The sequence below is a fragment of the Periplaneta americana genome, chromosome 13, assembly GCF_040183065.1.
Source record: "Periplaneta americana isolate PAMFEO1 chromosome 13, P.americana_PAMFEO1_priV1, whole genome shotgun sequence".
Classification (NCBI taxonomy): domain Eukaryota; kingdom Metazoa; phylum Arthropoda; class Insecta; order Blattodea; family Blattidae; genus Periplaneta; species Periplaneta americana.
In genome coordinates this window covers 114,381,652-114,453,740 of record NC_091129.1, presented here as the reverse complement: position 1 = coordinate 114,453,740, position 72,089 = coordinate 114,381,652, and the positions used below count along the sequence as shown (strand labels likewise).

The following is a 72,089-nucleotide window of genomic DNA, read 5'->3' as shown; positions in this document are numbered from 1 at the left end:
ATAGAGAAATTTATTCTATATCCTCCTGTTTTTCAAAGACGCTTGGTTTCGTCTCCATGGGTACGTAAATACCCAAAACAACAGATACTGCAGCTCCAAGAAACCCAACCTTCTTCATAAAGAGCCCCTTCTCCATGATGTGAAAAAAGTTTACTATGAATAGGGTTAGGAAGTTATGCACTAAAAACTAAGGCCGTGTCTCAAAGCTACATTTTCAGCTGAAGTGAACTAGATAGTTGACTAAATAGCCGGATGTGACATCAGACGTTATGATCCAAAGCTACATAGTGCATAGCAATCAAGTCCGTAGTAGCTAGTAAACGAAAATGCTTGCTTGATTGTTGACTTGTTCACTAAACAAACATGGATACCTCATCAGCAATTGGGGTTATTAAATCTAAAAATGCTTTGGAAGTGAAATAATGTAAATATAATGTAGAATAACACGTTAACTTTGAACACTGGCATTGTTAGTACCTTCTGTACAATATTTTAAACATTATTGTAATATATTAAGCCCTTATCTTTTCGACATAATTCGTAATGAAACTGCATTAGGACACTGCCTTCTTAATTTAGTGCTGCACCATGATGTCATGGTTTTTAGAAAAATAGTCTATAAAGAAGGCCATGTTTCAAGCATACATGTCCAAAGCTCCCTAGTGTGTAGTTTACAAGTCACCTAGTTGCTAGTCACTAGTGCGTAGTATGGACTTGAGCTTTGAGACACAGCCTAAGAATGATATTAAGCCTACTATAGTGAATGTGATGTCAGTAGGGGAGGGGGGAGGGTTTCAGGCCTGGTTCACGAAACTCCAACATCAATTAATAGATAACTGAGTCACATGCATCTTGTAAACCACACATTGACGTGTCAAGTGACGGATAAGGTCGGTAACAGTATAAAAACAAAATATTAACAATATATATCCTTTTAATGGTCCTAACATGTCAGCATGCAGTTTACAAGATGAATTCTGCAGACTATGTGATTCAGTTATCTATTGTTAGATTTCACAGTCCTTTGAATCAGGCCTGGAAACCCCACCACCCCATAACAGACATCATATTCGCTATAGAAGACTTGGTATCTCGCTTAGCTTTCAATTTATGAACTTCCTAACCCTAGCTACGATTGACGAGAGGATAATGTGTTCTGCTTATTAACAAACTGTTAAAGTCCAAAGCTATGTAAAAATACTTTTCTGAGAGTTAACAGAGAGGCAGCATGCTTCTGCCTCTTTCCAACAGGATTCTGTAACAGCACATACAGCCCACTACTTCATAATCATAATAATAATAATAATAATCCATGGCGCTACAGCCAGTGAAGGGCCTAGACCGACCAGCCGGCTGCTGGCCTCACGCCCACATGCCGAAGCAGAGGTGGACAATCATCCAATCAGAATGGAGGTATAGTGTGGTTAGCACGATGATCCCCCCCCCCCCCAGCCATTATAGCTGGTATTCGCAACCAGATTTCGCTACCTATCGTAGCTCCCCAAGTGCATCACGGTGCTGGGTGGGCACCGGCCCCATACATTGGCCGAAATTTCATGAGAAAATTTCTTCCCTCATGAGGACTCGAACAAGTGCGCATTCCGTAACGCAAGTCCTAGGTGGGATGCCTTAGACCACGACGCCATGGCGCGGGACCCCACTACTCCATGGACGGACTTAAACAGTGTTTGAGACCACTATTGTGTGGCCCACTCAATCCCTCGACCTAAATCGCTGTAACTTTTACATACAGGGAACTTTAAAAGAAAATGCGTGTAAAAATAACACACTATGGAAGATCTAAAAAACAGAATTCGGGAAAAAAATCTCCATTTCTCAAAAGGAACTGCAGTGAGTGATGGGTTATTTCTTAATGAGGTGCCAAAAATATTTGAAACAAGAAGGCAGAGAGTTTCAGAAACTCTTAATTTGAGTAAGTAAATGACGTTCTGACTGCTTCCATTTAATCAAACATTAATAGTTTGTGCTTCGACAAATAACCGATATTATGCTGTCGCCATAACCAGCAAGTGGGAGCATACCTGCTGAGAGCATTCTGGGTAGAAGATAAATTGTTCGCTCAGTGTTTCCATACCTTACAATATCCCCAATGAAGAGATCATTATTACTTCAATATAAGATTGTAGTTTTGACACATCTGGATACAGAGAGATATTTTGAAATTTTGGTGTAATCAAGGTTACAACCATGGGAATAACTACACTGCACACTTTCCTTTTACTCTAGCCATGACCACGACAATGCGATAACAAAACAATATCCGACTTCCACAAGGTGTTCAAGAACAAACTTCATAAAAGATTTACCAATAAGTGTTTTAAAAACAAATTTCACTGTAAAATGAAAATTAAAAAAAAAAAAAAAAAAAATGAAAAAAGAGAAAATTCCGTCTCCCTCCCCTTGGAAATTGCCGCCCTAGGCAGCTGCCTAGGTTGCCTAGGCCTAATGTTAACTTTGACGTTTTAGTTGGCATGGTAACACTTTTACGACACTAGTTTAATAATGCATATTATGCATGATTTTGACTAACGGTAAAGACTGTTTATAATGCTGATGTACAAAAACATATTTATGTAGTATTACCAATATACAGTAAATACCTATTAACTGCATCATAATAATCTTCACCAATGGGATAAACAATTATTTATAATTATAATTAGGGCCTATGGCTGCTTTTTTGGTTAAGTTATGGGGAAATAACTCGTTTTTACAAAATACTAGCGCAGTAGCCATAATTACAGTATTTACCGCTTTGGCGAAATTTGTCTTTACTATATATATATATTAAGTCCGCAGTGTCAAATTAACATTATAAATATTCAAAGTCTATGAGATGTACTCTACTATAGCATTCACTTGGAAAAGATGACTGTTGTTAGTTGCAATCCAAAAAAAGATTGATATCAAATACATTATTTAATTTCCTTTGGAGCAATCACCAGTATTTAGATCAAAATTAAAGTAACGTAGCGTAAGCTCTATGTTACGTTACGTTATATTTAACAAATAACAAAAATATTCATTTTGTGGAATTATATCCTACTTAAATCAATGCACACTTCCCGTAAAATATTGACATACTAAACTAATTAACACATGCCTTCGTTTCTGTACTTAATACTATGCAAATTGTTCTTAACTTCCTTACCTGAACCACAAACAACGAATATAAAAAGAGCTAGCAAGCCTGGTCCGACTGGGTATTTTTCGTCCTGAGGTTTCTGAAAAAAACATAAAAAAACAACATATAAACACACAAATCAGTGTTACGAAAACAATTATTTATCTTATCAGAAATCTTATCAGTAACAAAATGAACACGTGCATTGAGTATTTTATATTGCAGCGCACTTGGACATTGTTATTAACGCATTTTATTTATGGAAATTTTCTAATAAACTGTACTATTTTATAAGCTCCTTAAAATACTGAAACTTTATTCATATTTAAAATACGAAGCAATGAGTAACATGTCCATCTTTGAGGTTAAGGTCCACACTTTATGTCGCTACTTACTGTTCCAATCATATGAATTAATAGTAATGTTCACGCAATACCATTATATTAAGTGAGAAGTATTTAGTTATATTTTTATTATTGAGTTCGTGTACCCATTAAAAGCAGAATTCATGCCACTGTACAAACTGACAGCTGTTTGGTATTCCATAAGGTCAGCATACTTACTGATGACTTTGGAACGTTTCCTCTCATAGTAACGTTTTTACTAGCTTTTTCGTTGGCAATGCGCATTCTTTGTTTTGGTGCCATTGTTCCAAAAAATGGTTTTATCAGTCACGCCACACCAAATCTCACAAATATCACAAAAATTTGCAAACAACTTTGTATGTCTGCCACCTGCTCGTACAGATGTTGACGTAGAAAGGAAACTGTGTACGATGGCGATGAACTGCGCATGACGGAAGTGGCATCCATAATTCCGCTTCGAAAAAATAGTTTCATATGTTTAATATAATGTATTTATGTTTCTTTAACAGATAAAATATTTTCAAGATAGAATACTTAGAATAGCATATTTTTAATTCATACTAAAATACTTGCATAAATCTAATGTTCCCAAGAGAAAGCATATCCCCTCCCAAACACGTGGTGTTCGACGTGTACCAGATACGTCACAAATAGTTAAACAGGTTGTTTGGCGTTCAAAACTTCTATGGAATTTATACATGTAGACGTGTCATTGATGTGTCACACGCATACTGTTTACGTGAAAGCATTTATAATACAGACAAAACAGTTATATGCGAATTTAACCGTTAATAAACCACTGTCATCCTCACGTCATGAGCATTGTTTTCGCTTCGAAAAAGAAATACATTACGAACTGTCAAATTAATTTTGTTTTCCCCCCTTCACCCTTCAGATCATACTAACCGATTCATCGACCTATAAGTAACCCAATGACAAACTTATTTTCATTCATTAAATTCTCTGGAGTTACCTGTCTTCGGACAGTTGGCTAAACAACAACAACTCCCTTGTTTCAGTTTTACTTCATACATTTTTCAGCAACTTCTAACTTCAATTTTCTTACAAATAAAAAGAAAAGTAAATAGTAAAAGTGCCGTATTTTCATGAGACATTTATGGCAGGCTTATTTATGTAACATAAATAGCCATGTCTGTGGCTCAAGTGCTAGAGGTCGGGCTGGGTAGCGTAGTCGGTATAGCGCTGGCCTTCTGTGCTCGAGATTGCGGGTTCGATCCCGGCCCAGATCGATGGCATTTGAAGTGTGCTTAAATGCGGCAGACTCATGTCAGTAGATTTACTGGCATGTAAAAGAACTCCTGCGGGACAAAATTCCGGCACAACGGCAACGCTGATATAACCTTGGCAGTTGCGAGCGTCGTTAAATAAACCATAATTTAAATTTTTAATTCAAGTGCTGGCGCGCTGAACTTCCATCCAGGCGGCTGGGGTTCGATTCCCGGCGAGGTTGTGACGGAATTTGTGGGTGTTTTACGGGTTTCCTATCCTGATATAAGAAGATCTTTGTGCTCCGAGCCCTGGGGTTTATCAGGCTACTCGTAGCTCTATGGGGGGGCTGAGGCAGGCCTACCTGTCAGCGTCGGTTGATCGGAAAGGACTTAGGGCTCCGTGCCCCTGGGGCGTCTTGGGCTATTCACCTGCGAAATGGGACCTGGCTCTATTACAGGCTGCGACAGGATTGCCCACTTGTCAGCGTCGGATTTAATGCCAGCCAGGCCACTTGTCGGACTTGAACAGTTAACGCATATAGGACGTGCAATGGGCAATGCGTGCCTAAGTGTAGGACCCTTCCCGGGTCCAGCCTCGAAAAGTCAAGCCAAGTGACATAAATAAGTATAATTCATCTATCAATGCCTCTGATTAAGGTTCTGGCTGATATGTATAGATCGATTATTTAGTCCTGACAGCTCAGCGACACGAACGAGGAGAAGTAATTGGAGGAGTGGGGAGAGTTCCGGAGTAGAGATAAGGGCGAGCGGTCGGTAAAGGAATGCAGTACAGCTTAATTTTGAATCTGTTATTGTTGAAAGGAACTAAGTCCACTTTTTAAAGTTTTGAGATAATCGAAAAATACTGTTTTGTGGATAATCTATCGAAGATTAAACCAACATATATTGTACACATAAAAAATATGTTGTACACATATTGTACAGATAAAAAATATGTGTGCAATATATGTTGGTTTAATCTTCGATAGATTATCCACAAAACAGTTTTTTTCGATTATCTCAAAACTTTAGAAAGTGGACTTTGTTCCTTTCTACAATAACCGATTCAATTGTACTAGAAACATACCGCTCTACCGCACGCATGACACCCGATCGCTCCGAAGCCAAGCGAGTGAATAATCCAAACACCCCTTGGCGTAACTAAATGGACTCGCCTGACCCAGGCGCATATCGCCGGCGACTGTCAGGACTAAATAATCGTACTGTATATCTATTATCAGGCACTACAACTCACTTGACGATATGTGTCAGAGAAAGAACAATTGTTTGTATGCATCTGAAATCTGATTAGTGTAATATGTAACTAATCGACGATGTACGCAATGGAAGAGGAAAGGAATTGACCATCCTACCCCACTATCCCCCGAATGTGAAATATTTTAACGTGGGGTAACTCTGCATATTTTATTTCGTTCAAGTCTTTGATTGCTTTATTTAAATATGTGCCAAAATAACGATGTAATTTTGATAAATAAAGCCAATTTAAAATTCATCACTGATTAACTTTATAACTTCTTTACTGAGCCTTCGGACAATGAAGAATATCACTTCGGAATATGTATTATATGTCTTTCTCGTGTTAAATATCTCTGTACCTGGTTAACATGTTTCGGTCTGTTATTGACCTTCTTCAGTAAAATTTAACACGAGAAAGACATATAATACATATTCCGAAGTGATATAATGTTAAAAGTTGTGTAATCAAGATGTATATATAGAAGAATATCACTTCGAAACTACGTAGTCAGCCAGGCAGTAGCAGACGGTGGGTTTGAAAGTTGGGGAGGCTAAGACGTGAATGATGAGAATATAAAAATATAAGGCCTGTGACGTACCTCATTACCAAGCGCAGAATTTATAGGTTTTAAGAAATTAAAATTAGGTTTTCCAATTTATGTTTTAGGATTTTAATTCTTATGTTTAGGAATTTACATAATTTTACGGGAAAAAAAAATAAACAACATACTGTTAATATATTACAACTTCTTGGTAAAGATTGTCTCTCTTTAGGACACTCCAAGTCCTAACCTACGAATTAGGTCTTTTTAGGTCATATTGAATTTAAGAATATTACGCTTTGCTACATAAAACTAATAAGAAAAGCAATATTTCGAGAGTAAGGACATAGCAACAAAATTGATTCGAACCTAAGAATCCGGGGCTTGCTCATTACCATTACATAGTCTAATTTTACAGCAAATTAACTGGACGTTCCTCTTTCTTCGCAAACCGATCAAATAGGTCACAACATACTGAATAACTGCTACTAGAAGAAGCTAGAGTCAAATCTGCATTTGTTTCTAAACTCTTAATATATTTAAAATACTGCATAAGTAAATACATCTCGTAACACAAAAGAATAAAATAACAAGAACACCCGCAAACAAGAGATAATCTAACAACATAAATGAAAACTTTTACGCAGGGAGAGAAAACTAACAACACATGACTCAATTTTCTGAAACCAAGAAGAGAGAAAGAGAGAGAGCTTCCCAATACAGCCGAAACCAGCCGTGACTATAAGCAGTATTTACAATTGTCAGCAGTGGGTAGGACGTCTCCAAATCGGCTCCCTTCGCGCATTCTATCAAGTTTAAACACTCTTCTAACCAGCTATCTTATTGGTTGAACTGCTGTTGTCATGGTTACCGGGGAGTAGCGTCATGTAGCCGACTCCTCACTCCCGCTCTCGCATAGACACTGCAGGCTGCTAGATGTCGACAATACAGGTTACAGCGCTATCTGTTATTTTTCAGTACGAATTATTTGTACTATCTACAGTATAGTGAGCATAGACAAATAAATAGATAGCGAGCGGGCATCACTGGATGTGGTCGACTTTACGTAACTTACTGTACATCTGAATAGTGAAATTAATATAAACAGAAAAATGTTCGTCATTTGCTGTAACTTGTCTATGATCTTAGTTCAGCTGAAATGATTACTGCCATATTGTATTCTGGTAAAATATTAGGGGAGGCACGGCCTCCCTTGCCTCCGCTGAAAATCCGCCGCTGCAGCCAGGTTATTTCCTAATTTGTTAACACAGTAAAGAAGTTGTAAAGTTAACAAGTAATTATATTCAGTAAATGTTAAAGTGTACAGAGAACAATGAAGATTAAAATTTGTATAATGCGGGGGTACCCTAGCAGAAATTTGCATTTTCGTTGCAAAATTTTTGAGCGATGTAGTTACGAAGGTGTGTATATATAAAGTTTATCGAGCGATCGTTACGGAAGAAAACCGCATTCAGAACGACCATGAAAATATAATAAAGGTTTTTACACAACGTCGCAGTTGCTGATACGCTATCGGAATGCACGTGCGATTACTGAATTGCTTCTCTCCTCTCTCCCAAAGCATTTACGCAGTAGCAAACCTTCTCTGTCTTCTACCAATCAGATATTCGTCAGCACGTTGTTTTATTAATATTGTCTGTATTATTTTGCATTGGTTTGTCTCAAAAGTTTCTTTCTATATTATTGTTCACTTTAGTCGACAATAAATACAAGAACAACATATTATTCACAAGGAAGTCCATCATTTTTAACGACTTTTCACCCAACTCCATGTCAGGAACAGAATTTATCGGCGATATCAGTCCTTCAGTTTAGAACCGAAAATCTCTCGACAGGCATTACCGACTTCATCAAATTGTACTAACCACTGTCCTTGCATAAACATTACCCGTACCATGAATTCGGACAAAATCTGGATTGTATGCTAGATGAGACATCACCTTGATTACATACCTATATTTAATTGCTGGATTTTTGCTTTAACTCTCGCATAGTGTGCTGGATAAATTCCTTGTTGAAGGAATGCACATTTCCTATTAATCTAAGCTAATTAGTGACGCTTCAAAACTCCGTATAGATACTCTATCCAGTTGTTGAGAATACAAGCTCGATATCGTCATCACCATTTTGGACTAATTTTAAGTGGACCAAATCCCACATAACTAACAGAATCACCTTACGTGAAAATCGATTTTGTCTAACAACACAGGTTCTTCGCCAAGGGATATCTATTGTCAGAATTCAGAAATATACATTTTCAACCAAGTATTGTAATTCGCTTCGAGAACAACGTCGCCTGTGGGGTTTTCAAGAAGTTGTTTACAGAATTCGCTTAGTTACTGGAATTTATTCGGATCTACTTATCGTCGTTTCTATACAATCGCAAGTTGGCGAAGGGGACAGCTGAATGACTTTGGAAAGGCCAACGCCTGCCACAGTGCACAGTGGCACTGTGGCAGGCGTTGTCAGAATTTTGTCAAGGGGAGGACATTATTAAAATTGTTTACAATTTACGTTATCGGTATTTAAAATTTTGTGTATTATTTATTATTATTAGTAGTAGTAGTAGTAGTAGTAGTAGTAGTAGTAGTAGTAGTAGTAGTAGTAGTAGTAGTAGTAGCTGAGTTTTCACAGGGGGACATGGAACTATAGGTTAACAACTGGGAAAACTCCGTTGTAGGCGGTTACTAAACCTTACCGCTGCGCTGGAGACGGAATCGGAGTAGCTATTGATTGACAAGTCATCTGATGCATCACTGCTATCAGCTAAACATTCTTCTAACGAAATTATTCTGTCAGTTTCACTGTATATTACATTAGCACTAGAAAAAATATTCTTCTTTGTTATTTTTAACGTCCTCAAAAAATTTATTTCACTTGCCTTTTCCATATTCTGCGAAAAGGCGGCGACACAATCGTTCCTTTACGTTAAATGGGGACCCAATTTCTGTTACAAAAATCCAATTGAAAAGACTGGAGACATTGACTAAACATTTTAGTCCGTCCCTTTAAGCAAATGAAACCAATTAAAACAATAAATGCTTATTTTTAAAGCATGGTTAGGTTTTGAAGATTAATATTTTTTATGCACGCGCTACTTGACGGACCGCGAGCAGTCAGACATAAACTTAACAAGTGATGATATCTTGTTAACTCATTATATTAACATGGGGTTTTTTCAACATAAAGTAGAATCTATTTAGACGATTTCATACACTGCAACTACCCACTTATCTCTTCAAAAAAAAAGTTTATCGCTGATCACTTTTCTACTTCAAAAATATATTTTCTTACATTACAGTAGTATAAAACAAACCTCAATTAAGAAGTCTTACATTTGTTATATTGCGGTGACTCAAAAATCTTAAAAATCTGCTAACAATACTCTTCAACATGCTTTTTTCCTTATTAGAATATGACTACTACTTTTTGAGTTATTATTAGATATAAAAAATGCGAAAATATTCTGTATTTGATCCATTAACAAGTATAAAAAAATGTATCATTAAATTGAATTAGTATTATATTAGGACTATTTCATTGAAAGCCTACGTAAGTAACGCCTTCTCCCGTTACTGGCTGACAATTAGGAAGGAGAAGGTGAATAGTATATTGTGTCACTCTTTAAGATTGACGCATGCGCTGACCAACGGAGTTTTCTCAGTTGTTCCCCTATAGTTCCAGGAAGAACTTTCGCGAAATCGTCACGCTGCGGCTGCGAAGAAATATTTGCAAATGTGAAACTTTCACTAACTTCGCGAGAATCACTACATGACGTTTTGCTACAAAATTGTAAAATTGAGCTTTGCAGTCGCTTAGACAAAATGAAGAACCCGAAACTATAATGTGAAGTTTATATTTAAACATTTGTACTGCCAAATGCACAAAACGCTAAACGAACGTTTCACAAAGTCAGAACTCAAAATAACGGACGGTTAAAACCGCTCTTAAAATGAGTTTAAAATCGACAGTGCACAATATTTAACATCTGCATTGCAGAATGTCAAAACAACGTTTTCAATATGTTTCACAAGTTAAATTTCATATTACATTCATTTTATTTTATTACAAGATCGGTACTAGGCGGTAGATCTCTTTAAAATAAAATATAGCATTGTTATAATTCGAACGTGCCGCAGCAACAAGCAAGGGATTATATTGAAAATGGGATAGGAGTGTATGTCGATTATTACTCTGACAGTGAAATAGTACCAAAATAAAATAAGATATTTCTATAATTTTTTAGCCCTTTATAAATTTTGTCCAAATAACATTTGGCATTTAGCAGACTTACAGCTTAAAAATACATTCAAATTCAGTCTGATCGTTAACTTTAAAATGATACAGTACTTGTAATTAATAGAATCAAACTATTTTAGAGGTCAAATTTGCATACAGTAGGCTACATCATATTTTGGGAATGTGCATAATACTCCTAGGGACAATGCTTATTTAAGTTCGGCAACCAAACGTAATGACTGAAGAACTAAGAATATAAAATGAAGAAATTTATTCGTTTATATGTATACATAATTTTATAATTTCTTACATTCCACAGAATTCCAAATTTGCGGAAAGTCAAATTCATAATCAAAATTACGTAATATTATTCTTTCGCAAAATTATTGACCTGCCAACAGATTACAGCGACATCTATAGGTGGCAAACTACAGAGTATGTGCTGCTATCTATGTTCCGCTGTCTACTGTCTACTTTATCTTTCATTTCGTTTGTCACTTGTTTTACATTTTGTACATAATGGCTGATGACGGTAAAAGAATAACATAAACATAACCTAAAATCAATTTAGCTTACCTGTTTCCTAAGTCACTTGAGATTAAATATATATATTTTAATATTGTTAGAACAATTCGTATTGTATAACACTGTATAAACGCAGCCTACGTCTGTATTGTTATTAAAATATATACTGTACTCAATGAACGTGTTTCAGGTTAGAATTTGGATGCGTGAATAAAATAGTAGTTCAAGTGAAGACAATATAGAAGTATCTGAAGATGGCTTCTGTGAGAGACGTGAACATTGCCACAAATGTAAATTCACCACACCAACCGGGAGTTGTTTTGCTCACAAGTCTACCAACGGAGTATGTAAACAAGGAAATGTCAACATTAATTTTGAGTGCTTCAGCTTCACAAAATACATTAGGTTTGACGAATGTCCAGCAACAGCAAATACAATTACAACAAAATTTAGGTTTATATTCAATTGTGGTTGGCAATGAAAAATATCAACTCCTAGGACCAAATTTTCAAGAAGAAACTGTAGAAACAAATGACATTAACAAAAGTTCTGACGATAGAATGGGGGACACTCACATCGAGATAATTCGTGAAGAACCCGGCCGTGCAGTAAAACCTTCACGGCGTGTAACTGGTGCAAATCGAGTGGTGCCACTAATCACAAGCATGTGGCAGCAACGTGAGCTCAAATCACTTGAACCATCGCTTTCAGGAGCCTACAAGGCAATACTGGATGACCCAGATAACATAGACGAACATGTGTGTGGGACATGCAATCAGCAGTTCTTGACTGCCACTCAAGTAGAACACCACATCAAAGACGTTCACCCTTTACAGCACATCGCCCCAGAACAGGTTAATGTTTTATTCTAAGATAAGACCTAGATGTATATGAACGAATAGTTTAAAGACCGAGTTTCTATTGAACTTTGCACTCCTTTCCTTTTAGTCGGCAGACAGGACCGCCCATAGGGAATTGTGGGTCCTCCCACAAACATTTGTCAGGGACCTCCCTTCTCGTCAGTATTTAAATGAAAGTTGAAATTATATAATTTAAATACAGTAATAGTCCACCGCTGTGGAGTAATGGTCAGCATGTCTGGCTATGAAACTAGCGGACCAGGTTCAAATCATGGTTGGGGTTTCTTCCGGTGTTTTCCCTCAACCAGTTGAAGCAGAATTACTAGGTAATTTTCGGTGTTGGACCTCGGTCTCATTTTGTCATCATTAATTCACATATCATCATCCATACAATAGCCCGAGTTAAGCTTAACGCGCGGCGTGCTGTACTTGTACAAGAGCGCGGCCGTTTCGCTACCCAATCATTCACAATAATAGGAATGGTAAGCACAATAAGCCTCAGGCTGCCTTCGGGTCCCTCCTCCATACAAGAGAAAAAAAATAATACAGTTCTAAGATAACAAGCTAAGGAAATTGTATTACATGTTCCCATAAAGAAGGAAGTAACTCTTCAGTAGTAGCCTACCTCTTAAAATTTGTTAAAAACATTAATTACTATTTCAATAATATTTAACACAATTCTTCTTTGATATAAAAAAGTTTTTTTGAATATTTTGTGTCTTCCTCTTCCTAAAAAAACATCTAACATTCGAACTGGGTCCCCTCCTCCTATGGGCGACCCTGCAACAGGTCTTAAATCATCCTTGCAGGGAACCATTTATGCAAAATTGGCATTGTGTAGAATGAATGATTGAGAAATGTAGTGTTCCTTAGTTGATAGATTGTTAAGCATTAGTTCAATCTAATATAGCCTTAGAAAATCACTGCACTTACTGCAAAAGGCCATTATTTTCTATTCTTTCCTTCTGTCTTCTTTTGTGCTTCTTGTAAAATAATATATTCTGTTGTGGCTGCTTAACAACCGTCAATATTCTTCTTCTTCTTCTTCTTCTTCTTCCTCTTCTTCTTTTTTTCGTGCAGTATTAATGTATTGTAATTTGTTGTTGCAGTGTTTTTTCGTGCAGTATTAATGTATTGTAATTTGTTGTTGCAGTGTTTTGTATGCAGAAAGAAGTACGTGTTTCCATCACAGTTAAAGAGCCACCTATCTGCCGTGCATGGAATCCAGTACCCAGAGCTCATTTGCAAAATCTGCTTCATGGAGTTCACCACTACCATGGAACAGAAGGCTCATGAGCGCAAACATGACAAGATCTACTCGTGCCGCTTCTGCAGCACCAAGTTTGCATCAGAATACTTCTGCCAGCGACACCACGATGAGCACCTGGTGCACATGAAACCATTCCAATGCCACAGCTGTGGCAAACGCTTCCAGAATGGCATCTCCCTGCGTGTGCACCATAGACGCCATTTACTTGCTGTGTGCTCCATTTGCAGCATGCAGTTTCAAGATGAGCTAGCAATGCTGGTGCACGTGCATGGGCACGATCCCCAGAGCAAGCGCCGGTTTCTTTCAGCGATTGAAGAGCAGGACCACGAAGAGACACAGCTAGAGCAGATGCTGGGCGCGTACCTCAAGCGGGGAGCAGAGACAGTGAAGGAGTGTGTGGAGGGCTTGCTGTCGGCTGTCTCGCAGACACTGGATGCCGATGCTCCCCCTGGAGAGAAGCGTGGGGTGGAGTGCAAGTTGTGCGGTTTGGAAGTTCAATCACTCAAGGATTTGGTAGAACATCGCCGAAGCAATCACGTGCGCAGCTGTACATGTCTGGTGTGTGGCAAACGTAGTCGATCGGTGAGCCAGACCTGGAGACATATGGCCACACACATACACAAGGCAGCTGGTGTGGCAGAGGACGGCAGTGAGCACCAGTGCCACATCTGTCGCAAGACATTCCCCACCAAAGGGAAGAGGAATTTCCACTTGGAGCATGTGCATAAGGTTAGCTTAAGACCCAATTAAAACTGCACAATGTTAACAGAATAGTTAGTGCACCAGCTTCTGAATCTATAAATCAATAGAAATCTCTGTCCCTCCTAATTAGAGTGGCCAGAGACAAAAATGGGGCACAGTCGCAGTTTCTCGAGCTAAAATCACGATAGTGTTACAGGTATATTTGTTCCCCCCCCCCTTCTGAAAGAAAGCTTATAATACTTAAAATGCCATAATTCTGCAGTATTTAAATGATATGTATAAAGTTACCCATCAAACACCAACTGGAGACTGCATTCAGCCTAACTGACAACTTATTTCATGTTTCTAACAGACAATTAGTATATTATCTTACACAGTTCTAAAAGAATAAGCAATATTCTCCTATCATCAGTAAACTTATATGTACACATAAAGCAATGGCGTAATGTGTACATTTTCACTTAGTAATTGATATCATCTTAGTAGAAACACGGTAAATAGGATTACATTTTACATGAATCGTTAATTTTGATTTTGATTTTCTTAAAAATCCAATACAATATGCAGTAAAACTCGATTTTGTGTAACCTCGAATTAATATAAATCCGCATTTAACATAAAAATTTCAGGTTCTGAAAATGATTTCATAGGAGTGATGTATTTGCATATTCAATTTAATGTACTGTTGTCACGCCAGGAGAAGGCGGCTGAAGTACTTAGACGGGGCGGAGGGGTAACAGTCGCGCATGCGCACCGCGCTGTTCACTGCAATATTCCTGTTTCACAAACATCTACTGCACGTGTCTATAAGTCTTTGCGACTTATGAAAATAATAGTGGGGTTTTTACTGTAGTGTTTTATTAGTTTCAACAAGACAATTGTTTTCAGTATATCGCAAATCTTTGTATTGCTTTAGTTATCCTTTGCTTTTCGTGTTAATAGTGTTGATAATAATATAGTCCTCGGTCCTAGGTTTATAGATATCTATGACGTAGTGCAGAGGGCGGCCACTAGAGGGAACCCAAGAGTTGGAACTTAAAACTGAGACGATTCTGTCCGACGCCGGGGTGGAATCCGGTGTGGCTTAGTGGATAAAGCTTTAGCACATAGAGCTGAAAACCCGGGTTCAAATCCCGGCGCCGGAGAGAAATTTTTCTCGGTTCTATTACTCTTTCATCGTACCATAAATGTGTCCAGAACACTCATTGTTGTCCATCAGGGTGGGGGCGGTGGGGCTAATGGCTGTTTTGAGAGATTCAAATTAATATACACGGCTGGAACATAGACGATTATCATGGGCAGATCATATTTCAGAAATTTTGAAAAATGTGATAATGACAGTCATAGCGACAACACCGAAGATGCGGGATCTTTTATGTCTGACTCCGTTCCCTTGTAGCCAAGTAAGTGGACGAAGTTTTCAGGTCAGAGTGTAGCGTAAAGTTCCCCCGTCCCGCCTATCTACTCCCCGCGCCAACTCGTAGCGTGAAGACAGTAATTTACGTCAAATAAAACCCGCATTCAACTTAAAAAATATTACCTAGGAATTTCATTGTCCTGTGCCGTGGCGTCTAAGGCATCCTGCCTGGGACTTGCGTTACGGAATGCGCGCTGGTTCGAGTCCTCATGAGAGAAGAAATTTTGTCATGAAATTTCGGCCATTGTATGGGACCGGTGCCCACCCAGCATCGTGATGCACTTGGGGAGCCACGATAGGTAGCGAAATCCGGTTACCCAAACCAGCTATAACAGCTGGGGGGCTCATCGTGCTAACCACACGATACCTCCATTCTGGTTGGATGATCGTCCACCTCTGCTTTGGCATGTGGCCGTGAGGCCAGCTGCTGGCTGGTCGGTCTGGGCCCTTCGTGGGCTGTAGCGCCACGGATTAGGAATTTCATTCCTCATTTTAATGTTTTCGAAACGTAAGAAAAGTCTCACTGAGAATAGGACTTTGACATTCTATTGTTAATGTTTTCTAAAGGATCATTGTATCTGTCTAGTTTTCGTTGTGCTTGGTACAGCCAGTAATGTCTTGGCTCTTGCCAGTAAATCAAATTGAAAGCAGTAAGACACTACCTTCAGGCTGTGTTGCAGATTGAGACCATTGAACGTCCGCACAGCTGCACGGTGTGCTCCCGGCGGTTCCAGCAAAAGACTTCAAGGGACAGACACATGCTGCTGCACGGGCAGGACAAGAGTGGGTTGGAGTGCGGGGTGTGCGACCAGGTGTTCCTGCGTCCTAAGTTCTTACTACGACATGTGGCAGAACACGAATCAAGCAATGAGTGCCACGTGTGTCACAAGAGATTCATACGGCGACGCCAGCTCAAACATCACCTGAGTACACACAGCCAGGCCGCTGCCAGAAAGAAGTGAGTGCTAGCTGCGATGTAGTGTAGAACTCTGCCCCACTCACTCATTGCCAACTGTTCTCCTCTGCAGGTTCAAGTGTTCTCTGTGTGATGTGAGCTGCCAAGGGGTGGCCGGGCTCCGAGAACATCTGCGAATACACACCGGCGAGCGTCCGTACAGCTGCAGCCAGTGCGATATGAAGTTCAAACGTCTGCAGGTTTGCATCCAGCACTAAACTCTCCAGTCACCATTCCACACTTTCCACGAATATATTTAGCCATTGGAGCCAAGATTTGCAGATTCACATCCAGCTGAGGGCAATGAAATTTTGGGGTCAAAAATATGAAGTACGACTTCTTTTAAGAGAGAAATTTGTGCTATATTAGAGAGTTTTGATTCTTCCTGTATTTTATGCGATATGGAAGCAGATGTATAATAATTGAGGGGTCCTCTGCAATAACAAGGTATGCATACATACCTTGATATAGTCTCGAAGTTCGAACATTCTGTCAGATGTTCTCACTACATCATATCGCACTCCTTGTACGAATCGCATGCAATGGATATTTTAAGTGCAGTGCGTTCACTGTAATGGCTTCACCTCATCGCCTCATCAAATTCCCCTATCAGGTGTTTAAAACATGACGTCATACGATATTGACATTACTGAAAACAGAGGAGTTGAGGTTAGGTCTATTAATTACGTCTTTTAGCGAATAAGAATTTGTAATTGCTTCATACGTCTTAATTGAAGAGGAAGAAACAAAAGAAATATTGGTTACATAATATATTTGCAAGAAATGACTTGATTACTGTAATGGGAACGCCTCAAATTATATAATTCTTCGCAATTTTCTACAAGCGAAATAAGTTTTCCGTCTGCCATTTTGGCGCGACACTGAACATGGCACAACATAATAGTAACAGTTGAGCAATTAAAATTGATTTATTAAAGAAGGCCATGATCGCACGCATCGGAAAAGTTGCCCATCGGAGAAATGTGGACGGATTTGCCGAGAGGCGATGCGTCCGATACGATGTAGTGAACGCAGTTACATAACAATTACAGCAAAGATAGTCTTTTTCCGATCCGTGCGATTCGTCCGATGTGTGCGATACGATGTAGTGAACGCTTACCTTCACTGGTCGAATATAAACCGGTTGTAAGCTCTATTCTGCAGCTCTCAGTGAACAGCAAGCTTCCATGGAGATGCTGGCCCACACCATTACCAAGCCACTGCAGAATGACGTCCTTTTGGAAAATTTACTCTCTGCATGGATTTGCATTTCCCGTCCATGTAATGTATTATACCTAACTCGGTCTGTTAAGTGAAAGAGTATCAGCTAACCGAACTAGACAGAACGTGCATTCCCTCTTGCAGGCCCTGAAGAAGCACATGAACACAGTGCACCAGGGGCCAGGTGCTGCTAGTCACAGCTGTACCAGTTGCTCTATGGTGTTCAACAACAGAGGCAACCTGCTACGCCACTTTCTGCGCATTCACCGTGGGTTGCGGCGCTTCATATGCGGACTGTGTGGTGCTCGCTACGGGCAGAACCAGGACCTGCGGCGCCATCTCAGAGCTAAGCACCAGGTTGACATGCCTGTCATCTCCTGTATGGACAAGAAGTCTGTCAACGAGGTAACACAAGGGGGCAGAAACAATAATGGTTTATTAACGAAACATTTAGTTTGGACTATTTGTTTTGCTGGGGTAATATGGTTATTTCAAATGGAAGCCCTGATCACATATTATAGATTGATCAGCCTAGTGCGTTTTCAAGACAACTACTACAGTATTATCAATATCACTATGCTGTCATCTAGTGACTGCAAATGAAGTCATGTTATAACCCTTATTGGAATTGCATGGAGTAATAGCTTGCAGCAGTACTTCCATCTAGTGGTTGTTACAAAAAAAATCCATTTTCGACAGTGGAGGCTCTGGTGGTTGTTTCCTTTTTATGTTGCCATTTCATAACATGGAAATGAAAGTCAGCTGAGACTTACTATGTGCAACAGGACTTACCTCAGAAGCCAGAAGGAAATAAGTCCAAAATCTTCATTTTGAGAGATAGTGAGATGAAAGCATGCAGCTTTATGACTTACTTCCTTTGAATATCGAAATATATACCCAACTATCCATCTCTGTAATTCGGAAGCACTGACACCAAAACAAGCATAAAATACTATACAGAGTGATATGTAAGTGGTGTCATTAATTTCAGAGGATTATTCTTTGAAATATTTAAAACAAAAAAGTTTAATACAGTTTTACTCGTTTTTGCATCCTTTGCGAGATCAAAATTGTTTTATATGAAATATTTTGTAGCATGCTTTGAGAAAGCCATTGATTTAATTCCCAATATGCTCAGTCAGTTTAAGAGAGCAGTGTATTATGTTAATAAATGATTTAAAGAATTTTAGTTTTGTCCTTTAAATGTGCAGAAATTTGATCTGAACAAATGTAACTTTTCGTTCTGAAAAGGAATTTTAAAATATGACATTTGTTTGGATCAAATTTCTGCATATTAAAAGGACAAAACTAAAATTCTATCAATCATTTATTATCATAATAACTGCTCTCTGAAATTGACTGAGCATATTGGAAATTAAATTAATGGCTTTCCCAAAACATGCTATGAAATATTTCGTATAAATAAATTTTTATCTCGAAAAGCAAGCAACAACGAACAAAATTATTCAACTGTTTTGTCTGAAATATCTCAAAGAATAACCCCCTGAAATGACATTACTTACTGTTCATTGTGTATATGAATCAATCATAACCTTAAAAATCCATGTTTTGGCACTTACTTCCTTTTGCCTTCTGACACAAGAGGAGTATCGATCAGAGTTCATGTTAGAGGTATTGGCAACAATGGTTATAGACTTTCTATTGGTGGTTGGTACACCTAACACTGTTGCTCCAAATAAATAAAAAAAAAGAAAATGGTACAATACGGAAATGTCCAAAAGTGAACAGTGTGCTGTAAGTCGTTTCTTTATTGCAGAAGGGCGTACTTCTGCTGAATGGAAAGTTATGCCTGGGGAGATCATCTATAAAAGATTGGTGTGCGCAATTTCATTTCGATCAACATTGCTATAAAACAATAATTCTTCTCTACTCTCTTTCTTCTCTCATTTCTCTTTTAGCTTTAGCTTTAGTTATTTAATTATTTATAGTTGTTTTAACTTCTAGGTCTAGGTCATATCGCGACTGTCTGTAGTTTACTGTTCGAAAAGCTTGTTGTTGTTCTATGTCTATTATTTCGTGGTAATTTGGGTCCAATCTGGCATTCGCCTTTATTTAACCGAAAATTAATTATATTCCTCGAGAGAAACTACGGAAAAAATCTCGACCAGATTGATCGGCACTGGAATCGAACCCAAGACCTCCGGAATTCGAGTCCATCATGCTCGGTATCTCCTTTTTTCATTCTCTTCTCTCCCTTTTCTTTGCTTTTACTCTTTTTCTTTTCATAATTTTCTCTCATCTCTTCCTTCTTTTGTTCTTAATGTCATCCTCTACTTCTCTCTTTAATCTCTGTAGTCCACACCTGTGGAGTAACGGTCAGCGCGTCTGGCCGCGAAACGAGGTGGCCCGGGTTCGAATCCCGGTCAGGCCAAGTTACCTGGGGTTTTCCCTCAACCCAATACGAGCAAATGCTGGGTAACTTTCGGTGCTGGACCCCGGACTCATTTCACTGGCATTATCACCTTCATTTCATTCAGATGCTAAATAACCAGAGATGTTGATACAGCATCGTAAAATAAAATAAAATAAATTAATCTCTGTATATAAGAATTATGGTCTGTGTAGTAACTGAGTAAGACAGAACTGTACCTATATTGTTGCAGATATATGTGCTGCCACCAATTGATAAAATCCCCGAATCCCATCCACATGCAGAGAAAATCAACAAACTGATTAATGAGGAGAAGAACAAGCTCAAAGACTTGGATGAGGTGTTCCGCAAGAATGAACAACCAACGAAGCAACTCTCACAACCACCACAGTCTCCTGACAAGGTGACCGCAGACAAACCACCTGAATCCAGTTCAGCAGCTGACACATTAAGCCCTCAGAGCGACAGTACGCCACAGGTTATTATGCAGGAAGCCAAACCAGAAGGGAACTCGGCCAACCTACACACATGTAAACAGTGCCATCGGTTGCTTGGCAACGACCGGGGTTCTCAGGCCGAGTGTGAGAAGTGTGTGTCTGTGTCTGAGAAAGTAGTGACATTGTACAGGTGCGGTGTCTGTCTTGCAGACTTCCTGGACAAGGACACTCTAGCAGGACATATAGATGAGCGACACAAACTGCCTGCAGAGCCCGTCACAGTCTGTCCTCCGGGGAACCTCCTGATGCGCAATGTGATGTTGCAGCAACACCCCACCATGCAGCCACTACCGTTCGGATTCGCCAGTCAGAACCTCTTAGTCAATTCTGCTCCTGTCTTCACATTTCAGTCTCCAGATGTTCCGGCAATGCTGACGTCTACTCCTCAGACTTCTGCAGTTGCAACACTTGACACAAATTTGCCTATACCATCGACAGCCTCAGATGTGTTCGCCAGTCAAGCTGTGACAACACCTCTTGTTCCTAAAGTTCCTATCCCGAGGCTTAATTCAATTGATACAGTTGCAGTAAGCAAGACACCTTCAGAAGAGAAGACAGAAGTCGGGTAAGAGAGACAATTAGCTGAGAAATTAATATAAGAGTTTACTGTTTCGAGGCTAGTCATTACATCCTTTTGGTTCTCAACTTCATTGGTATGGCTCCACTGGGACTGCCAAATTTCTGACTCTTGGAAGACGGATACATAATCATGTCTGTAAACTAAATCTTTACAAAAACAAAAAAAGAGTACGCCGATATACAGAACTACAGCTTTCATCCAGTGTAATAAAAATACTTTTGTAAAATAATAATAATAATAATAGTATTATTATTAATTGCTGCACTAATACTGGTGAACAAGTGTTATAGAGATCAGTAAAATTCACGAGGCGTGATAACGCAAATTGTTCTCATTTTTGCACCATTTTTTTATACTGATACTTCTTCCCATAACCCCAAAAAACGTACTTTTGAATTGCAAAATAACGTGCTTTCAAGAACACGAAAAATACAATTCAAGTTTTGAAATGAATTCCAGTAATACTGGTTTCATTCGCGAAATCTTAACTTTAACGTATTTTTAAGTAATATTTTCTTCGTCTTTTCTTTTACTGATGACATACTTCATTCCTTCATTTTGTCAACAAATAAATGCAGAAAGATCTGATCAATAGTTTAGGAGAAATTATTGTACATTGACGGACAGACAAGTGCCATGCTGAAACTACTTTTTCGACATCCTGGATGCTAAAAATGAGTATTTCCGCTGCAAAACCGATTTTTTGTAGTATCCACTGCTTTCTCTAATGAGAATGTAAAATGTTCCTACTGCCACTGCTATCTGTTCATCAACTGTGATTTGTACAATAGTTCCAAATAACATCATAGATGAGCATTCACTGCATTGCCCAAGTTGAATCATGCAGGTCAACAATCAACATTTTGCCATTTGTAAATAAATAAATATTTCTTAGGGTATTTAGAACCCATAACCAGAGTGACCAGATTTTGCAAGTGAAAAACCAGGACACTTCTTAGATGCCAGACATCAAACACAAATTTTACAAACTAAGATTCAAACAATTACAAATGCAAATTAATGCTATCATTGTGAAAGAATAAATATTAAAATTTATCATAATTTGGATTTCTAATATTTCCTCTTTAGCTTGTATACAACGTACAAGTAAACACAAAATAGATTGAAATGAGTTTTAACAATAATGTTGTTTTATCTAAATTTAAGGAAGCATGGTTCTTTTGATCAGTTCAATAAATGCTTATAAGGCTGAAAACATGCTCCAGACTTAGTCCAGTAAATGTTCACAAGGCTGAAAACACACTCCAAACTTAGTACAATAAATGTTCACAAGGCTGAAAACACGCTTCAAACTTAGTACAATAAATGTTCACAAGGCTGAAAACACGCTCCAAACTTAGTACAATATATGTTCACAAGGCTGAAAACACGCTCCAAACTTAGTACAATAAATGTTCACAAGGCTGAAAACACGCTCCAAACTTAGTACAATAAATGTTCACAAGGCTGAAAACACACTCCAAACTTAGTACAATAAATGTTCACAAGGCTGAAAACACGCTCCAAACTTAGTACAATAAATGTTCACACGGCTGAAAACACGCTCCAAACTTAGTACAATAGTACAATAAATGTTGACAAGGCTGAAAACACGCTCCAGACTTAGTCCAATAAATGTTCACAAGGCTGAAAACATGCTTCAGACTTAATCCAATAAATGCTTATAAAGCTGAAAACACGCTCCAGATTTAGTCCGATAAATGTTCACAAGGCTGAAAACATGCTCCAGACTTAGTCCAATAAATGTTCACAAAGCTGAAAACATTTTTCAGACTTAGTTCAATAAATGTTCACAAAGCTGAAAACATGCTTCAGACTTAGTCCAATAAATGTTCACAAGGCTGAAAACATGCTTCAGACTTAATCCAATAAATGCTTACAAGGCTGAAAACACGCTCCAGACTTAGTCCAATAAATGTTCACAAGGCTGAAAACATGCTCCAGAACTTAGTCCAGTCCACACCTGTGGAGTAACGGTCAGCGCGTCTGGCTGCGAAAGCAGGTGGCCCGGGTTTGAATCCCAGTTGGGGCAAGTTATCTGGTTGAGGTTTTTTCCGGGGTTTTCCCTCAACCCAACATGAGCAAATGCTGGGTAACTTTCGGTGCTGGACCCCGGACTCATTTCACCGGCATTATCACCTTCATTTCATTCAGACGCTAAATAACCTAAGATGTTGATACAGCGTCGTAAAATAACCCAATAAAATAAAAAAAAAACTTAGTCCAATAAATGTTCACAAGGCTGAAAACATGCTCCAGACTTAGTCCAATAAATGTTCACAAGGCTGAAAACATGCTCCAGACTTAGTCCAATAAATGTTCACAAGGCTGAAAACACGCTCCAGACTTAGTCCAATAATGTTCATAAGGTTGAAAACATGCTCCAGACTTAGTCCAATAAATGTTCTTAAGGCTGAAAACACGCTCCAAACTTAGTCCAATAAATGTTCTTAAGGCTTAAAACATGCTCCAGACTTAGTCCAATAAATGTTCACAAGGCTGAAAACACGCTCCAAACTTAGTCCAATAAATGTTCTTAAGGCTGAAAACATGCTCCAAACTTAGTCCAATAAAAGTTCATAAGGCTGAAAACATGCGCTCCAGACTTGCATTGCTCCCCAGAAGACACAAAAAGCTAAACAAATATAATAAAATGTTGTCTAAAGTAACAAAGTTTTCTTTACACTTTTGTACAACACAATTCCACCTAAACATAGTTTCCAACATACTTTCAGCAAACCTCATTACGTTTCATGAGAAAAAAAAAAACCAGCTCTCAAAATATTTCCAACTGAGCAAGGAAACCAGGACATATTTCAACTTATGCATGGATCCTGGGACATTTTGGCATCCCGAGAAAACTTTTCAGGACAATGGGACGAAGTACCAAAAATTGGGACTGGCCTGATCACCCTACCCATAACAATACTCCCATACTGATAAGAGAATCTGTTCCTAGAATTACTTTCTCCATTTAAAACTTAATAAGTAGTTTATTCTAAGAACTGATGGATTGTTGTTTAATATAACAGGACTTTCACTATTTTAGACCTGTGGAGAAGAAGCCAGAAAATGACCATGTGTGTAAACAGTGCGGTGTGAAATTCACCAACAATGCTAGACTGGAACGACACTTTAAGATACACGTGGGTATGTGACACATATTCATTATCTTAATACATTATCATATAGATGTAAGAATGCAGTGTATAGATTTCTGTACTAACCCCAGAAGTATCACAAGTCAAAAGACTCGCTTTCTCATAAAGCTAATTAGTGAGAAATACTGATTTTATCGAGTTTCAATTTATACTTGTCCCACAAGTATAAATTTCACTAACCAATCCCATGGTTTTGGTCTCTGTATTAAGACAGTATAGCAACTAATCATTGTTTTCTGTATAATTTTTTTCAAACAGTGTGTCAAGGAAAATAATGTAACAAACATATGAATAAAATATTTGAAGCCAAATTAGTAGAAAGCTGTGTAGTGTGAAGTTTGTGTAACTGTAATATTTTCCTCTGAAACTTTTAAAAATTAACATGTTTATAAATAATGAAAACAATACATTGTTGTTATAATAATGAAATGTGGTAACATTAATTCTGTTCTTTAGAGTTCTACGCAACTATCAGTCTGTAATAATTTTAGATTAGGATATATTTTACTTAAAATGTTATATAGTAATAACACTAGTAATAACTTAATGTACACAAGTAAGCATGTAAAAGAGAACTAGTCTTTTGAGATGCACAGGCAGAATTATCCCTCTCGAACAAAAATGATTTTATTATGGGAGTCTGGTGGTAACGAGATAATGAATGCAGTGATGATTATAACAACCATGACGATGAGATATTGTTGAAAATATTGATCAATAACCATTGATGGTAATGTGATGATAATGACTGTTACAACCACTGACAGTGACATTTGTGACAACCATAAGGGTGACGAGAAGATGAAATGGTGGTGATGAGATATTAATTAAAATGACGATTGATAACCATTGCTGTTGAGATGATAATACAGTGATGGGAATGAGATACTGGTGATGATGATGGTGACGAGATATTAAAGAAAAGGATTGACGACCTTTGATATTGAGATGATAATACAATGATAACAGGATGATGACAAAGAAGATACTGACGAGATGTTAATAAAAATGATTGACGACCTTTGATATTGAGATGGTAATACAATGGTAGCAGGATGATGACAAAGAAGATACTGACGAGATGTTAATAAAAATGATTGACGACCTTTCATATTGAGATAATACAATGGTAACAGGATGATGACAAAGAAGATACTGACGAAGGATGATGACAAAGAAGATACTGACGAGATGTTAATAAAAATGATTGACGATCTTTGATATTGAGATGATAATACAATGGTAACAGGATGATGACAAAGAAGATACTGACGAGATGTTAATAAAAATGATTGACGATCTTTGATATTGAGATGATAATACAATGGTAACAGGATGATGACAAAGAAGATACTGACGAGATGTTAATAAAAATGATTGACGACCTTTCATATTGAGATAATACAATGGTAACGGGATGATGACGAAGATACTGACGAAGGATGATGACAAAGAAGATACTGACGAGATGTTAATAAAAATGATTGACGATCTTTGATATTGAGATGATAATACAATGGTAACAGGATGATGACAAAGAAGATACTGACGAGATGTTAATAAAAATTATTGACGATCTTTGATATTGAGATGATAATACAATGGTAACAGAATGATGACAAAGAGATACTGACGAGATGTTAATAAAAATGATTGACGACCTTTCATATTGAGATAATACAATGGTAACAGGATGATGACAAAGAAGATACTGACGAAGGATGATGACAAAGAAGATACTGACGAGATGTTAATAAAAATGATTGACGATCTTTGATATTGAGATGATAATACAATGGTAACAGGATGATGACAAAGAAGATACTGACGAGATGTTAATAAAAATGATTGATGATCTTTGATATTGAGATGATAATACAATGGTAACAGGATGATGACAAAGAAGATACTGACGAGATGTTAATAAAAATGATTGACGACCTTTCATATTGAGATAATACAATGGTAACAGGATGATGACAAAGAAGATACTGACGAAGGATGATGACAAAGAAGATACTGACGAGATGTTAATAAAAATGATTGACGATCTTTGATATTGAGATGATAATACAATGGTAACAGGATGATGACAAAGAAGATACTGATGAGATGTTAATAAAAATTATTGACGACCTTTGATATTGAGATGATAATACAATGGTAACAGGATGATGACAAAGAGATACTGACGAGATATTAATAAAAATGATTGACGACCTTTGATATTGAGATGATAATACAATGATAACAGGATGATGACAAAGAAGACACTGACGAGATATTAATAAAAATGATTGACGACCTTTGATATTGAGATGATAATACAATGGTAACAGGATGATGACAAAGAAGACACTGACGAGATATTAATAAAAATGATTGACGACCTTTGATATTGAGATGATAATACAATGGTAACAGGATGATGACAAAGAAGACACTGACGAGATATTAATAAAAAGACTGACGACCTTTCATATTGAGATGATAATATAATGATAACAGGATGATGACAAAGAAGACACTGATGAGATATTAATAAAAATTATTGACGACCTTTGATATTGAGATGGTAATATGACTGTAACAAGATATTAATGAAAATAATGATTAATAACGATTGATGGTGATTGATGATGGTTTTTATTATAATTGTAATTGGAGATCAAGATATATGTGAATATTTTCAGGAGTACGTCCCTTTGGCTGTGCGCAATGTGGCAAACACTTTGCAGAGAAACACAACCTCAAAGTGCACATGCGAACTCACACAGGAGAGCGCCCATACACATGCACAGAATGCGGCAAACAAATGAGGTAACACAGAATGGTGCTGTTTGAAGATTAGCTGCTTCGGAACATTTTTGTCACTAGATTTCCATTAACAAAGTCTGCAGAATATTGACTTAGAAACTTATACACACCGACGTACATATATATATATTTGTTGTGTTGTAGATATCAGAAGGACTTTGCAGATCACAAGAAGCAGCATCTTGGAGTAAAACCATTTGAGTGTCTGGAGTGTGGACAGAGATTTCTCCGGCAGAGAGAACTTGTGCGTCACAAAACAAAACACTCAGGAGTGAAAAAGTGAGTTTTCTGTTAATGGACTTTTTGGAGGTGAGGAAGGGAAAGAATGTGTAGGACAACTGCAGAAGTTAGTTTCATCATAAACGAAATAAGTTGCTTTAATGAGAAAATTTACATTTATATTGGTGCATGTTATACATTGCAATGGTTTCATATTTTTTAATCGCTAAGTGGTAATTATCCAGTTGTGTTATGAGTTCCTCTTACACGCCTAATGCTTTGTAAGCCGACTAAGATCAAACCCTGAGATAAGAATAAAATAACACAATAGAACTCTCACAGTTCCTATGGAAGGGAGTTAGGTTCGAGTCCTGCATGGGCTGATTACCTGGTTGAATATTTTTCGAGTTTTTCCGCAACTTGAGCATTGAAGGTTCTAGTATAGTGTTCCCTTCTTCCATGAAATATAAAAGCCATGTTAAGAATAACGGTGAGAGAGTATCACTTGCAGTAAGGCACTGCATTAAGTGAAGGAAATACATCTCTTCCTTTATTATTTTAAAGATATTAGAAATACTTCCACAAATAAATTACTTCGGAATATATATTATATGTCTTTCTCGTGTTAAATTCTATCGTACCTGGTTAATATGTTTCGACTTGTTATGGGCCTTCTTCAAAACTGATTGTTGCTGGTCTTGGCGCCTTTTGTTTTGTTTCCTGTGAGGGTGTGTTTGTGTAGTGTAATGTGGAGTCAAAGAGAATGTGTGTTCTGAAATTGAGTTGTGTGTTGAGAATTTCATTTGGATTTCAGAACACACACACTCTTTGACTCCACATTTACTACACAAACACACCTCCCACGGGAAACAAACCAAAAGGCGCCAAGACCAGCAGCAACCAGTTCTGAAGAAGGCTCATAACAGGCCGAAACATGTTAACCAGGTACGATAGAATTTAACACGAAAAAGACATATAATACATATTCCGAAGTGATATAGTTTAAAAGTTGTGTAATCAAGATGTATAATAAATTACTATTGTATTCCCAAATGCAGAAGAATATGACGAAAAAGAAAGATTTCTATAGTGAGCGTATTTGGATTTGTACGAACCTTCAGGTACAAGTGCCCCATCTGTGACAAGGCATTTGCTCGTCTGGATCAACTCAAGCTGGTGCACATGCGCAGACACATATCCGACCCGTCACCAGCCCCACATGCCTGTCCAACCTGCCAGAAGAGGTTCAAAATCAAGGCCAAACTGGAACAGCACCAGATCTTGCACTCTGGTGAGTACTTTGCCCTTTGTAAGCCACCATAAAATGTTGGATTGCAGAATTTAAGAGAGAAAGAACAGAGATAAAAAAATGAACACCATGTTGGAAGACATGTTTCTGTGACCACTTCAGAAAATATCGATGTCATGCATGATATGATTTTGGATGATCGACGAATTGGGCTCGATTGTATATCAGAGACTGACAATTTCCTAAGAACGTATCTTTCACATCGTATATATGTTTGAGTCCATTTCGTCTATCCTCTATAATCAGAAATGAAATCAATCTTCTATGTAGAGTTGTACTTTTATGTTCCACAAAATAATATAAAAAGTCCAAGAGTGCTCCACTACCTTCATATTATCTGACTTGAATATCCTCTGGGACATAAAGATCTTGTTCATGTCAGTTCCACTGAATGGACATAGGAGATTGATTTAATTTCTCATTTGATTAATGGGCACACACCATCCTCGAAAGATAAACTGTTTTTAATCAAAGTTCCATAGCATTCTCTTTTTACAAGGATCTTCAGAAACTACTTCTGTTATCAAATGAAACAGAAGATTCACAAGGTAGGATTTTCGCTCATTGAAAGCTATGTGCCCACTCTCCTGCTTCCCCCCATCCCCCCCCCCAGAAAATTTTACAGAAGAAAAGAAGAATCCAGATAAATGAGGCTAACTAGATGCTGAGCTTAACTAACCTAACCTACCGGTATTCTAATTTTGACGTGTTGTGCTATTTATACAGATTGTCTTCTCTGGGACTCTAGTGTTAAAATAGTAAATTACTGCACCACTAATAATGCTAAAGATGGACTTCCTCACATCAATTTGTGTTAAATAGTAAATAACTATTAGTAGGAAAGAAAAAAGTAAAGGGGCGAAAAAGTGTAGTAACCAACATTGGATAATTTTTCGTATCATAAATAAAGGGTAGGGAATACCGTCAAAAGAGATTGTGAATAAGGTGAAGAATTAAATTTCACTTCTAATATACTCATATTCTAGTTCAATTCCTCTTCAGTTTCTTTCTAATATTCTACTACTTTTACTACTAAAACCATGGTGTACTTACCATATTTTTCTTGCAGGCCAGAAGAACCATCACTGTCCAAGATGTGACAAAACTTTTGCTCTAGATGTTTACTTGAGGTCACACCTGAAAACGCACAAGAAGCAGGATGCCTATGTCCAATGTCCCAAGTGTCCTCGTAGATTTGCTTCCAAAGAGACTTTGCAGGTATTTGGTTCATCAGACTTTCTGGTGTTACCTGCTTGATGGGTTCCGTGTCTTGTATTTTGCCATCACACTGCCATGTACATGCAACTGATACCAACTTAGTAACTTATTGGCACATAATAAATGTATGAAGAATGTTTTATATTGGTATAGTAATTGTTTAAATTCTTATTTCCCCATGGATTTCCAGAAAACACGGGAACATAGTGCCCAACACTTTTACTTCAGCAAGTTAGCACTGTGGTCATTAGGAATGGTTCTAGGAAATGTAATAAAATAAAATAAAATAACCTAACCTAATGCAGAGTATTACCGGTACTTCATATATCAGCATGTAATATACTGTATGACCTACGAATTGTAAGTTTAATGGAAGAATGACGTCATAAATGACTACCAATTAATACTAATGACTAGTCACTACTATAAATGCAATATAATCAGTCCAAAAAATACCGACAACATATAGACTTAAGATTCAGGTGCAGCATGTAATGGTATACGGAAGATATTTTTAAATGCTTGAGAGTTTTCTTTGTGTAGGTTGCCAGTACTGATTTTTAAGATTTCATAACCATCCACAAATGGCTAATAGTTCCAAAAATATCCACCATCCAAAATATATATATATTTTTTTTACAACTTTCTAAAGCCATCTTTTGTCTTTTCTATAGCTAATGGAACTGCCAGTAGTATGGTATAATAAAAAGCAGTAAAATTGCACTTTAGTTAATCTCTCTCTTCATTAATGCAGAATTGGATTACAATTATTATTTTATTCTTCTTCTACTACAAGGAGACTTGCCATAAAGACAAAAGATGTAAAAAAAATAATAAAATTAATCAAATGAATACATTAACCTGACTTAAATGCTGAGCAAAAATTAACAAAATCATAAAACAATATGTACCGATATTTATGGAAAACGCCATTTTTTCTGCTTGTTGATTGTGCCTTAATTTTTTTTTCATCATGATAAGCACGACTTAATACTGTCGTAATATTCATACTACCAACAACATAGATCAAAAACAGTATTGATATGTTTTTAAGATTTTCACTATGTTCACTTCTAATCACACAATTTCATTATACACTTTAGTTATTTCTTTCCATTGCTACGAAAGATAGTTATCTAGCTTACATAGCTCAATATAGCCAGTTATGTCAAGAATTATCTAGATTGTGTAGAGTTTTTTAATAATGTTATGATAATTAGAGTAGGTTTATTTCTGTGTATGGTTAAAGAGCTTTTGCCTTCAAGATTTATTCTGTAAATAGATCGGCCATATTGAAGTACACAATCTAGATATAATTAACCTAAAAAAAAAATTAAGTAACAGAAAATTAGAACCGACCAAGTAAATAACTGCCCAGATTCAATGTTCTTGTAGTGGACACAGATGAAAATATGACACAATGCTCCAAATGTTGCAGGTTCATGATGAGAAGTTTCATGCCCGGATTAAAAAGAAGCAAAAAGCAGGGACAAAGAAGAAGAGAAGCAAGTCAAACGAGCTTCCTGATACTACTCTGTTGGAACCAGAGATAGACATCGCAGACATCAGCCTGCTGGAAGAAGGTGATGATCCCTTGGGTGATGACAAGTGTAATACTGTCATCTACTTGCAAATGGTATCTGATCTCGACCTTGATTCTTCGCAGTGATGTCAACAATTCTGTAAATCTTCGACGAATTGCATCTGTAGATAGTGTATATGATCTCATTTTCAATTATTTGTAGTAATGCTACCAACTTTGTAAACCTTTGAATAAATACAGTCTACATCTTACATTTGTTTTATCATTTTTCTAATTCTTTTAAACAGCTTAAAAGTAAATAGGAAGTTGTCACAAAGGATAGGCCTATAGGTCAGAAAAGGCGTCCATCAAAGAAATTTCCTAAGTCCATTATCACTTAATTTAATAATGAACGAAATCATTAAAGATGTTAAAAATGAAGCTGGATATAGACTGGGAAATAAGGAACTAAACAGAGCATGCTATTCCTCCTGTACTCCAGTACAGCATTGATAAACACTTTAGTTCTTGATGACAAGCTCCCCATATTGTAACTCTCTTAGCATTAATCAGGTGTACCACGAAGAGGTGGAGTTACGCCATTATAGCAAAACCTGCCTTTAATGTAGAAATCCCAATAAAGTGTAAATTAACAAGGAAGCACTACAGAAAACTGAAAATGAACAACAATGCTAATGAACTGAAAGGCAAACTATATCAGATAAAGTCAATGGAGAAAGACACATTTTAACAAATCCTTGAAGACAAGCAGCAGCATATTTTCAATTATTTACAGGACATGATTGTCTCATTGAGTATCTCAACAAACTGAACTTAACAATAATGAACTGCCCAATATACAGGGTGATTCACGAAGATTGTGCAATACTCTAGGATGTGATTTCTGACATCATTCTAATGAAAAAAGTTTATATACACGTGTCCGATTTTGAATAGTTTTGGATAAAATCACGTTTCTTTCTTCGGTAACATGCATTCTTGTGAACTTTTTCTCTCTTTGGACGTATGGAGCTGTATGTGTTACAGTACAGCTGATAGCAGCGACACAAAATCTCGTGACATCAGGGTCATGGTTAGAGATAACTCAACACCGGTACAACGTATCTACCTAGCATCCAAACAACGGAAGGTAGGGAATGCAGTGCTTGCAGTTCACACTCGGGCGGCTACGTGTATTGCTGCAGAAGGTGAGGTCTTTGAAAACTGACTTTAATACAGAATTTTTAGGTAATAACGTGAATGTTCTTTAATGAATTTATAATACACCCAGTACCATTGTTGTAAATCATTTAAATGCTTAAACCTTCATAATATCTACGTTTATGTTTAACATTCAGGGCGTAACTCACTCAATTAAAAAAAATATGACATCTTTATGTGAACTTTTTTCATCACATTCATACAGTCCTCTCTATATATTGAAAACTCAAAAAGTTTCATATCCATTGTTCACGAATTAAAACAGAAAATCAATATCCCGAATTTAAAAGAAAACCTACAAATTAAACCAAACCCTTTAACTCTATTAAATATAGAATATAATCTAAATTTAACAGAAGAAATACTGAAATCAGAAGTAAACACTGAAATACTGAAACAATTGTCTTTAGAGACAATTAATATTAGGTATCCTCCACAAAACTGGCTTCATTTATACACCGACGGATCCTTGATCTCCAGAGAACAAGGTGCCGGTGCAGGTGTTACGTGCTGTCTCTTCTCACTTTATAGATCTCTTGGGTATGGAACAACAAGTTTTGATGGAGAAATCATTGCAATAAGTGAATGTCTCAGGAATCTTCTATGCCACATCAATAAATTTAAGAATGCAGTTATATTGTCAGACTCCAAAGCAGCTATTCTATCGATAGTCTCTAAACACACACCTTCATCTCAAACAGCAGAAATAACTAAAATGCTCTCTCAATTAATATCACTCAATAAAAGAATTGTATTCCAATGGATACCATCCCATTGTGGAATCCTGGGAAACGAGAATGCGGATGCTTTAGCAAAGAAGGGCAGCACTGCTACTTACAGACCTGTTACTAAATCTACGTATTACTCTGTAAAAAGATTTATTAAATCTACATACTTAGACTACAACAAACAAAATTTGATAACACAATCCCAAGGGAAAAAAATGGAACTCTCTGCATCAAAATCCACAGTTAATTCCCCATTTACCACGCAAATCGTCTGTAGCTGCATTTAGATTGGCAACAGGCATGATTGTTTGGCCAAACACCTGCATAGAATTGGAATATATCAGTCCCCTAACTGCCCATTGTGCAACTCAAACCAAGAAATGGATTCGGAACACCTCAAAATCTGTGCTTCAGTGGCTGGTCGTGATAATATCTTTGAAAAATATTGGAGTGCAAGAGGTCAAATGACTTTATTGTCAAATGCCTGGCATTAGAAAACAACAACAACTTTTTTCATCAGAATGACGCCAGAAATCACATCCTAGAGTATTACACAATCTTCGTGAATCATCCTGTATAACAAAAATTAAATTTTTAACAAACAGCATCTTCACCTGTGTGATAAACTAAACTCCAAATAATAGGAAGAACAACAACGGCACTTTATTGGTAAGCTACAGAAAGAATGATGAAATCAACTAATTGGCATTCGACAACACAGTATGCCATAAAGACAACACCTTCCTCATAACAGGTACAGAGAATAATTTGCAATGGTTATTATGTAAATTCCTTAGATGCCAGAAATATGGTATGAAAATATCAACCTCAAAAACTAAATCTATGACCAAGTACATTCTATTTGAGTTACGAGGAAAAATTATTGATCAGGTTATGATTAAAGATGAGGGATTTGTGCGGTTTGTCGTCAGGTTGCGTGTGTATAGACGTTATACAGCTGTATGCCCAGTGCCTGTGTTAACTTCCGACGTAAACAAACCACGCGAAGAGTACAGCCTAAAAATGACAAATGCAACACTCCGTTAAGGTCTAGCAGATGACAATATACAAATATGAGGAATATGTTGAAACATTAGTATAGTTAGAAGAAGAAACTTGCCTTTATGATTCATCCATAGCTTCAGAGCCATCACAAGCCGAATTGCACTGCACTACTAACATTCTTAAATTATCGAATGTCAAACGTCGTCATCGATCACTCAGACAATTTTTGAACTTCGAAAAATTCTTTCTATGTAAAGGACGTTAACAGTGCTTATATCAAGTATACTATCCTATCGTCTGATGATTTTGCATTATTCAGCAAGTTACAAATTGTTAAATAGCTCTTATTTTTCTGTTATTTTTTCTTTATTCTCTGTGTGCAAGGTTCTGGAGGTCCTTTCTTGATTTTTTTCTGACACCTCTTCTATTATTGCTATGCCCTTGGATATTTCCAAACCAGACGTTTCTAACTGTGTTATGCTTTCCGGTATCGTTTTGTGATTTTGGTGTATGAACTTTATATCTTCAAACAGTTTAGAAGAAATAAGAGATTTGGCAGTGTTAATGGAAGATGCATTTTCAGTACTTAAAGCATCATTTACTTTTATAACTGAAGTGTAATTTATTGCATAATATGAGACAGCCTCTACCCAGGTACCCCATCTTGTAATTACTGGTTTTGGTGGAAGGGCAATACCTGGTGCAATGTCTCGAAATTGTTGTATTCTTGCAGCGCCTTAAGAAATATTTTCTTCATGGCAGATATGAAGGTGTCAACACCACTAAACATAGCACGGATCTCCTCAGCCAATCTATGAAGACCATGAGCAAGGCACGTTATGTGAATAATGTTCTTATACCGTTCTTTTATTCCATTTGCTGCCGTCACTACTTCCGTTCACCACTGCAGTGCACTGGACTTTGAAGGCCTCTGTTCGTTCCGTGTTGTTATGATAAGACGGCAAGTAGGCAAATGGATAGCGTGTAGTTGCATTTCTTTTGGTTGCACTGGTCGTAGTTGTTCACCTGCCTGTTCACTTATGCTCCCTGTTGAGTCAACGTGTTTTTCGTGCCGCGCACAAACCCCTCATCTTTAGTTATGATATTAAACTACCTAGATGTTGAGATAACTAGCTGGCGATCACTGCACAATGAAGTTACATATCAAACAAGGCAGCAAGAATATCAAGCTGTATAAATGATTGTTGTTTAGACAACTATCCTAAGACAAGTTGGAAGCTCATAAGTGACACCAATAAGGCATCACTCATGAAGCAACCAAGCCAGGAGACAGTAGGGTAAGATGGCCAGTTCATTTCCCCCTAATATGAATATAATATGGAAAATAATACAAATCTATAGTGATAAGAGTGTGTAATCAAGATGTACACAAATATTTAATGAAGGATGCTAAAGTGAAAATATATACAGCAGAGATTCGTGCATTATTCATTTATGCAACTGAGACGAGCTGATACAATAAAGACTTAACAGGTACTAGAAATAAACGAATTTAACATATAAAAAAAAGTAATAACGGGTAAATCTAGAAGAGATGGGGTAAGAAATGAGGCCATAAGATAACCAAATATACAGAGTATTGACGACGATTTGAATGGAACCAACATCTATCTCGCATGGCACTGGATGGAGTTGTACGTATAAGTCCTGGTAGAAGGTAAAAGGAACTCTGGTAGGCCGAGAAAGAGATAGATGGATATAAATAATTCTAATCTCTGTACAGAACAGGCTCTAAGCCTAATATGAAGAGAAAAAGATATAAATAATTCTAATTGCTTGCCATTCATTATTCTTGCTATATTTAAGTTTAACAAAGAATAAATAAAATGACTATCACACATATCGGTACTTTGTCATACAGTTTACATGTCTGCAACAATTCGATTCCTTTATGATAATGTGAATATTACTGATCTTTACAGTTTAAGAGAAACTATTATTAATATAAAAATAAGATGGCTTTCATGTTCTGTATTGGACACAAAAAGCTATCTTCAAGATTGAAAAAATCAGACATTTGGCTTCATTTAAAATCTGTAGATTTGTGTAGTTAATTTTGCATACATTTACATAAAATAAGTATGTAATAATCAGTTATAATATTTTTCTGCCCATGAAAATCGGTATTTAAAAGTGACATAGATATTTAAAATATTAAGAGCTTACCAACTTTAAGCATACTTCTCCCTTTTCATTGAAAACCTTGTTTGAGTAGTGCACTCAGGTGTGGGTTCGAGACCAGTTTGGGCCAATTACCTGGTTGGGTTTTCCGAGGTTTCTCCCAACTGTGAGGTGAATGTCAGGTAATCCCATGGCACATCTTCAGACTTTTGTTATTACCAATTCCACTGGCAAGCATAATAAATCTCCAGGCTAGTGCTTTCGAAACAAAAAAAAAAAAGTATAAACATGTGGTCATGACAACTAAAGAAAAACACTAGTCTGTGGTAGATTTACTACTAATGAAGCAACTACAGAAAGGGAGGGTAGGAGGTTGGTAACAATTTTTTTTTTTACATGAAAAAATAATTCTGTTAAATTATGTATTATTGAAACGAAACAGTAATTATGTTTTCAACAAATCTTAAGAAATAGGTTACTATTGGAGGGTTAAAGACTAATGGACTAACATAGCTTAATGTGATGTTTGAGTTATGATACTATTGTACAACAATTAATTAGGCTACACTACATTGGCTTAGTTATATCTGCATATTTCTTAAATAGATGTTTAATATCTTCACTAAATTAAGCCTGCATTTAAATTTAAAATGATACCTCATTCTTTTTCACTGATTGTAAGACTGACCATTAAACATTTTTATAAATTGTTTTAAATTTCAGTAACAAAAAAGGTTGCCAGACATTGTAATGATATTTCCTTAGCTTGTTGTCTTAGTACTGAATTTAAATTATAGAATTTCAACATCAATTAAAATCAATGCAGGCAAGAAATAGGCCATAAAAGTTGCTTGAAACCCTCTCTATCCGGGACGGGGTTCTTTACATGCCAGAAATCTACAACATGAAACCTATAGCCTTATTTCCTTCCTGGAAGAAGCCGTGCTAAGGATTTTTATCACCATTTGGAATTCTCTCTCTTCAATCGGGTTTGAACCCACGAACCTCGAACTGAAAGGCTAGTATGGTAATCACACATTAGACCTGCAAGAACAACATTTCTAGGTTAGGTATTACAGCCTATACAAAACTAGAAAGGTATCGACAGTTCAGTGGCTTCAAAGCATCACCATGGCAACCGCTCAAACTAGCCAATCAGAGTCCATGGCAACAGGTCGACGTTGCTGATTGTTTCGCAGCGAGCACGAGGTAGCCAGTTGCATTGTTCGGAAGAGTTGAATCTTCGTTACTGTGTTACACCAAGTATTGGTGTTCTGTAGTGGCTATTGTTTCCGTACATATTTTGTTGTTTTTTATATGTTATTTTACGACTCTGAATCAACATCTTAGGTTATTTAGCATCTGAATGAGATGAAGGTGATAATGCCGGTGAAGTGAGTCCAGGGTCCAGCACCGAAAGTTAACCAGCATTTGCTCATATTGGATTGAGGGGAAAACCCCGGAAAAAACCTCAATCAGGTAACTTGCCCCAACCGGGATTCGAACCCGGGCCACCTGGTTTCGCGGCCAGATGCGCTAACCATTACTCCACAGGTGTGGACTATTTTATTGTTGAAGATAGATAGAATTAGGTTTGAGTTTAGTTGCGAGTGTATTTATAACGCGATTTATAGTGTCCGTGTCGCAAGGCATCATTCTTGCAATTTGCGGCACAAAACGAACCACAGGCTCAGAGGGAAGCAAGTAACGTAACAGATGCTCCTCTTACAAGTCAGGAAAGAGAAATGGTTTGTAATGTTCAGGACTATTTCGAGAAAGAAAGAGACAATGGCAGGCCTCTTATTCCTGTACAACAGGGGGTAAATAGAACTGCAGATGCTCTCAAAATAGGAAAGAACACCATCGTTAAAATAGGAAAGGAGAAATTGAAGTTGAATGAGCAAGAGGATGGACCTTCCCGATTTGAAACTCTGGGAAAGAAAAAGAAAGGTGGAAAAGCAGGTGACAATTTAGATGCCTTTCAGGATACAATCCGGCAGCATGTATATTTATATTATCTACGGAAGGAGCATGATACGTTAAAAAAGCTGCAAACTTCGCTTCGAGATGTGGATCTTTTCCATGGCAGTGTTTCTTCTCTGCACACTGTCTTAAAGAATTTAGGTTTCAAGAATAAAAAAATCAATAGTCGTAAGGTGTTAATGAAGAAAACTTATCGCTTACACACTATGTACCATATTCGCATTCACTCATACATTTTTTATTTTTATTATTATTATTATTATTATTATTATTATTATTATTATTATTATTATTATTATTATTATTATTATATTAGTCTGGTCAAAGACTACTATATGATACAAATTTATGAGTTTACGAGTTTGTGTCAGCTGCTTAGTTCCAACACAGCAGATAGACTGCACAAAGAGCTGCACTGCACTATTGCACAACTTCACAACGTCGCTCCCATTCCGCATGTGCGAGAGAGAACTGTCAATACCTTTCTAGTTTTGTATAGACTGTAGCTATGAAAATTATGAAAAAATAATACAAAATATAAAAATTAAATCTTTAGCTCAGAAGCTCAAAGCAAAAGATTTAAAACATTAGCCATGACAAAAAAATAAATAATAATAATAATAATAATAAAATTATGCTTTGACAAAGTATCATTATTAATGCATCATTTTAAAGATATTTCATTTAGTTAGAATAATAATAATAATAATAATAATAATAATAATAATAATAATAATAATAATAATAATAATAATAATAATATTACCTGTGCAAGGCACACCACACCACTCAGTGAGTCATCCTTTCTCTTCACAGACTTCTCAGTGTTGTCAAATGTCACAATTGAGCCAGGGATGCAAAATCCTAAAGGGTATACAGTAGAGCTTCGATTTCTGTCGTTAATTCATTCCAGAAAACTGCCATGAGTAACATATTGGCAATAATGGAACAGTGTAAGCCCATCTTGTAGTAACAATTCATTCCAAAAAATAAAACTAAGGGAATGCCTCTTAGGTTACAATTTTGAACAATATTATAGGTTACAAGAAAGTCATCCCATAACATTTTCACACCAATTTCATTTCATAAAAATGATTAAATCCACTACATTTTTACAGACTTTAACAGAAAAACATGCTGTTCATACTCAATCACTGAATCCTGTGTTTCAATGGAAAGTCATGATTGTTTACAAACTTCGACACAAATGAATAGGTATCGCACTCCTCTAGGTCTATGTATATAACAAGGACAGTGTCGGCTAAGGTGCTTGCCTGCCGATCTGGGGTTGCGCTCAGGCACAGGTTCGATTCCTGTTTGGGCTGATTATCTGGTCAGGTTTTTTCCTAACTTAAGACGAATGTCAGGTAATCTATGGCGAATCCTCTGCCTCATCTCAGTATCAATTTCATCGATGCTAAATGATCTAGTACAGCAGTCATCAGCACAGTGCACCCTTGGGCTAGCATCTCTTACTCGCGGATGAGAAAGCCACTAGCATGCATCCATGGCTGCTGGCAGGTATGCTTTCTATCTCTCCCTTCTGCACGATGGAGCATATTGCAATACACTCCTCACCTCTTACCCATTTCAGCGAGTTCTGACGACCATTGATCTAGTAGTTAAGCGTCATTAAATATAAAAAATGACAGTAGGCCTACAGAAACCAGTGTTCATGTATAGAAATAAAAGCGCATAACTAAACAAAAGTTAACATTATGGTGACTGCAAATAATAAAACTAATATGCAATAAATAGGATCGAAAACAGTCATATCAACAAGTGTAGCTATTCCACTTAAAATAGTTGGAAGAACAATGCATGTCTAAAATTCATACTCTTCATTTGTAAACTAAGACAAAAATAAAACATTCAAGCCAACGTACCTGTAGTTTCATTCTACGTGCCAGTGTATCCCAGATAGTGCAGACTTTTTCAGACCTGACACTCCATCGTGTGACAGTCCTAGGTCAGTTTATTAGGGGAATGAGTTATCTCATGGAGTGTTCAGGTTAGTCTTGCATTAGCATTGTAATGCTGATAAGACATCACAAGTGCAGAGCAACATAAGAGTCCTGGTGCAATATATTTAAAAAGTTTTCAGTGATTAATTTTGTTAATTTTCTTCCTCCACATCAAAGTGCTCTATTCCGTTTTGTGTTGGTGTAAAAAACTTAAAAACAATGACAGGACTGCCAACAGCAGAAACTAGAGTAGAAAAGTAAGATTTCCTGAATAGGTACCACTGTACTCCCACCCTCCAATGTAACCCAGCATGTTTCACTTCGCACTGCTCTCCCCATGTCTATTAACAGTTCTATTCTGCATCGATGGAGTGTCAGGTCTGAAAAATACATCTGTAAACAACGTGTTTTTTTATTATCCTGTTTCTTGAAATAACTGTCAACACTTCCTTCTTAGACTAAGCAGGTGACCATATGCTTGAGATTGTGTGAATGTTAATTATCCAAGAGAAATGTACTGGTATATGATCCAGCAAAAATGACAATTAGTAGAATTCCAATTATAATCGAAGCTCCACTGTATTCATCCTAAATTGATGTGAAAATTATCAAAATGTTTATGCAATTTTATTTACTCCAGTTTTCTTTATCATCCTCAGTTTTGAAATTAAATGCTTGGGATATGATGTATAAAAGCAAACAATAAATATTAATAAAAAATCATATTTATGCACTACAGCTTAATCTGACCTAAGAAAAAGCATCAGTGTAATGGTAAAACCTACAACAGTATTATTTGAAATTTAAGAGCAATTTAGGGATGATAACCATTTAACAGAGAAAAACAACAGTCATCAAGCATGTCCTTACAACACAGCAGCAGCTGAATAATACTTTTTTGCGTAATAAGTGTGTTTTCTCATCTTTACAGCAAATGGCCGCCACAAATGAAAGTTGATTTTACTGAATTCAGAACTACCAACCTAAATAAGTATGTTGAAATATTAAAAATAACTGCTCTAGTGTTGTAATGAAAACCAGTGGGGATATTCAAAAAGTTTAACAACCAGGTCTCTCTTGTGTACCTATGTTGAACATATAAGGTATGGTAATTGCAAATACTACCTAGAAATAATTTAACAACCGGTTCGTCCGAAACGTCCGAATATCACAGCTGGTGTTAATATACATTATACAAAACAAATCACTGCATTTGAAATGTACTGAACTTATTTAAACAATTCTAACTTCACTTAACAAAAGAAATAAAAATTATTCCAATTGAACATGAAATATTACAAGTACCCTACCTCAATCACTTTTACTCCTTCACATTGAAGTTGATAGTGAAGTTTGTGCAGTTATTGAATGTTATTGGAATCATACTTTTTCCCAAACTTATAGATTCTTCCAAGCTAATTGAATTTTGAACCTCTCAGGAAGTTGATGGTACAGCAGTCTCGGACGAAATTGATGGAATGACAGTTTTGGTGGAAACTGAAGCACTCTTGTGGATGCTGGTACCAGAACTGTTGCTCTCATACAAGATCTTCTTTGCAAACTGCATTTTGTTTTGTATGCGTGTTATTATTCGGTTGAGAAGCTTTTGTCATCTAGTCTTCTGTCAAAAAATCTGCAAGTTAGAATTTATAAAACAGTTATATTACCGGTTGAACGCAAAATACCCAGAAGAATTTTTGGACCGGTGCAAGAAAATATGCAGTGGAGAATACGTTATAATAACGAGCTATATAAATTATATAAAAGTTTTGATGTTGTTACTTTCATCAAATTAAGGAGGCTTGAATGGGCTGGACATGTCTATCGGATGGAAGGGAACAGAATACCAAAGAAGATCTTAGAAGGGAAAATACATGGTAAAAGACCAATTGGAAGACCCAAAAATAGATGGATAGATGCGGTAACGATCGATTCTCAGGACTATCTCGGAACAACTGCCTGGAGGAGATTAGCACAGGACAGGGACAGTTGGAGGAAGAAAATTGAGGAGGCTAAGGCTCGACTTTGAGCTGTGATGCCATCGTAGTAGTAGTAGTATATTACCGGTTGTTCTGTATGGTTGTGAAACTTGGACTCTCACTTTGAGAGAGGAACAGAGATTAAGGGTGTTTGAGAATAAGATTCTTAGGAAAATATTTGGGGCTAAGAGGGATGAAGTTGCAGGAGAATGGAGAAAGTTACACAACGCAGAGCTGCACGCATTGTATTCTTCACCTGACATAATTAGGAACATAAAATCCAGACGTTTGAGATGGGCAGGACATGTAGCATGTATGGGCGAATCCAGAAATGCATATAGTGTTAGTTGGGAGGCCGGAGGGAAAAAGACCTTTGGGGAGGCCGAGACGTAGGTGGGATGATAATATTAAAATGGATCTGAGGGAGGTGGGATATGATGGTAGAGACTGGATTAATCTTGCTCAGGGTAGGGACCAATGGCGGGCTTATGTGAGGGTGGCAATGAACCTCCGGGTTCCTTAAAAACCAGGAAGTAAGTAAGTAAGTATGAAATCTTCCACATACCCCTCTGCTATGGTAGAAGATTTCCAACCAGCATGACGTTTAAGAGCAAGAATATTGGCTCCTGTATCTGTTAATAGTGTAGCCAATGTCCTTCTAAAGGCATGTCCAGTATATAAATGTGCATCTTCCATATTTAAAAACTTAGCAATATTTTTGAAGGTATCTGTCCCATAGTGGTCATACCCTCAACTTGATTTACACCTCTTCCACTACAGTAACAAAGAAAAAATTCTGTGACGTACAATTTTTTAGTCTCAGTTTTGCATACTTTCTGAATATTTCCATCAAGTGAACTCTCCATCAGACTCATAAATAATTCTGTAAATCATTGATGGGTGTACATCTTTGTACTGGGTATATTAATGATGACAGAACCCCTATTTTCAGTCATCAACTGTCAAATTTACAATCTTGTCTCTCCAACAGGCCCTGGCAATTTCTATTATCAAGCTTGCTTACTTACAAATGACTTTTAAGGAACCTTGAGGTTCATTACTACCCTCACATAAACCTGCCATCGGTCCCTGTCCTGAGCAAGATCAATCCAGTCTCTACCATCATATCCCACCTCCCTCAAATCTATTTTAATATTATCCTCCCATCTATGTCTCGGTCTCCCCAAACGTCATAGTTACTTTCATCATTAGGAAATTTTCAAGAGCTTCAATTAAAAATCTATTCATCTCTTCTCTATTGAAAACTTCGGACTTTTTAGGTATATGTCCGATATTCTTCTTCTTCAGGAAGCTACTAGTGTAACAAAATCTGCAATATTTATACCTTCTTTCAAATTTATCATTGAATATAATGCCCACAATCTCATTGGAGACTTCAATCTTTCACTCCTGAGCACGAAATAAGCAACCATAGTTTTTTCAACAATATATGAAGGTACTCATTAATGTAATATTTGTAGTCACTAACTTATCGCCTTATGAGACACATTACTTTAAATAAATTCTCATTAATTACTACAAAAATGAATTTCAAGACAATTGTTCTCATAAATTGTCACTCACCTGGTGACTATTTTTATTTTTAAGGTGTGGTTTGTAATTCCCCAGCTTCATTACATCTGTGGACTCCCCATTTTATTTTCTAATGCACATTCACAGCTCAGTGGCTTCCAGTCAGCCATAGCAGGTGCGAAGTTGTATTGTATATGGTCTATGATGTCTGAGAAAATTGTTCCATGTAATTACCGATAATTTTACGATAAAATTTAAAATGGTTATCCATTTTGAAATGCGTGTGTACAGTTTTCATGTCATTGAGTAATGTGTGTTCTGTAAATGGTGACTATTTGAACAGCATCAGTAAAATTACAACACCTAGTAAAGTAGGCATAAAAACTTATAATCTTGTATATAAAAAAAAAAGGTAAGTGAAGATTATGCTTTTTCTTACATCCAAGTATGCTATAGTTTAGTAACAGTGAGGATGTACACTTAAAAATTAAAGGAAACGTTTCTAAATTCAGACATATCTAAAGCATTTTGTCAAAATCTTCATCATATTTTTTTTTTCTCCAATTACAATACTTCGTTATGTGACGTGATAAATCAGTACATATGATACATTTACATATCATTCCACAAAGAACATTCAACGAAAGTGCCATTTTAAAAGTGAATGCTGGTATATTGTTGTCTCGCAGTTGGCAGGAATGTAAATCTACCAAATACAATGATTTCTCACATAGCGTCCCTGAAATCTGAACAACAAGGCAAGTCCATTTGGTCTGGACAAAGACACGACAAGCTCCAAGACAAATGACAAAGCTTTATTAATAAATTTACTTGTGAGACACGTGCACCAACTCAAGTCTTTAAATGTTATTATAACACAAGAGTTTTAGCATAGAAAAATAAAAAAAGAAACAAAAAGTCACTAACGTTTGTTAAGGTAAGGAACGAGTTAACGTAAAGCTCTAATGTGAGTGGCTACAGCTCCCCTGATTCGTATGCGTCTCTGTATGACTTGTCGTCCTTGCGTTCCGGATCCAGCCGGATCATGTCATCAATACGCAGGATCGTGATGGCTGCCTCTGTTGCGAATTTCAGAGACTTGATCTTGGAGATTGCTGGCTCTAGAACTCCTGCTTTCCTGTTGTCGCGGACTGTTCCTTCATACAGATCCAGGCCCACCCTGCAAGCATACCAGTCACAATAATCATCCTTACAGTTCAAAAAGGAAACTAGGCGCTTTTCTTGAACTTACCAAGTTCTTACTCTGTTGCACCTGGAAATGTCAAGTTATTCCCCCGTACAGTCATATTTCAAATCCCTATATATTTTTTTCCCAGTTCAATTATGCCACCTAAAAGTACTCACATTCAGCCATCAGATGTCATCATAATCCTAAAATTAACAAAAATTGACTTATGTTTTCCCTCTGTGGTCTTCAAAATGGGAAACATCAATAAGAAAGATATGTAAGAAGTGTTATAAATGGAAAATATCTAGAAGAGAAAAATATACTGCAGACACTGAATGTAATGCTTTAGTATAAAATGAAGACTATTGTTCTGGACACAATTACGCAATTCTTACTCACCATTTGAAGTGTGCATGGTCCACCTTCGTCTGGCTGGAATTGTGATAAGCTCTAAGCTTTGCAACCAGATCAGTGGCATCCTGAGCGGCATTCACAGCCAAAGTCTTTGGAATTACAAGTAGAGATCGTGCGAACTCTGCAATTGCTAACTGTTCTCGAGAACTCTGCACAAAATCAAACAGTTGTGTTAATATACTCATTTGAGCAAAGTCACTCATACATATTAAAAGTTTGTACCTTTATCTATATATTATATTATATATATATATATATACACAGCGCTTTTTTTCAGCCGGAACGGTCCGGAACGCGTTCCGGTAAACTTTTTGCCATTACAAATTCCGAGATATATTTTATAAACGAAATTGAAAATTAAAATTGCCGCCACTGCCGAGTCCAAGAGTTTACATTTTCTCATTATTATTGTTGGTGCAAAAGTAACTCATGCAATCTAGTGCTGCCATCTTCCGTTATTGATCCTGAAACTATAGCTCGAAATCGCAAAATTTCCGTTATGCTTAAAATCAATGAGCTCCATTTGGAACTTATTGTAATATAAGGTATGTAGTCCTAATATTTTTAAACCTATGTTTTTGTTGTATAATGTGATCGAGTGATAGAGTTCCGGTAAACTTTTTTCCAGAAAAAAAAAAAAGCACTGTATATGTGTGTGTGTGTCTATATATATATACAGGCATAAGGCATAAGATACACCAGGTATATATATATATATATATATATATATATATATATATATATATATATATATATATATATATATATCAGTGGCGGCTCCTGCGTATTTCTTAAGAGGAGGAAAGAAGGTAACAGGACGAAATGACACCTTTTTGAATGAAACATGCTACAAATTAGCCAACATGCGTACATGTAAGACCAGGTTAGTGTTGGGGTTGGCCTTCCCTTCTGTATAGCAATAATCTGTTCTTGTAAACTGAGTTTCCTAAATTTTCCAAAATATATAATGTTTTCATTTCCATTCATTGTTGAATAATTGCACAAATTAACAATTACAAGGAAATTCACGTCGCAGCATTTTTCGAGCACACTACAGCATCACATGTGTTGGAAGAGGCTATAGCTACTAACACGTAATCGGAACCGCAGAAATGGGAATGGGAAATAATCTGAGGAAAGCGAGAACACTACACCCACCCACGTGATCTGTGTTGCCACATGTACATTTTAAAAGTTCAGTATCATATGCTTTTGAAGAATATCAGTTCTTGTAAAGTCATACTACCATTATTGTTCAAAGTTGCCGGTGGCCAATTTTTTATGTTAGAAATAATGTAGTTTGGGGTACCTACTTTCAATTTCAAATATATTTGTACAAAAATGACAACTTGGTTGTTGCCCTGTCTAGTACATAATAAATGGAAGTGAATTTCAGGGGCCAAAAAGATCTGCGATACTAAAGTAGAACTACTTCCTCTTTGTTTTATATAAACCCGACTTTAACTTTCAAATATCTTTGAAAGTTTCAAACCATGAATAGTAGCCTATATAAAGTGCAATGAATACTATTTTTGATTCATAATTTAAAAAAAGTTTATACGGTGTCTTTCATAGCGTTGCATTAAAACTGTTATTGTGCTCCTCCTAGATGTGTTATAGTCTGGTTGAATGCAAGATCGTTAGATGGCAGCGGTAGCGAGCTTGCTGCACGACCAGTCGGTTTCTATTTCCAGCCCATGACTGATTCAGAGGAGGATCTCCTCCCTCTCCGTTCATTTACTCGCTTTAAAACTCTGCTTCTTTCTCTGGCCGCTAGTGCGCTGATGTCTATGTGTGTTAACTGCAGTAAATGAGGATGGATTGACTTTCCTTCACACAAACAATCTCGCATCTTTCTCACAGTTTTCTAGCAGCACATGAGCGCGCATCATTTAAAATTCGATCAACCGAGGTTTTCTTATAGCTGTGAACTTAAATATTATCGAATCTTCCTTGAATTTCAAAGCACGTATTTTATTTGGTATTTACTTTCAAAAGAAGACAAAATGTGAGGAGGACGTTCCTCCCTTCCCTCCCCCGAGGAACCGCCACTGATAGAGATATATATATATATATATATATATATATATATATATACCTGGTGTATCTTATACCTCTAGTTGTTCAGGTTGTAGGTAACACTGTATTTTATGAGATGACAAGGTAATTCAGGTGTCTTTCATATAGAGAGTGGTTCCATGCAAATGGTGTGAGACGACACATGTTTAGCATGGTCATAGACACTAAAGTGCCATGTTTCTAACCGAACAGTTTGGGTTCGAGTCCCACAAAAGACGGATTTTATTTTTATATAATGTAAGGCAATATGCTTGCAAGTCTACAAAAAAGATGAAAACTTTTGTGAACCGTAACAGTCCTTCTGGCGCTATAACCTGAATGGCTGATGATAATGATGATGATGATATAATGTCAGACTGAGTGGTAAAATAAAGGGTGATATTGATAAGAAGTAGCATGCTGTGCAATTCATAGGTGTTGTAATCGCAATTGCAGAGGAAAGGGAAAGATGATTGAGTTGCTTGAATTTGTAGCTAGATACTTGAAGCATCTATGAAAGGTCTGTATTACATTTTGTCGGACGTTGAATTTATAGTGGAATAGATGTCTCTGGTTCTACTTCTATCATTTACTACATTATATTTAAAAATAATTCCACCAGGTGCAAGCACAACATAATATCCTACTAGCTAAAAGATGGAAACATTCACTGAAATAAACGTCTATGTTACAGTTACTGGTATACAGTGTAAAGCACGAGGCCATTAGCCCTATACCTATCTTCAGAGCTGTACTGTGCAGTGTAGAGAATATGAAGTCTTTAGATACAAATGTCGATTTCCTTGGGAGTAGCAGTAATGTAAACACAAACACAAGCAGGGTCGCTATTTCGAGATGAACTATTATCTTTTAGTACCTAAAAATCTGCTCTCTACTTATCCCACTCTAATGAGACTATTACTGGATACTTCTGAATTTCTTATAAGAAATAACTCGAATGTAGTAAACTGTAATGCTAATGTTACCAGTGAAATAAAATCTCACCAAAGATGTAGCGAAGTTCTCCAGGTAGATAGACAAGGCAGCCTCGACTGAGCCTCCTCCAGCAACGACACTCTTGCTCTCCAGCACTCGCTTCACCACACACAGCGCATCGTGCACTGACCGCTCCATCTCATCACAGTAGAAGTCGTTAGGCCCTCGGAGAATGATGGAGCTGGCAGTGCGAGCCTTCGGTCTGTGAAGAAGTCACAGATATTGAGATAAGTGTTTTGCAGTACCAACTGAAGGTTTCTTTAAAAAAAAAAAAAAAACCGTAGTTCAAAAATATAAATTTTCAGGTGAAACAAAAAACTACCTGGCATGGGTGTTGTTGACACTTCAAGTATGAAATTCATCATGCCATTTCTTAAGGTGTTGCAGAAACTTAGAAAAATTGAAGTACATTTATAACTTAAATTGCCTGATAGAAATACATGTGTAAATGCAGGTAACTGTGGACAATGGTTGTTTTAAAAAAAATACTGTTGTGGCTAAAGTGTCTCTCCTTTAATCTTCTTTTTTTTTATTATATCCTGTTTCTTCTCCTTTTGTTGCTTACATTTCTTCCATGGGGCTACATCTACACTAAAGGTGACTCCATAACTAGTACAACAATTCATGTGCCGAAATATTTTTCTCTGAGGTGGTTTTTGCCACGTACATAAGTAGTAGTACTGCCAATCTATTACAGTTTCAAATTGTATGGATGTTTCAAGATGATATGAATGGGATATTTGTAAATGCTACTATTGTCCTGGCTCGACAATGACTATTTTCACAAAGAAAGTATTTTGACTATTGTTTTATGGAAACCACTGAAAATTTCTACTTCTCTAACATGGGCCTATGGTGCTTTTTTCCCCCTAACAATTAATTCAGTAGCTAGCCACTGCTATACGCACACCATATGCTTAATATGTCAAATTTGCATTTTTTGGACTATCTCTTTTTTTTTTTTTTAACCCTTCAATTTGTTCCAATTCTTTGTTCATTCCAACAATTTAGTTAATGTTATCCTAAAATCTGCTATAAACCTAACTTTGCAAAGACGTAACATACTCTACTATATGTAAATACGAAATTCATAAAATTCTTCTTTTCTTATTATTATTTTTCAGACAAATATAAAAATCTTGTGCATCTTGAAGAGAACTGATTCTATTGCCATATGTTATAAGCATGCTCTTTAGATTTAAAGAAATGAACTTTTACAAGTGTCTGTTCTGGTATTTTGTGTATTTTTTTTTTTTTTTCTTATTTAACACAATTACTACTTTCTTTCTTAATACTGAAATTGTTTTATCACACTTCTCACACCATGGGTTATGGAATGAGTACTGGTTCGAGTCCTCATGCATAAAGCATTTTCTGATGAAATTTCGGCCACCATATTATGGAAATAGTGCTCAGCAAGCATCGTGACGAATTTGGGGAGCTATGCTAGTTGGTGATCGTTCATCTCTGCTGAAGCATGTGGACGTGAGACCTGCAGTCATCTGGTCAGCCTTGGCCCTTCATAGGCTGTCATGCTACAGGTTACTTTCCACCACAGTAATTCTTTAAATCAGGCAGATGTTCAAATCAACTCATTCTACCCAGAATTACTTCAGAAATAAACTTTTTAAACATGATAAGTAAATAAAGATTCTACAAGATGTGTCTGTGGATTTCACGTAATCAGTTAATAATAACCTGTCGCACATACAAGAAGATAAAATTCCTTGACCCCTGTAACCTGGAACTCACCCCTTGATCAGAATCAGTTCATCATCACATACAACTTCCTGCACTACCTCTGCAGCCTCACCCACATTGCTGGCATCGAAGGCATCATCTCCTGCAGAACAAAAAAAGAATCCAACATTAAACCAGAATTCGCCAATTTCAACTAAAGTGCAACAGAAATATGACACTCCATTCAAGTACCTTCCATGTTAGATAATGACGTGAGGAAGCCAGCTCCAGTGGCTTTGGCTATTCTCTTCAAATCTGCCTTCTTGCACCTCCTCACAGCCATAGCTCCAGCTTCCACAAAATACTGAAACAATTCAATACACCTAATGCAGCACACTGAACAAAAACATTAATCCCTCTAGGCAAGTTACAAGAAACTACTATTTACAATGCAACATGGATTTACTAGTGTGTCATGTCCCTGCCTACACTTAATGCCAAATCTAAGAGACCTCGAGAATTCCACCTTTCTGCTCTCTATCCACATTCTTGTTGAGAAACACAGAGGACAGCTTTACAAATCACTGTGCTTACCTTAAGGCAAAGATCATCAATACCACCAGTACACAAAATCACATTGGCTCCAGCAGCCAAAATTTTCTGTATCCTCTCCTTCGTAATATCTGATTCCCGTTGTCTGAGTGCTTCAAGTTTCTCTGGATCAGTCACGAGAACCTGTAACAAAAAAAATCAATGCTTAAACTCAAGTTTTAACACTTTAAGAACAGATGCAGAGCCAGCAACAAATGTGAAATTGGTAAGTCACATCGACTACACCATGTTTGTGAAAGTATCAGAGAGAATTACAGCAGGCTAAATGACATCATTGCTGCTCTGAACGAGATTCTTGTAAAAGCCTCCAGTCGTCAAGTTTTGTACCAAGAAGTCACTGGGCTCTACCTTCCACAATTCCCTGTCATAACAAGGTGGAATACTTAGATAAGATGCTAACTTTCTTGTGCAAAAACTTTGATAAAATAAAATGCTTCATACTGTATGTGCCCTAGGTTCAACGGATGCAGCAGCCATCAAACAGGCCCAACAATTACTCGACAACAAAGACTTAGAGTTGGAACTTTTTGCAGTGCATCGCTATAAGTATTTGCCTGATGTGATTCAGAGTTTGAAAGAAGAAGGTATGGAGGAGGAGGACCAGTGGAAGAAGTTGATGAGTGTTAGGGACAACCTTGATGGATTTGCCAAAGTCAAATTCGAATTAAATTTGAAGAACAATCCGGATTTGGAAACCTTCGCTACTTTGGCTGAACTCCCTTTACGAGTGCTGACAAGATAAGCTCCATTGGTTTCTGTAGATGTTGAGCGTAGTATCTCTACATACAAAGATGTCCTGAGCTCAAAGGCCCCAGTGATTTACTTTCGAAAACACTGAAATGTTGTGTAATCCAATATAACAACTTGATTAAAACCCTATAAATGGGATAAAGAATATTCATAATCAACCATGTAACTGGTTTAAACCTTAATAAAGTCATTTCATCAACATTCTTTTGCACCTTTTTGTAAGTATTGTCAGAACCCTTTTTCCCCCCCTTTTCTAATCATAATTTGCAACTTAAAAACCCTTCACGAATGTCCGTGGACTCTCTCTTTTATTTTTTACTACAATTCACAGCTCAGTGACACTTCCAGTCACCCACAGGACATGCAAAGTCTCTTCTTGTATTTCAAGTGGTCTATAATTGAGGACCGTTTTTGCAAAACTTGCTAACTGCAAAATTGAGATTTTGGTGGATTCGTTAACATGAAGCAGGCCTCTACATGATGTCAAAGTGATCTTAGTAAAATTAAATTATTTCTCTTCATTGTAGTGTGTCAAAGTGTGATAGTTGCACCTATAACCTACTTGTCTCCATTCAGTTGTTTGTGTCCCCTGTAAAATTTAGTTTTTTCAGTTAGCAAGTTTTGCAAAAACGGTCCTCAATTGAGAAAATTTTTTCGTGCAGTTAATTTCCAAATTAAATTTATTTTTAAATTCTGATCTGCTTTGAATTACACATGTATAGTTTTCATGTGATTGTATACAGTAATACAAAAATATGTGTTGTGACTATGTACACGGTGGCTATTTGAGCACCAACTGGTTGATCTACTGATCAGAATAAGACAATGAGAGGTAAGTGATGACAATGATAATTAAATTAGTACAATTATTCGAACAAAGCCAATAAGTTAAAAAAAAAAACCCCTTAAGGGGATATCTTTCATGGTTTAAAATTTTCTGGGAAATATTCATCACTAGATCTTAATGCTGTTAAGTGTTTGAGTTATACTCACCTGAACACCCAGCTTCATCTTTGACTTCATGAGAGAAAAGTCCAGACAGGCAATTTTGGCATTTGCTATCTTCTTAGGCATTGCTGCAACAACACATCATGGAAACAATGTTAAATCTCTACTCAATGCAGATAACACAGATACACAATAAAAACTCTGTAATATTTCAGTTTTAAGAAAATAGTCATATTTCTCTAAATCATTCACGATCCAAACTTCATGTATTTCACATAAATGTCTTTTTTCTTTTTAATTCATAATTTTACCCACCATATTTAATTCATATGTTTTCTTTGAAAAAAGAATAATTATAATCATCTTATACATATTAAACATATGAAGAGTTCGCGGGAAAAATGATGAATGCCACATTTCTGTTAAGGATTAGATAATGATCTAATTGAGTCTATAACTGCAAGATGTAGTGCTGTTTCTATAGAAAATAAAGGAAAGGATTACTGTATTCGTGATGATAATTCTCCTTTTTACCATTTTTCATAAGAACAACATTAAATTTCGCAGTGATCCATTGAATTAGATAATGACATCAACCTTAACAAAACTGTGACATTCATCGCTTTTCCAGCGAACTCTTCACGTGTTTCTCTAAAAAAAAAAAAAATAAATAAAATAAAAAAAGTACTCTTAGCCGCCACACATCAAAGAAACGCAAAACAAAAAACCATGAAACTGTTTTCATATACCAGGAACATATTAGTAGCTACTGAAATTCAAACATCTATGCAACGTGTTTCCTGCTGCTCTATTTCTTGTTTCAGTTTCAATGCAAAAGAGCATAATGAAGTATGAAATTCTATATAACTACAATCCGAATTATTAAAACAAAATTTCCAGAATTAGAAAATTCTTTATTAAGTATGTCATCAGGTTAGTCAGAACCCAATAGTATATGTATGCACATTTCTGGTTAGTGCTTACCAAAATTTGTATTTTATACTTAAGACACTTTATTTTACCACAGAACAGCAATTTCAGGTTCAATAAAATACATAATTTCTTCCTTAATTGAATAGCTTAAGCTGTTGACCTACCACAGCAAAACGAATAACATTCCTACAAACACATTTTGGTGATGTACAAATTCAAACTTTGAAGAGATGTGCTGCCAAACGGTTATGTTCAGTTACAAGTCTGAAGATGGCTACTGCTGTCCTCATTGGAGAATTAGAAACCAAATGTTTATTTTTTTTAAATTTCACACAAGATTTATTTTCACTAACTTCATTATTAGTTTTGCTGAATAATATGAAATTCCATAATGAAATCTTCGTTGGATTGTGCAGTCTTCTTGATAAAGATAATAACATATTATCTAAAGCACGAAATACTTTCTCTTCAACACTCAAAGCCATTTGAAGTTAGTATCCTTCCTTTTAAAGTAAGATCCCACAACAGAAAATAATGTTCTACAGACGTTCTATAAAATGACTTAAATTTGGAAGGACTCTGATTGCTTGTGATCAAGTAACAACTACATGTAAGGTTTATTTCACTGTATGGATGCACACAGTACATAAGTCTTCTATTTTTCTTTCTTTGCTGCCAGAGTCATCAGGATCATGAGTGTCATGTCTTCGAATGCCATTTAGAACTGTCTCAGTATTTAATAATTGTTCTTCCAATTAATGCATATGTAGTTTTATGTTTCAGAGTTTTCAATTCAAAGTTTCACATTTCACATTTCTTAGATGTGTCACTCACCTCAATGAAATGAACTCTTATAATAGACAAAAGATTTTAACACATACTACTCGAATAGAAAATAGACAACAGAAAAATTTCGACAAGCTAATTGTTAGAAACCAATCAACTTCATAACTAATATTACACCACATACTTCTACATGCATATCATAACCAAAATCTTCACTTCCTAAGGAATTCGAAGTTGATATGTTATAGTAAAATTATAGTATTTACATGACCAACAGAAGTACTTTTTCTTCTATTATTCTTTTTATTTCTGAATGGAGGAAAATAAAATATTGTACAAAAATGACATGCCTATTTTTGTCAACAGTTTCAATGTTTTTCCATGTCATAACACACATTTGAGTTCCACAGATTTTCTATAAAAAAAATGTATTTATCCGTGAAGATGGAGTGCTTACAGATGAAATGTCAGGCACTTCATTTCAGTGGAACAAGCCTCAAGAAATACTGTTTCAGCAAGATTGCCAAAAGAATAGAGAAAAAACAGCACAGACACCTATAAAGAGCAAAGTAAAACAGAACAGCTCACCTTGAGATGCGACAGTACAGTTGAGGGCGTAGCCTGCCACTAAGACACTTTCCCTTGCACTTCGACCATGAGCCTTTAAAATGTTTACTGCTTTCACTGGGTACATGAAACCACCCTTTCCATCTGACACCTTCACTGCCTGAGCTGCATCAACAACCATGTTGGAAAAGAAGTCCGCATCACTGAGCCTCTGTTAAGGAACTCATCCCGTAAATTGTCTGAACTTCTGTATATTTCAAACTTACCTCTTAATCAACTTAAGAGGATTTGCAAGTATAAATTTACATGAGGTAAATGAAGCTGTTCACTTAGCATAATAGTTATTTAACAGACAAGTTTGTAAAGGTTCTCGTTTTGGCACGAGAGTAAAGTTTGTGAAAAGAAGCAAATTCGTACCAAAAAAATAATTTTATGAATGTGTATCATATAATGTTTTTTCTATGATAGCACAAATTTACATTAAATAAATACATCAAGTTGAAAAGGTTATAAGATCACGACTTCATGGCCGTCTAAATTCAGAACTGTTAAGAATTAAGTATCCATGGAATCACAGCCAAACCGGTCATAATCAACAGAAAGGACATTCACAATTGAAAGTCAGGTCAGGTCAGCTTATGGTCAGGTTATTTAATGTAAGCATTCACAATGATTTCCGTAAACGTTTTAGAAGTGAACAACAATGAACACAGAAGCTTGCAAACTCCATGTGTTTTGTTTGCAGTGATGTCAGCGATAAAACCAAATCACTATCTCAACTGCGCATAAGAAAAGTGCTGCCTGAGAATGCTGAAAGAAACAAAATAAAATGGCGTTTGACAAAAGATTAATCCTTCTCCAGTCATATCACTGTCTGTATGACAAAACACATCATTCATATATCTTTTATACAAACATAAAATATTCGACTGCACTTTTATGTGATTCTTCTCTGTGATTGCAGTCATCTTTTAAGGATATATTTTAAAGCCTAGTGGTAACATCAAATTTCCATTGTGAATTATGACTCAACAGCTTGCTGTTAACTGTAACATTTACGTTTTCGCGTTCATTTTTTTAACTTTTTCATTGTGAATGTGCCTAATTCTTTTCAGAAATTTTTGTTAAGTTACTGATTTTGACATAGCATTCTGGACATGTTCCTGAATTACACTTCTGAAGTCAGAACCATAAAGAAGTAAGTAACCATGAATTGGAATTACTTACTTTTTTTAGGCACTAGTGTTTTAAAGACTCACTTCAGGCACTGATAACAGTGAGTAAAATCCAACTTTATGCACTATTGTAGAAAAAATTCCTTTCACATCACATCCATAAATTTAGATAAACAGTAATATTATCTGATTCAAAAGCATCTATCCTTGATTATGGGTCTAACAAATAATAAGGTGTCTGTGAAATTACGAGAAGTGATAACGTGAATTCTTCTGTTTTGTGAAAATTATGTGCCCCGTCGCTCACACCAAAGTCTTGAAACTTATTTTGACGAATATTGCCATTTTGAGGGTCTATGAATACTTTAAGCCGAGACTGCTGACTTGAGGAAATCAAAAGGACGAGAAGGCCTATGGAAATACGGAAAGATGGTTAAATTTGAAGAAGAAAGTCTGTTACAAATCAACTGTTCCCAATGGCAGGATCATGAACGCAAAAATACAAGAAGTCAAAAAATCCTTGAGCCAATCACTTTAATTACTTCTATTTCCAACTGCTGTTTCTGCCATTATCTTCCATTACCTTTTCTACCATAAAAATTGCACATCTTGCGCCACAAAGCTCAATCTGATAAAGAAAAATCTAACATTCTTTCATAGTTGTAACTAAATAATGACAACTATTGTGACAGACAAAATAGAAATGACAAATATGAATACTACCAGAAATACAGAATCTTGAGATAATATACACATACAGTATGAAAGGATACGGCCCTATGAGTTTGCTTGACATAGATGTCTTGGCTACATTCACCAAACAATCTCTGCCCAGCTCTTCTACACTCACTGTCAAGTGTTCTTGTATATATTTGCAAGCTTCTCTGTAACAGACATAATTCACATGATTCAATGCACATTCAATAAAAATGTATGCCAATATGTGTTACCTAAATCTACAGAGCCATCATTTTAGCAGGGCTCACTTTCAGTGGCACTTGCTATTATTCTAGTTGCACCCACAGCTCACAAGCTTCTCGACTACCTTATCATGTTCGTAGCTGACCTTGCATACCACATTTTATTACTAGCCATTTGTGCACAGGTATGTCCTGCTTGGCTGCTGTAAATGAGCCAGAATAAAATGATGGCTCTGTATAACATATTGCATGGACAAAAGTGTAAAATAATTCACCCTTAAGGGGGGTGACGGGTAAAATTATGGTCATTTTCAGACAAAAATCGTATATTCGTTCTTGTAAAAATTGAATCAGTAATCTCTTATTTATATGCTGAGCAAGTTTCAATGCTCTGTGGCATTCGAAAGCATAAAAATTACGTAACATATAAATGGCTGTACCCTTAAACTTCAATTCCATGCAGATTTTACAAGCTGTTTTCTCACACTTTTTTTCAGCACATTTTGTCAGGTTCGGAGTGTAAGGCCTCTTACAATTTTGAGACTAGGAACATGAAATTTTTACTGCATGTTCTACACTATGGTTAACAAATTAGAGTATGAGATTTTTTATATTTCAACTACTTTTTAAATTAAAAAATAATTTGTACAAAATAGGTACTAGAAAATTAAAAAAATAACTTTTAACAAAATAATTTCTTTCCCTATTCTAACAATGTATTTCTAAAATATGGATAATTAGTCCTTTTCTAGATACATCAAAGATACTGTATTTTTTTCCTAGATCATATACCTACTTGAAATTTGTACGAGGAGATAGATATTGAAAATATGCTCCATTTTTTTTTTTTTTAGAAAAAGGGCATAACTCAAAAGATATCTGGATGAGAGGAGAGAGGAGAAGTGGGGAAGGAGAAAGGGGAGGGGAAGAGGGAGAGAGGAGGAGGATAGGGGTGAGGAGGAAAGAGGGAGAGGAGAAGAGGGTGGAAAGGGGGATAGGGGAGAGGAGGAAAGGGGAGAGGGTGAGAGAGAGGGATAGGGTTGAGGGGGAAAAGGGGAGAGGAGAGGAGCAGAGTGGGAAACTTTCGAATATCCTCTCTACAGTCCAGACTTGGTGCCAAGCAACTACAACCTCTCTCCCAAGATGAAGAAACTGGTTAGCCACTCAGCACTTCAATGATAACAAGGAGCTCAATCTGGCTGAGTACACAGGTGGCATCCTTTTATGAAGGAATAGACAAGCTAGTCCCACGCTATGATAAGTGCTTGAATTTATATTTATTTTATTTATGTAGGTTATTTTACGACGCTTTATCAACATCTTAGGTTATTTAGCGTCTGAATGAGATGAAGGTGATGATGCCAGTGAAATGAGTCCGGGGTCCAACACCGAAAGTTACCCAGCATTTGCTTATATTGGGTTGAGGGAAAACCCCGGAAAAAACCTCAACCAGGTAACTTGCCCTGACCGGGAATCGAACCTGGGCCACCTGGTTTCGCGGCCAGACGTGCTGACCGTTACTCCACAGGTGTGGACTTGAATTTTTTTTTTTATCCAGTGCCACCAGGTTGTCTTTTTCGACATTTCTGGTCTTCTCCTGGCCATGGCTTAGTTGTAACCCACTTCTGAGGTTGGGGTACCTGGAAGGCGAAGTTACATTACCCCGATGATGTGATAGGATGATTATGATAATGTAGTGCCAGGAGAAGTCTTAAATCTAACTTAACCTAAATTCCAGACCATGGACGAACACAGGAATAATCCCCTTTAAGGAAAAATTCCTGTGCTCTAACCGGGAATCGAACCCGGGACCTCATGAACTATAGCCAGAAGCTCTGACCACTAGACCATGAGGCTGGTCGGACTTGAATTTATATGGCGACTATGTTGAAAAATAGTGTCACTATCCAGGAACGTTTTCCAGGCAATAAATAGTTTGTAACATTGTTTGTGTTTTTTTTTTTTTTTTGTAGCCAATCAGAAGTTGATTTCTGAATATCACTCTTAGCATTAGTATTAGTATTATTAGTATTATTTATTTATTTAACCTGGTAGAGATAAGGCCGTCAGGCCTTCTCTGCCCCTCTACCAGGGGATTACAACTATAATATGAACAATAAAATTACAATTAACATTAAATTTACAATTACAATTACAATAAAAATTAAAGTATGACAAGATTACTTGATTAATTAAAGCTAGACATTTTATCATAGAAGTTAAAACAAAGAATATTTTTGTATTTACTGAATTACAAATTAAACCTACAATAACAAAAATTTATAGTAATGAAATTACCTGATATTGAAATATTTTGTGATAGATTAAGAGAACTATTTACAAGAAACCATGTCTGAACGAGTCTCAATTACTGACCAAGTGCCTAGTAAGTTTGCGTTTGAAGGAGGACAATAATAAACTAAGAAATAAACTACTTCCTTGTCATTCAACTGATCAACTTTCTGACTATCTCGTATCTTTAAACATTGTAAACTTTTCTTTATTTCACATGAGAAAGAAAAACTTACTTGCAAGCCAAGCGATAGCCACTGATAATGGATGTTGGATGAATTTTTTGTTTTACAAGTTCATCTGCATTTTTCAACAACTCAGCTGCTATAATCACCTGTAAAAGAAACACAATCATTTGCAATATTCACAAGATACAAACATAAAAAAAAAAACATTATACCAGAATGATCAAAATGAATTTCCTTACAACTGAGGTAGTGCCATCGCCAACTTCCTCATCCTGTAGTTGTGCCAGTTCTACTAAGACTCTAGCTGCAGGGTGTTCCACTTCCAGAAGACGCAGAATAGTGGCGCCATCATTTGTTACAGTCACATCCTGCCACAAGAACAAAACATTTTAAAAATCAAAGCACCCAGAAACTGTTGTTGCAAATTCTCATTAAATTTGGATTTCCTCCATTCTCCTACAGGCTTCCCAGTAATAATTACACTCAGAAATTAAAGAATGATTAACTGAACCTCAGACAGAGTAGGTAGATATTGATGGACCACAAGTTCCATTCAGCATCGTTTTCATATACAGCTGAACATGGTTATAGTCTCATAGAAAGGACTAAAGAAATGATGTCACAATAAACAAGCGTCAGAGAGGATTTTTCTCCATTCTATCCATTCTTCATCATATGGTAATGCATAATTCCTGCATGGAAATATCATATGTACTTCGGTACATCTATACTAATAATAAATCTGTAGCCGAAATTTTTCTGGTAATTTTCGATTTTCCAAAAATAATTAGTCCTAACATATATAATTAACCACCCTGAAACCGAAAATCGCATTTTTGAAATTTTTGTTTGTATGTCTGTCTGTATGTTTGTTACCTTTTCACGCGATAATGGCTGAACTGATTTATATGAAAATTGGAATATAAATTAAGTTCGTTGTAACTTAGATTTTAGGCTATATGGCATTCAAAATACTTTATTTAAAAGGGGCCTGAATTAAATAAATCGAAATATCTCGCTTATTACTGATTTTTGTGAAAAATGTTACATAACAAAAGTTTCTTTAAAAATGATTTCCAATAAGTTTTATTCTTTACAACATTTTGATAGGACTGATATTTAATGAGATAAATGAGTTTTAAAATTAAAATAACACCATCTAAGACGGTGCAATGAAATAACAAATGACTTCGTCTATAAGGGGCCTTGGGCAACAACAATCGAAAAAGGGGCCTTGGACAGCAACAATCGAAAGCTATTAAACTATTCCTATGCACAGAAAATTTGATAGGCTTTTTTGTACATTTGTTTTCTGTATTTCTTAAAATAATATTTATGTACACACTCATTTTAATCTCAGAGAATTAATGAACAACGAGAGTGTATTGATTTAGTATGCAGTAATAGTACGTTAGCTTAGCAATCCATTATTTTATAATTCAAATTTTAACTATGCTCAATTGAATCGTGTTAAAATACATAAAATAGACTATATATGCAATAAATGCAATGCAAAAAAAATTGGGTAATGAGCCAAGCAGATTATGTTGCGCTGTTGTAAAGGTTGTTGCTTCTGAGATTCAAGAACCCCCACAACAAATTAAAAACTTTCTTATCGGAGTACATCCGTTATCAACGCACTTTTTATATAATATAATATAATAATAAATATGTAGCCGAAAATTTTCTGGTAATTTTCCCTTTTCCAAAAATAATTGGTGTTAACATGTATAATTATTCATCCTGAGACCGAAAATCGCTTTTTTGAAATTTTTGTTTGTATGTCTGTCTGTCTGGATGTTTGTTACCTTTTCACGCGATAATGGCTGAACGGATTTTGATGAAAATTGAAATATAAGTTAAGTTCGTTGTAATTTAAATTTTAGGCTATATGGCATTCAAAATACTTCATTTAACGGGGCCTGAATTAAATCGAAATATCTCGCTTATTATTGTTTTTTTGTGAAAAATGTTACATAACAAAAGTTTCTTTAAAAATGATTTCCGATAAGTTTTATTCTATGCAAAATTTGGTAGGTCTGATAGACTTTTAAAATAATAATACAACACGTTTTCACCGCCGCCTCAGATTGTAGCGTTGTTGTTCCTGCAGTAATTCCCATGTGCAAAATAGGCTATAAAATTTTTGAGTAGGAAGAAAAAACACATTTATTCATTCCATGGCAATGGTACATAGGAGATCGTGAATTCTTACATTTTCGAAAGAAAGAAATATAATTACATATCACTGTTTATGCTGTATCACTATTTAAGTTATATGAAGGTTTCAGAACCATAGTGGGCCAAGCGCCATTTACTGAAGACGTAGAAAACAAGGGTTAAAATTAAGTTATTATCATAATTCAATGGAACCATATAGCAAGTAATATAAAGTATACACAATAAAACTAAATGATATGTCAATCTTCATTAAACTATAGTTGCGTGTAATAACAAATAAGAAAAATGTTAAAGGAATTGTCATTGCACCAAATGAGTGGTCTCTGGACCAAAATGATCGCAATTTAATTATTTAAATACAATTTCAATTAAGTAACATATTAAACGATTTATCCTTCTAACAAACACGAATGTTCCCTGGATCAAACGTCCTATTTTAATTACGTAATTACTTTATATTTATTTCTAACAGGTGCAGCGGAGCGCACGGGTACGGCTAGTCATAGTAATATGATAAGCATAAGTAGTCACTTTGTGATTCAAGATAGCGTCTTGTTCTGTCGGACCCCGGCCACTTAGTCACTGATAATGAGTGCACCTCTGTACATAGTGTTGGACACTGTGCCACTGTTACATATTATGTGACACAGTACATGAGGGTATGCCACCAACGGGGAACAGAGAGGTAGAACTTAAACTGAGGGGATTCAAGTCGGCATCAGAACTCGAATCTGGTGTGGCTTAGTGGATAAAGCATCAGCAAGTAGAGCTGAAAACCCGGGTTCGAGACCCAGTGGCAGAGAGAATTTTTCTCTGTTCTACCCATTCTTCTTCATAACTGCTAACAATTATTGCCAACAACACAAGACGTCTTACGGCCGTAATTGAAGAAAAATGACCTGGAAAACTGCATCAACACTGTAACTCGATAATGTACACTCACACTCTGCTAATAGGACGAAAGCAGCTATCCACGAGCTGGTTGGGAGGTGATTCTAGTACACCCCCATATTCTCCCGATCTTGCACCCTCAGATTTTCACCTCTTTCGTTCTCTATCCAACAATCTTCAAGGGAACTCTTTTGATAACGAAAATGCTTTACATACTTCACTTGACGATTTCTTTCACTCCAAACCAGAAGATTTCTTCAGACATGCAATCAAGAAACTACCCCAGCGTTGACAGAGAGTAATAGATAATGTATGAGAATATATTATACTGATTAATCTCAAATAAAAACTTTTGCCACAGCGAAAAAACTCTACGAACTTTTGCGTCAATCCAGTATTAATCTATGAAATACATTAATTCGTACACATGCACAATGTGCTTAAACATTTATGAAATTCAATGACAATGTAACAATGCAATTATAATTTAAACAACTAATCAGCATAAAAAAATAATGAAGTAGAAAAGTGAAAATAGGCAGATTCAAACTGGAGCCATGAAGCCTACTAGTCTACAGTATTCTCTCTCCCCCACTACTTTGACTGTTTGTATACAAACTGCATTTGAAACCTGACGATAGCACAACAAGTCCTTATATATATATATATATATATTACAAAAATAGTAAACTTTCTACTACTATGACTTAGGCGTGTGTTAAATGTACTCTTCAAAGTCTATGATATGACATTAGTTTCATTAAAATATCCAACAGGAACAATAGTGACTTCTTTTATGAGTAAAATATTACTATCTGGAGATTGATGATATATGAGACTCACCCCAATGTCGTCCACCAGCATCTTGTCTAAACCTACTGGTCCCAACGAACTCTTCACAATATTAGCAATGGAGCATGCTGCCATAACTGAAATAAACAAAACACAGAATTATTAAACAATGCATAAAAAGCCATGAAGTTAATTACCGGCACATTCAATGTTTCTACCAATTCACTCTTGGGGAAGTAATATGCTAACAATATTAAATGCAATTTTATTCATTATACTATAATCATCATTCTCAATGGTATTTGGCGAGTCTGAAGATACCCCATGGGATTACCTGACATCTGCTTTATAGTACGGACAAAACCTTGGGAGGGAGGGAACAACCAGGTAATCAGTCAATTGGGATTAAAACCTATGTTTGAACACAGCTTCAGAACACGATACCAGCTGGCCAATCCTAAGCTATGCCAGTGACATCACCACCACCAATGGCTTAACAATGAAGATGAATTTAAAGAAAAACTTACGATATTAAAATCTACTTTCAAACATATGTTTACCTATTTACAAGATAAATGTCACTCTAGAATACAACAATTTTGACACAAATTCATTATACATCACCTAATCGTTACTCTCGAAATGGAGAAGGATAAATGGCAGACTTACTGCTATTCCCCTTTTACACCAAAGTGGATTACTATTCTACCCTATACTTAATAATAACAATCACCACAACAAGTTCTACTCACTATTATTGTTCTAGGTCCATTCTCAATTAATAATCCGTGGCGCTACAGCCCGTGAAGGGCCTAGACCGACCAGCTGGCTGCTGGCCTCACGCCCACATGCCGAAGCAGAGGTGGACGATCATCCAACCAGAACGGAGGTATCGTGTGGTTAGCATGATGATCCCCCCAGCTGTTATAGCTGGTATTCGCAACCGGATTTCGCTACCTATCGTAGCTCCCCAAGTGCATCACGATGCTGGGTGAGCACCAGTCCCATACACTGGCCGAAATTTCATAAGAAAATTTCTTCCCCCATGAGGACTCGAACCAGCGTTCATTCCGTAACGCAAGTCCTAGGAAGGATGCCTTAGACCGCGATGCCACGGCGCGGGACCCATTCTCAATTATTTACTCTCATTTTCAGACATACGTAATACTTCACTCATCCAGTACTTCTCCATGTAACTAAACTTCTCGGCCACACTCCTAATACCCTCACTCCTTGCCTGTTAACCTCGACTCTTCCCTTTTTCACTTGAATCCTTCACATCAATTCCTTCAGTCTTAATGCTTCTTATTTTTTAACACTCTTATCCTCTCCTCCTCACCAGTTCCCCTCCCTGGCTCCTCCTTTTCCAGCTCCTTCACTCCTTTTGGTATTGCACCCAACAGTTCTTTGCTTTGATTTTGCTGTATTTGCACATAGCTAGCTGTCCTTCATGCTTTCTTATTCTTTGACGTCACACTCTGATTACCATTACCTGATGTCACTAGCTTCTTCCCTCCTTTACTCGACCCTGCATATGCTTTTTCGCTGTCTGCCATCAGTTTTATAGCTTTTTATTTTTATTTTAGTTGGTTATTTAACGACGCTGTATCAACTATTAGGTTATTTAGCGTCGATGAGATTGGTGATAGTGAGATGAGGCCGAAATTCGCTATAGACTACCTTGCATTCACATTACGGTTGGGGAAAACCTCGGAAAAACCCAACCAGGTAATTAGCCCAAGCGGGGATCGAACCCACGCCCGAACGCAACTTCAGACTGGCAGGCAAGCGTCTTAACTGACTGAGCCACGCTGGTCGCTCAGTTTTGTAGCAAATGCTACATTCGTAGAAGAGCTTGACTTCAAACACTATCAAATACTTTGCTGCCATCAAAGTTCGCCAAGAACTTACAGAAAGAGACACCTATTATATACTTTGTAACATTGATGATAGAACTGTATTACAAATTGGAATTAAAAAAATTACGTAATTTCAAAAAGATTCATTAAACTTACTTTTGCTTTCCTAAATCTGTACTTCAGTGGCTGACCATGATAATATCTTTGAAAAATATTGAGTGCAAGAGGTCAAATGACTTTGTCAAACGCCTGGCATTAGAAAACAACAACAACTTTTGCTTTCCTTCTTTTCATTTAAAATAAAAGTATCATCATCATCATCATCATCATCATCATCATCATCTTCCTAACAGGTGATAGTCCTAGGACTACTCTGTCTACAAAAGTTTTCCCATTATCTTTCCCCTGTTGCTCTGTAGTTCAAGATCGCTCAGAAATTCTTGTTCTAGGCATACGCTTGACATGGTGAAGCCAGTTGTCTTGATATTGATGAATATATTGCAGTACAAGTTCCATTCCCAGTTCTTGTAGGATGTCTTCATTTCTTTTATTATCCCATTTAGTGTATCCTGCTGTTCGGAGCATAAACTTCATTTCACTGGCAGTAATACTATTTTCATCACTTTTTCGTAGGGTCCAGCTTTGCTGCCGCAACAAAGGACAGGTCTTGCTAAGGTCTTGTACAGACGAGTGCGGGTATGTTTCTGGATTAAGGAAGGTTTCACTACTGATGATAATGCCTGCATATTTATTGAATTAAACATTTTTTTTTTGTGGCAAAGAACCTGTACGAAGCAAAATCTGTATAAATGGTAACATTCAATTCAATTATCTTGGTTTCAAGTTTTCCTTTCTACCTCATATAGGTATATCACAAAATAAAAGTATAAATCTACAAAAACACTAGGACGCACAATTTTTTCTTTAACAGTTGTGTACTATGAACAGTATAGAGTACTCAGGATTTGGTTTTACTTTCTGGCACCCAATACTTTCCACAGAATAACCTAGAACTTTTCACCTGTTGTACATACCAATGAATGGATGTACTGCTGCAATATTGTCCACATTAGAGTTCATAAACAAACATATCACCACTTAACTTACATGTAAAACACAATATTATGTCGAATTACGACCCCTTTCGACAATAATATCTATCTCCGCTGGCACTAAAAATGCTTTCTTGTTCGTGCAGTCCAGGCCTCCCCCCCCCCCCCCAACACCTACTGTCCAGAAATTTCCATTTGGACTTCTCGAGCATATTAAGTTGTTAAATTACACGTCTCATCAGCACATACCATTATGGAGGCAATACTAATATGTATGTGAGGGAAAGTCTGCAAAGAAAGTTTTTTATGTTTGCACAAACACTGAAAACAAAATGGTGGAAATGCCCAACTTGTGAATGAAAAGTTGCCTGTTGTATTTATATACAGCTGCTTAATTAATACGCAAACTTGCTGGAATCTGAAGTAACAACCTAAACTGTGGTGAAGCACATGTTTGATGTGCACTGAAGTACTTTTGCAATCAATATCAATTTAACAGTTCAGTAAGAGCAAGAATGGTCTGTCACAAATCCCTAAAGTTTACAAGCTGAAATAGCAGGAGTGTTTAAACATATTCATTGAAAACCACTGACAATATGTGGAGATTGCAGCAGGAACATAGAAACGAAATTTCCACCAATACAGCCAAAAATTCTGGATAATGTCAACAGACACAGCTGCCAGAGGTAAGCAGATGTTAAAATATTGGCAATATCTACGTCAGGACTTGGAATTTGCTGTTGGTTTGTAAAGAATAAAAATTAAAGAAAGAACTTTGCAAAGTGAAAAAGTTATGAATAGAAGTTCACCTGCATTATCTCATTGATCATGATTCAGTCTCACTTACATACACCGAAGATAACTTTCCTGAATCAGACAATTTTTCTCAAGTACCAGTACCTGATCATCAGGGTTGTGAAGTTCATGCACTAGAGCGTAGTATTGCTACTTCGCATATATTTAACCACGCCCTAATACATACCATATATGTTTCTTGATACTTAGCTGTAGTGTAGGAAGCAATGCATATTATGTCCAATTACAGAAGCCTTTACAGAAGACAAAACAAATTTAAGCACAGCATCTCTTGATAGCCGCCATAATGGTAACTTGCACATGTAATACGCTCGACACACAATTCAATGGATGATGACTACTTGCCTCCTTTAGGTACTATTAAATAAAGACTGAAAGATTTAAACTTCTCAATCTCAATGTATGCCACGCCTACCAAAATGTAGTTTATGTCATTTTATCATATCCAGACATGTATGGGGGACGCGGTTAAATATATATACGAAATAGCAATACTACTCTATAGTGCATGAACTTCACAATCCTGCTGATTATAGAGATGTAGTGACAGCCTACGGACATATCAACTATGCAAATCATACCTAATTATTTAATTTAAAATTAGGCGATATTCCTATTCTTGGGCAAGATAAGAATGAGTCATATGATACACATGCGACAATTAGCGTAACTCCACAGTTAGTATATACAGTCACGAAGCTTGAGTTGTGAGGGTGCTAGGATCAATAGACTGTGCCGGTACTATTTCGCATTGTCTGTAAGGTGGCGATATTAGCGATCCTAGTGGTTAGCAACTATCTATGGATGCATAATTAGTACGTATTGAGCTTCGTGACTGTATATAGTAGACTGTGGTATTAGTTTCTGGTAACCATTCTGATATGTTACCATGACGTCAAATAGCAACAGAATGTAACAAAATTTCACAGCTAGAATGGGATTCTAGTATATATATATATATATATATATATATATATATATATATATTTCACAGCTAGAATGGGATTCTAGTATATATATATATATATATATATATATATATATATATATATATATATATATATATATATATATATATATATATACTAGAATCCCATTCTAGCTGTGAAATTTTGTTACAATAATTTATTTATGAAGATATCTTTCTCAAATGATTAAGATTTGAGTACTGAACATTTTTAGGCTGTATTCTTTTAGATATCGGATTATAAACTTTCATGTTCCTAGAGACAGAGAAGGTATTTAGGGAGATTTCTTTTAAAGACCCAGGTTTGGCTAGATCACATTATAATAGAGCTGTGCTATTTCCACACCAAATTTTACTAAATATACTAGAAAATGTTACAGTTTCAGTGAAATACAGACCAAATATAAAAAATCACTTAATAGAACACGCAAACACATTGAACTTATATGAGGGAGAATTTAAGGATATCAATAACAAGCTGAACAATTTTTAAAAAGTAACAGATGTAATAAATAGTATATTTAAACTAAAGATAACATTAAAGAAAACTAGAATCACATTATACAACACCCTGGCTCTTCCTACCCTTCTTATGGAAGAGAATCTTGGACAATCAAAGCAGCAGGCGAGTAAAGAATTTGAGCAGCGGAAATAAGATTCTGAGAAAAACAGTGGGCACACTTCCGAACAGGGGCAGCGGCATTTCCCATAAGGTTAGAGCCACCTATAAATCATTCGAAAGAAGACGAGGACGACATATGCAGAGATACTGAACTGCAAGGAATAGGAATAATAATAATAATAATAATAATAATAATAATAATAATAATAATAATAATAATAATAATAACAACAACAACAGACATGATATGACAGTAGGAAATGGTGTAAAGAATCCCAGAAATTGTTATAACAGTAATTCTCAACATTTTCTAAATAATTCCAGGTGATTTCCTTATATTTACCAATTCTTTTACATTCGAGTGAAATTTGCTTTATTTATTTAGGTTCAAGTCAAAATGGTAACGTCAAACTCCAGGTAATAGGTACTCTTGATTTAATTGTGTTGAAAGGACGAAACGTATATTCAAACATAACCCAGAAAGATTACTACAATTCCTCCCATCCTTTCAATTATTATTTTTATTTTCATGGAAAGTATGGGGGTCCTATGTAATTCACATGCTTTATGTTATAAATTCAATTGCAAAGAAAATGAGTTAAATTAGGGAACATATAGAGGGCCTACATTTTTAAGAAAGGAATCAATTCTGTTCGTTTCAATTTTAATACCGTAAGCCTAACTCAATCCACACCTACTCAATTTGACACCCACGAATTTGGCATTTCACACACTACACCGGATGAGCAAAGGACAGGTTATATACACAATAGTAATAACGATCAAATTATTCTGTGAAATTATTCGTATTAGTAACATTTATTACGAGGTCAAACATATCTCCAAAAAACACATTTCTCAATTATTTTGATTTTTAAATGTTCAGATGGCCAAGTAACATTATAAATATGGCTGGCAGAACCGCGTGCTCGATCACATGAACATTTCTTACTACAAATTCAACACAAGTGAGATTATAAAAATTGTTCACGAATATTTACCATTTTGTGTTCTTACAGGGGTACCCGATGACCGAGAACCGGCTACAGATAACGGGCTTGCAATTGTTGACATTTTTAAAACTATATAATGAACTAGAACCTTCACAAAGCAACAAATTCAACCAGGCAATGCCCATATATCGAACTCGAAACATCTCGAACGTCGCAGAAAATTATCGACTTGGGCGCGTTTAAGAACGCTGCTGAGAGTTTGATGAGTATGCTCCTTGATCAGGAGTATGCTGTACAAAAACCTCGTTCAAAATTCCTAAATTTTATATGAATTGACCTTTTTACGTAATTCACAATATGTAACATTCCCTAATAATAAACAATTCCAAATGCAATGTGAAGAAAAGAGAAAAAGAACGGAACAATTTTTCATAGGGAGATACGCATTTTCAAATGGAATTGCATGCAATACTGTTTGCAACGTTTACCCGACGGACGTAAATGGGGGGGGGGGGGGGAAATTGTCGAAAAAGCGCAATGAGGTCATCGAATTAATATTCACAGATGGTTCTTTTTCGGTGGAGGACGTATTTTCCTCAGCGCTATATTCGAATCTTCTATTTATGCTAAAAGGACTTTTATTTCAAGTACCAATAGCAATATTTTATTCAGCAATGGAAATCAATATGGGAGAGAAATGGGCAACAAATTTTTGTCTTAATTTCCTATCGCGGAGTTTTTTTAACGTGTTCGAAGGTTCTATATCCACAGTTTTATTTCCCTTGCTGAGAAAGCTATTCTAAGGATTGGGCAGCGGCATTTCTCTAAGGTTAGAGTTCAATTTAGGTGTTTGTGTGTGTGTGTATTAATCGAAAAAAAAAATGTCATAAACATGCGTCCTATTACCAATATTTTCTAGCCCCTAATTTTCGATTAATACACACACACACACACCTAAACTGGACTTTAGAAATGCCGCTATCCCTGTATGGAAGCGCGCCCTAAGGATTTTATCACCCTTTAAAATCCATCGATCTCAGTCAGGTTTGAACCTCGATCTTTATTTCTCTCGAAAATAGATTATAATAATCTCTAGGATTAGTCGCACGGATGGTAAGCACCCTGATGGATTAACCTTGGTCCCATGGAGCAGAGGAAAATCACTATTGTGGGATACGACATGCGTGGGTACCTTAACTGCATCCCACTTGCCATAAACTTCTAAACTCACTAGCTCTGCAGCAGAATCTGCCGTACGCAATAACGTCGCAAATATGTACACCTAGTAGATAATTACATCTTCATCGTCTTTGCTGTGGAAACAATAGGTTCCTGGTGTAAAGAAGGAAAAGACCTAGTTTCAGAAATTGGTAGAAGTTTGGTGACTGTTACTGGAGACCCTCACTGCACCAATTACCTACGGCAACGAATAGGAATAGCCATCCAACATGGGAACGCAGCCAGCATTTTGGGAACCTTTCCAGACGCCAATTCTCTCTATGAGATTTTCATTTGATATCTGAAAGCAAGACAAGGGTGAAGTACGAAGCCCAGTAGAATTGAAGACTGCACAAAGAAGAGATAAGACGAATACAGCCTGCTTGTTGGTCACATGGGACATTTGATAGTCATTTCATAAGATCTTCTGTGACTGATTGTTTGGATCCTAAAGATTGAGATGCCCTAATTTCAGCAGATTATCATTACGTTTGTTTTATATTATATATTTCGAGTTGTAATGTATAATTTTGAAAAAATACATTATCTATTCGCGCATAACTAGACAAACTAAACACAAGCTTGTACAGTTCGAGACATTGATAGCTTACAACATGAAGATGTCAGTAGGATTTGAATGATATGAATTACAAGTGGGATAAATCCATGAGCACTTAGGACACTTCTTACATAGCCTCATTATGCTACCAGTATCGATAATTCAAAATTTTGGTATGTGCTAAAAATGACCGAAAACTTTTACCTGGAGTCCTCTATCGGGAACATGGCTTCTTTACATGTAGTAAAGTATTTATTATTCGGAATCCCGAATTTTACTTCCCTTATAAAGCAAGCCATGTTAACTTTCATCGTCCTTGGCCTGTTTGAACCTCGGACCTGATAACCACCAGGCTAAATGTAACAATTACAGGACAATAACGAAATGAACTAATGGAGAGGGAGGAGTTAATTTCAGATTTAAAACATTCAACAATTTCAGATTCACACATCCCGAAACAAACTGTACTTCCATCTATATACATATTGTTAGATGTTTTTTGTTAGTTTGGTCAAAATTAATTTTAACCTACAGATCTGAGTATAGCAGAAAAAATTAGCCTACTACACACGTCCAACTCCAAACTCAGAAGACAACAGCTTCTCATAAATGAACCCATGACCAAGGCCAAT

At 36.4% G+C, this 72,089-nt stretch overlaps 2 protein-coding genes across 2 annotated transcripts; one reads left to right on the top strand and one right to left on the bottom strand.

The window, feature by feature from the left end:
• Positions 1-11,299: 11,299 nt before the first annotated feature.
• On the top strand, positions 11,300-31,756 carry LOC138712299 (zinc finger protein 26-like). Its single transcript, XM_069843925.1, has 13 exons — positions 11,300-11,330; positions 11,514-12,177; positions 13,337-14,182; positions 16,253-16,530; positions 16,601-16,727; positions 17,893-18,153; positions 20,373-21,202; positions 24,288-24,388; positions 27,093-27,219; positions 27,361-27,495; positions 28,557-28,726; positions 29,814-29,962; positions 31,401-31,756. The coding sequence occupies exons 2-13, from the start codon at positions 11,578-11,580 to the stop codon at positions 31,629-31,631; spliced, it is 3,855 nt and encodes a 1,284-aa protein (XP_069700026.1). The 5' UTR covers positions 11,300-11,330; positions 11,514-11,577; the 3' UTR covers positions 31,632-31,756.
• A 13,077-nt stretch (positions 31,757-44,833) lies between these two features.
• On the bottom strand, positions 44,834-69,886 carry CCT1 (chaperonin containing TCP1 subunit 1). Its single transcript, XM_069843924.1, has 13 exons — positions 69,729-69,886; positions 63,463-63,548; positions 59,787-59,915; positions 59,596-59,693; positions 56,921-57,031; positions 54,994-55,175; positions 52,732-52,814; positions 50,971-51,111; positions 50,629-50,740; positions 50,449-50,539; positions 48,706-48,898; positions 45,628-45,791; positions 44,834-45,219 (listed from the first exon to the last, which is right to left on the bottom strand). Exons 1-13 carry the CDS (start codon positions 69,799-69,801, stop codon positions 45,015-45,017), a joined length of 1,668 nt encoding a protein of 555 aa, XP_069700025.1. The 5' UTR covers positions 69,802-69,886; the 3' UTR covers positions 44,834-45,014.
• Between the last annotated feature and the right edge of the window lie 2,203 nt (positions 69,887-72,089).

Bases quoted from the DNA above. Each gene is read 5' to 3' on its own strand.
- LOC138712299 (XM_069843925.1), top strand. From the start codon at position 11,578: ATGGCTTCTGTGAGAGACGTGAACATTGCCACAAATGTAAATTCACCA. The intron at 18,154-20,372 runs GTAACACAAGGG...ATATTGTTGCAG, and splicing joins ACAAGAAGTCTGTCAACGAG to ATATATGTGCTGCCACCAAT. The intron at 27,496-28,556 runs GTGAGTTTTCTG...ACGAACCTTCAG, and splicing joins AAACACTCAGGAGTGAAAAA to GTACAAGTGCCCCATCTGTG.
- CCT1 (XM_069843924.1), bottom strand. From the start codon at position 69,801: ATGTCAACAATTGCAAGCCCGTTATCTGTAGCCGGTTCTCGGTCATCG. The intron at 63,549-69,728 runs GTAAATATTCGT...TGTTTATTTCAG, and splicing joins CCCTGTAAGAACACAAAATG to TTATGGCAGCATGCTCCATT. The intron at 45,792-48,705 runs GTGAGATTTTAT...GATTTTGTGCAG, and splicing joins AGAACTTCGCTACATCTTTG to AGTTCTCGAGAACAGTTAGC.